This window comes from Ovis aries, chromosome 19, assembly GCF_016772045.2.
Source record: "Ovis aries strain OAR_USU_Benz2616 breed Rambouillet chromosome 19, ARS-UI_Ramb_v3.0, whole genome shotgun sequence".
Lineage (NCBI taxonomy): Eukaryota > Metazoa > Chordata > Mammalia > Artiodactyla > Bovidae > Ovis > Ovis aries.
In genome coordinates, this window is record NC_056072.1 from 59,135,423 (window position 1) to 59,191,267 (window position 55,845).

At 55.1% G+C, this 55,845-nt stretch overlaps 1 protein-coding gene and 1 long non-coding RNA gene across 4 annotated transcripts; both read left to right on the forward strand.

The window, feature by feature from the left end:
- The first annotated feature begins 2,311 nt into the window (after window positions 1-2,311).
- Window positions 2,312-29,508, forward strand: LOC121817306 (uncharacterized). 3 transcript variants are annotated; one of them, XR_009597475.1, is made up of 3 exons: window positions 2,312-25,654; window positions 26,180-26,345; window positions 26,982-29,508. It is a non-coding gene; the product is annotated as an uncharacterized LOC121817306 (long non-coding RNA). The 3 variants fall into 3 exon arrangements; XR_006057168.2 differs by having other exon boundaries at window positions 2,312-21,422; window positions 21,553-26,345; XR_009597474.1 differs by having other exon boundaries at window positions 2,312-26,345.
- Window positions 29,509-30,801: 1,293 nt separating this feature from the next.
- On the forward strand, window positions 30,802-42,901 carry RPN1 (ribophorin I). The gene is made up of 10 exons (XM_027957856.3): window positions 30,802-31,114; window positions 33,929-33,993; window positions 34,516-34,822; window positions 36,544-36,753; window positions 37,577-37,769; window positions 38,128-38,227; window positions 38,873-39,011; window positions 39,346-39,465; window positions 41,105-41,350; window positions 42,354-42,901. The coding sequence occupies exons 1-10, from the start codon at window positions 30,833-30,835 to the stop codon at window positions 42,534-42,536; spliced, it is 1,845 nt and encodes a 614-aa protein (XP_027813657.1). The 5' UTR covers window positions 30,802-30,832; the 3' UTR covers window positions 42,537-42,901.
- The last annotated feature ends 12,944 nt before the right edge of the window (window positions 42,902-55,845 follow it).

The window sequence follows — 55,845 nt, forward strand, 5'->3', positions numbered from 1 at the left end:
GCGCTGCCTGTCGGGTTTCCGTGCTGTCTCCAGAAGTCGCGCCTACAAGGCAGCAGTACCCGTGGCGCTGACCCACGAGTAGTCAGGGTGCTTCTGCAGCTGCTCTCAGAACCAGGACGCGGGCACGCGACACAAGACCCCTTCCCCTCTACCAGCGGCCCAGCTGCGCAGGGAACCCGGCTCCCGGCGCCCTGCCGCTCAAGCCCCGGCCCCCGCCCTGCCCCCACCCCCAGAGCCGGCAGTGACTCCGGGAGCATCTAACGCCCTGGGTTAAATCCCTTTCCGATTAGAATGGCGGGAATGGCTTCTGTTTCCTTTAACTGGACCCTGACTGATGCAGAGGCCTGCAGTTAGAGCTGGCCATTCAGCCGTATTCCACCTAAAAGGTGGCTCAAGTTCAGGCTCTGCCTGCTTCTGGAGAGCCTCCTGCTGTTATGCTGAAGAAGCAACGTGGACACCCCTCGTCAAACAGCTCCCTTGGCCTGGCCGGCCCCAGTGGCGCGCAGGCCGCCTCTGAGGGGGCTCAGGGCGAGCAGACACAGCCTGCGCTGCGGAAATCCTGATGCTGCCGGGTTGCCTCTGTCCACACAGAGGGCAAGGACCATGCCGTCCCGGCCCAACGCCATACGACTCAGGCCTGATGAGTGTCTGCAGCAACGCATGGAGTGAGTTGAAACGCCTTTCATCCTAGAGACTGGGGGCCTCCTTCTGTTCCCTACAAACAAAGCCAACGGAGGTTCAGTCAGCCTCTGGGGGATTTTGGGGAGGACTGCTGGTGTGCGCCGCACAGAGGAGGGGCCCCCACGCTGCACCCGGGACCCCACTGGGGACCACAGTGGATATTTTTCAATTCAGTCGTTATCCACTTATTTTAAGGTGGAGTAGGAAAACATGACGTGTGAAACAGACTGAGTTTCACGGTCAGTGTTTCCTTAGAACATGTTAGAGGAAGACCAGCTGTGGAGAATTATTAGGGAAATAATAGCAGAAGCGGCACGAAGAGACGGCCAGAATCACGCAGGTGGCACGCCGGCTCCTAGGATTTGGAAGCCCCACGGCGAGAAGGCGTCTGCCCCTGGGGACAGCTGCAGGGGCTGCCTAGCTCTGCCCCCGCGTTAGGTGGAGAGGGAGGCTCAGGCGGCTGAGGTGGCTCGCTGGTGTCGCATGGCTGCCAGCGGTCGGTGACGCGGCTGGGACTCTCCCCTGACCGCTGCGGGCTTTGCCCCTCCCACCCCCACCGTCTTTGTCATAGGCAGACCCTGAAACACACCGGGGAGAGGGACTTTGGAGAAGTGAGAAGCTCTTCCAGGCCACTTCCTCCCAGTGGCCGTCGCTTCCCCAGGTCCTGGTTCCCCTTGGAGGGGCTGGTGTGTTGCAGAGAGCACCCGGGGAGGTGCCAGGTCTGGGGGCTGGATGTCCACGCTGGCCGCTTCCTCCAGGGCACGGGCCAAAAGAAAGAGGGTGCCTTCAGGCTCAGCGGCAGAGAGGAGGCAGGGGCCTGTCCGAGCTTCTTGGCCTCCTCTTGGGGCTGCAGTCAATTTCCCAGGGAAACAGGAGAGAAAGTGCAGCTGGGGTGCTGCGGGGGTTGGGAGGCTGTCTGAGCACAGGCTGAGTCCCTTCTCAAAAGCCAGGGACCCGTGTGGCCCAGGACTCGGGCTCAGAGCTGTCTGGGCCAGCCTCCTGAGGAGCCAGTGCCGTGGGTGCGCCCCCAGCGCCGGGGGTTTCAGCGCTGACCCAGGGTGCCGGCTGGGCACCCACAGGCGGGCCTGCGGGGGAGAGGATGTCTGCTGGGCTCGGCTGCAGCTCACTGCTCTCCAACCCAAAGGACTTCTGTTTCCTCTGTCTTAGATTCTCATAACAGCTGGAGGAACACTGCCTTCGCCTCGCCGAGGCCTCAGGCTTGAAGAACTGTGTGCAGGGCCTCCTTCCGATCCTGGCTCTGCAGCACCCAAGGCAGAGATGGACGGGATGCGAGCAGTGACCAGGGACCTGGGGAGCGGGGGAGCAGGAGGGATGGTAGGTTCTGGATGCTGGCCGTGACCAAACCGTCTTCTTAAGTGCTTCCTTGTCATTGTCGCCTGGCTTAAAAGAAGACACGCTGGCCGAATGCCTGGGCAGCTCCGTCGGCAGAGCATCAGCGCTTTACTCTGAGGGTCCAGGGTTCAGGTCGCTGTCCAGGCACCCAAAGTAAAGAAACAAGTACACAAAACTGCAAAACAACCTACATGCCCAACAACGGAGGGATGGACACAGAAGACGCCCCGTGCACACACAGGAGGAGCACCACTTAGTCACCAAAGAGGACGGAGGAGCGCCGTCTGCAGCAGCGCGGAGGCGCCAGAGAGGACCAAGCCAGTCGGAAAGAGAAAGACAAACGCCACGTGCTGCCACTTAGACGTGGAATCTAAGCCAAGACACAGTGAAGCTGTCTGTGAAACGGAAACAGCTTCACAGGTGTGCGCCTGCCGAGGAAAGGGAGCGGGAGATGGGGTGAGTGCGCGTATAAGCTTTGGTCTGCAGACTGGATGAACCCCAAGTCCTACTGGGTATGAGTATCCTGGGACAAGCCATCATGGGAAAGAGTACGAACAGTATATGTATGTATAACTCAATCACTTTGCTGAAGAGCAGAAATTCACACGCTGTAAATAAAGTGACGTGGACGACTTAGCCCCCACTGACTCACTCACCACCGGACAGTAACTTTATAGTGGAGAGGGCTGGCAGACTTCCGGCGTGACCAAGTGACCCCACCTAACATCAGCAATGCCGGGACACAGTGGCACCAGGACCTCGTGACGAGGTGACCTGAGGCAGACCCAGTATTATATACAGTGTTCCTGCTGAAAACGCAAAGGCCGCGTGTAACAAGAAGGAGACGTCAGGCAGACCCAGGAGGGACCGTCTAAAGAGCAACTGGCCTGTGCTCTTTACAAATATCAAGGTCAGAAAGACAAGGGCTAAGAAACTGCTCCCGATCAAGAGACTTAAAGGACACGAAATGAAATGCAATGTGTGGTCCTCGAATGGATCTTGGACGTGAAAGTCACTCAGTCGTGTCTGACTCTCTGCGGCCGTGGAATTCTCCAGGCCAGAATACTGGTGTGTGTAGCTGTTTCCTTCTCCTGGGAATCTTCGCAACCCAGAGATCAAGCCCAGGTCTCCCGCACTGCAGGGAGATTCTTTACCAGCTGAGACACAAGGGAAGCCCAAGAATCCTGGCGTGGGCAGCCTATCCCTTCTCCAGCGGATCTCCCTGACCCAGGAATGGAACCGGGTCTCCTGCACTGCAGGTGGATTCTTTACCAACTGAGCTAGCAGGGAAGCCCTGTGGATCTTGGCCAGAAAGGGCATTATTGTGACTTGGGAGAACCTGGCCATGGGCTGCACGTTAGATAACAGGATTGTATCAATGTCCAGTTTCTACATTTTGGTAACAGTACTCTGGTTTAGTATCAGAACTCTGCAGTGGCCACAGGACTGGAAATGGTCAGTTTTCATTCCAATCCCAAAGAAGGGCAATGCCAAAGAATGCTCAAACTACCGCACAATTGTGCACATGCCAGCAAGGTTATGCTCAAAATCCCTCAAGCTTGGCTTTAGCAGTATGTGGACTGAGAACTTCCAGATGTACAAGCTGGGCCTCAGAGGTACAGAGGAACCAGAGACCGAATTATCAACATTCGCTGGATCATGGAGAAAGCAAGGGAGATCAAGAAAAACACCTACTTCTGCTTCACTGACTACGCTAAAGCCTTTGACTGTGTGGATCACAACAAACTGTGTGAAATTCTTAAAGAGACAGGAATACCAGACCACCTTCCCTGTCTCCTGAAAAACCTTTATGTAGGTCAAGAAGCAACAGTTAGAACCAGACATGGAAAAACTGACTGGTTCAAAATTGAGAAAGAGTACGACAAGGCTACATATGGTCACCCTGCTTATTTAACTTCTATGCAGAGTACATAACGCAAAATGCTGGGCTGGAAGACTCGAGCTGGAATCAAGGCTGCTGGGAGAAATATCAACAGCCTCAAATATGCAGATGATACCACTCTGATGGCAGAATCAAAGAGGAACTGCGGAGCCTCTTGGTGAAGGTACAAGAGGCAGGTGAGAAAGCTGGCTTGAAACTCAACGCGAAATAAACGAAGATCATGGCATCCAGGGCCACCAGTTCATGGCACATAGACGGGGAAAAGGTGGAAGCAGCGACAGACTTCACTTTCTTGGGCTCAGAAGCCACTGCAGATGCTGACTGCAGCCATGAAATTAAAAAGATGCTTGCTCCTTGGAAGGAAAGCTGGAACCGCACATGAAAAAGCAGAGACATCACTTTGCTGCCAAAGGTCTGTGTAGTCAAGCCGATGGTTTTCCCAGTAGTCACGTACAGATGTGAGACTTGGACCATCCAAAAGGCTGAGCGCCGAAGAACTGATGCTTTCGAACTGTGCTGTTGGAGAAGACTCTTGAGAGTCCCGTGGACTGCCAGGAGATCCAACCAGTCCACTCTAAAGGAGATCAACTCTGAATATTCATTGGAAGAACTGAGGCCGAAGCTGAAGCTGCAATACTTTGGCTACCTGATGCGCAGAGCCGACTCCTTGGAAAAGACCCTGATGCTGGGAAAGATTGACGGCAGGAGGAGAAGGGGAGACAGAGGATGAGCTGGCTAGATAGCATCACGGACTCTGTAGACATGAATTTGAGCAAAATCCCGGAGACAGTGAATGACAGGACTTAGCAACTGAACAACAGCCTGCAATCTCAGGAAATAAACCCCGAAGTCAGAGTCAAACAACAATGTTTCCAATTCACTCTCGAGCGGTTTCAGTTCATTTCAGTTCAGTTCAGTCGCTCAGTCGTGTCCGACTCTTTGCGACCCCATGAATCACAGCACGCCAGGCCTCCCTGTCCATCACCATCTCCCCGAGTTCACTCAGACTCACGTCTATCAAGTCCGTGATGCCATCCAGCCATCTCATCCTCTGTCGTCCCCTTCTCCTCCTGCCCCCAATCTCTCCCAGCATCAGAGTCTTTTCCAATGAGTCAACACTTCACATGAGGTGGCCAAAGTACTGGAGCTTCAGCTTTAGCATCATTCCTTCCAAAAAAATCCCAGGGCTGATCTCCTTCAGAATGGACTGGTTGGATCTCCTTGCAGTCCAAGGAACTCTCAAGAGGCTTCTCCAACACCACAGTTCAAACGCATCAATTCTTCGGCACTCAGCCTTCTTCACTGTCCAACTCTCACATCCATACATGACCACAGGAAAACCATAGCCTTGACTAGACGGACCTTAGTCGGCAAAGTAATGTCTCTGCTTTTGAATATGCTATCGAGGTTGGTCATAACTTTTCTTCCCAGGAGTAAGCGTCTTTTAATTTCATGGCTGCAGTCACCGTCTGCAGTGATTTTGGAGCCCCCCAAAAAAGTCTGACACTGTTTCTACTGTTTCCCCATCTATTTCCCATGAAGTGATGGGACCGGATGCCATGATCTTCATATTCTGAATGTTGACCTTTAAGCCAACTTTTTCACTCTCCTCTTTCACTTTCATCATAGAGGCTTTTTAGCTCGTCTTCACTTTCTGCCATAAGGGTGGTGTCATCTGCATATCTGAGGTTATTGATATTTCTCCCGGCAGTCTTGATTCCAGCTTGTGTTTCTTCCAGCCCAGCGTTTCTCATGATGGACTCTGCATAGAAGTTAAATAAGCAGGGTGACAATATACAGCCTTGATGTACTCCTTTTCCTATTTGGAACCAGTCTGTTGTTCCATGTCCAGTTCTAACTGTTGCTTCCTGACCTGCATACAGATTTCTCAAGAGGCAGGTCAGGTGGTCTGGTATTCCCATCTCTTTCAGACTTTTCCACAGTTTATTGTGATCTACACAGTCAAAGGCTTTGGCATAGTCAATGAAGCAGAAATAGATGTTTTCTGGAACTCTCTTGCTTTTTCCATGATCCAGCGGATGTTGGCAATTTGATCTCTGGTTCCTCTGCCTTTTCTAAAACCAGCTTGGACATCAGGGAGTTCACGGTTCACGTATTGCTGAAGTCTGGCTTGGAGAATTTTGAGCATTACTTTACTAGCGTGTGAGATGAGTGCAATTGTGCGGTAGTTTGAGCATTCTTTTGCATTGCCTTTCTTTGGAATTGGAATGAAAATTGACCTTTTCCTTTCCTGTGGCCACTGCTGAGTTTTCCAAATTTGCTGGCATATTGAGTGCAGCACTTTCACAGCATCATCTTCCAGGATTTGAAATAGCTCCACTGGAATTCCATCACCTCCACTAGCTTTGTTTGTAGTGATGCTTTCTAAGGCCCACTTGACTTCACATTCCAGGATGTCTGGCTCTAGGTGAGTGATCACATCATCCTGATTATCTGGGTCGTGAAGATCTTTTTGTACAGTTCTTCTGTGTATTCTTGCCACCTCTTCTTAATATCTTCTGCTTCTGTTAGGTCCAGACCATTTCTGTCCTTTATTGAGCCCATCTTTGCATGAAATGTTCGCTTGGTATCTCTAATTTTCTTGAAGAGATCTCTAGTCTTTCCCATTCTGTTGTTTTCCTCTATTTCTTGGCATTGATCGCTGAAGAAGGCTTTCTTATCTCTTCTTGCTATTCTTTGGAACTCTGCATTCAGATGCTTATATCTTTCCTTTTCTCCTTTGCTTGTCGCTACTCTTCTTTTCACAGCTATTTGTAAGGCCTCCCCAGACAGCCATTTTGCTTTTTTGCATTTCTTTTCCATGGGGATGATCTTGATCCCTGTCTCCTGTACAGTGTCACGAACTGGTCAACAAAAGAGTCCGAAATGCAGTACTTGGATGCAATCTCAAAAATGACAGAATGATCTCTGTTTGTCTCCAAGGCAAACCATTCAATATCACAGTTATCCAAGTCTATGCCCCAACCAGTAAAGCTGAAGAAACTGAAGTTGAACGATTTCATGAAGACCTACAAGATCTTTTAGAACTAACACCCCAAAAAGATGTCCTTTTCATTGTAGGGGACTGGAATGCAAAAGTAGGAAGTCAAGAAACACCTGGAGTAACAGGCAAATTTGGCCTTGGAATGCGGAATGAAGCAGGGCAAAGACTAATAGAGTTTTGCCAAGAAAATGCACTGGTCGTAGCAAACACCCTCTTCCAACAACACAAGAGAAGAATCTACACATGGACATCACCAGATGGTGAACACTGAAAGCAGACTGATTATATTCTTTGCAGCCAAAGATGGAGAAGCTCTATACAGTCAACAAAAACAAGACCGGGAGCTGACTGTGGCTCAGATCATGAACTCCTTATTGCCAAATTCAGACTTAAGTTGAAGAAAGTAGGGAAAACCGCTAGACCATTCAGGTATGACCTAAATCAAATCCCTTATGATTATACAGTGGAAGTGAGACGTAGATCTAAGGGCCTAGATCTGATGGAGCGCCTGATGGACTGTGGACGGAGGCTCGCGTGGTTTAGGGAGAAGGAGTGATGAAGACAGAAAGGTCGCCCAGCCAGGCCGCGGTCACGGCCGACAGCACAGCACGGAGGACAGGCGAGGGCCTCTCCGCCCTCCGCTGCTGCTCCCGGACGCCAGCGCCCGCTCTCACGACTCCCGGTGCTCAGATGATCTGTACACAGACGGACGGTCTGTTGGGGTTTGGGCTCCTTTTAAAAATGGGGTCAGAGATGACAGATCACTCTGCAGTGTGATCTTTTGCATGGCTTATGCATGTGTATGGTTAGAAAATAGTAGTACTAAAGGCCTTTAGCAAAGCCAGCCACCCCAGCGCTTCCTGACCCCAAGGCTGCTCCTCAGCGCAGTCGCTCTTCACTGCTTTCTTTGCTGCTTACGCCACGTGTCCATGTCCGATGGCTCGGTTGTGTCCCACTCTTTGCAACTCCCCGACTGTAGCCCGCCACACTCCTGTGTCCATGGGATTTCTCAGGCAAGAGTACCGGAGCAGGCTGCCATTTCCTCCTTCAGGGGATCTTCCCAACCCAAGGATGAAGCGGGCGCCTCCAGCACTGGCGGGTGGATTCTTTATCACTGAGCCATCTGGGGTGCACGGCTGCGAACATCCTTGTATAAATACCTGAGTACCTACTTCCAGTTCTTTTCGCAATACACCCAGAAAAGGAATTGCTGGATCATGTGGGCGTTCTGTCCGAGAAGGCGGTGGCACCCCACTCCAGTGCTCTCACCTGGAAAATCCCATGGATGGGGGAGCCTGGTGGGCTGCAGTCCATGGGGTCGCTAAGAGTCAGACACGACTGAGCGACTTCACTTTCACTTTTCACTTTCATGCACTGGAGAAGGAAATGGCAACCCACTCCAGTGTTCTTGCCTGGAGAATCCCAGGGACGGGGGAGCCTGGTGAGCTGCCGTCTGTGGGGTCGCACAGAGTCGGACACGACTGAAGCAACTTAGCAGCAGCAGCATGGACATTCTAGGTAATTTGGGGGGGAACCTCACAGTTTTCCACAGCAGCCACACTATTTTACACTCCCACCAGCAGTGTATAAGTGTTTCAATATTTGTTTTTTTTTAAATATAATTCCTGATGGGCCTGACGCGTTACTGTGACTTTGGGACCACGGGTTGCAAAGAGGCAGACATGACTGAGTGGCTTGTTTCAATATTTGTTTTTTTTTTTTTTAATATAATTCCTGATGGGCCTGATGCGTCACTGTGACTTTGGGACCACGGGTCGCGAAGAGGCAGACATGACCGCCCAGCTGAGCACAGGCACGCCTCAGGAAAGAGCGCTGTGCGGTGCCCATCGGATGAAGGCAGCACAGCGGCCGCCCACCCAGCACGCTCGGGAGACACGCAGGCTGTTCTGCTCACAGACGTCAGTGGGAACAGCGCTTCCTCCAGGCAGTCTCCCCAGCTCCCCCACCAGGGGTCCAGGACACGCCCGGCCATTTCCTCGAAGGGGGCCACAGAGAACATCATCACACCCCCTCGCCTAACGTCCAGGAAGAGAGCGGGAGCACGGCAGACCCTTCGGTTATCCCGCCCCCACCCCCGTCAGTGCAGCCTCCTGGGGGACCTGTCCCGCCCTCGCCACTGTGACTTCGGCTCCGTGCCCCACACCAGCCCCATGAGCACGGCCCACGCCTGGGGTGAGCAGGACCCAGCATTCCGGCTGCCGCAGCTCCCTGCCAACAAGGGAGGGGCACTGGTGTGGGGCTCTCAGCCCTCGGTTCCGGACGCAGTAGCGGGCCGGCTTCCGTCATCGCTTCAACGCGTCCACCCAGCACTGCCGCTCAGACCACCCTCCTCTGCTCTTGTTATGCCCAAGTCGCGAAATCTCCCTATGACCACCAGGGAGCCGCTATCCGATGCAAAAGCAAGAGAGTTTTTATTACCAAGCTCGAGCTGGGGCTCCCACTGTTACCGACGCAGTGGCTCTAGGGAGGGGCCCCGAGTTTTGGGTTTCATTGCTTATATAGGGAATAGTCAGGTAAAGGGGGATGTTCAGGCTGAAGGACATCTGATTGGGCGCCTTCTTCTATAAAGGACATCTGATTGGTCACCTTCTATAAAGGACATCCGATTGGTCACCTTTTTCTATAAAGGACATCTGATTGGTCACCTTCTTCTATAGCGTTGTGTGCTGATTCCTGATTGGGTTTTACTTTCAAGGTAAATCACAAGTTCCTGAACGTAAAGTCAGGAGGTTCAACCTGAGGGCCGATTGGCTCGGGGGCAGTGGGGCAAGGTTAGGTAGTATCCAAAGTCTACGTCTTTTTGGCCAGAACTTTGCAAAATGGAGTTCTTTTACAAGATGGAGTAGCCTGGGCTCTCCGCTCTCTCGGCCTGTGGCTTCTCTCCGCAAGGTTTCATCTGTTCCTCGGTTCTCACGGATTCCCCCATCGCAGACCGGAGTTCAGCCTCAAGTGCCAGCTCCGGTGATTCCCACTCAGGGGCGCCGAGTGTGAGGGGCGCGGGGACAGCCTGCTGGGGACGTCTGGCCCGGCCCCTTTCCCGCGCCGGCTGGCACAGGAGGCTCACGCCCCTCTGTGCCTCTGTCGTCCTCCTCCACTGACTCTGACCCCTCATGCTTCGGTCACTGGACCTGCCGAGAGGAGCCACTCTTTCATCTGAATACAGTCACTGTATTTTGCGCGTCTGTCCGAGCAGAGGTGCCCAGGTCTTAGCTGTGAGCTTCCTCACCAGCGCACCAGCCGTGCCTCGGAGGCAGTGAGCAAGAGCAAGCAAGAGCCTACAGCCGTGACCAAGAGCTCCCTCCCTAACTTATCCATCACGGTGGCAGGACGGGTGACCGCACGCGTTGTTCTCGGGTCCTGGACGGGGGGAGAGGAGCCACGCTTCAGAAACACTGCGTGCGAGGTCTCAGTGAGACGGAGGAGAACAGAGCAGGAGCGCCAGAGGGGCGGGTCTGGGGCTGGGGGAAAGAGCTGGGCTGGGGAAGCACGCGGCACAGGAGCTCAGGGCAGACACTTCAGAGCCCCTCGCTGGCGGTCTTGGTCGGGCACGTCTCTGAGGAACAGAGCAGCCATCAGATCTGGACTCCAAGTGAAGTAAGGCCTTTCCACAGGCAGAGCTGCCAAGCAAGGACCAGCTGAGGCCAGGCACTGGAGGGGGAGCTGTCCAGAGCGCCAGGAAGTGAACTCCACGACCATGAAGGATGTCTCAACCTCGAGCTGTTGATGTTCTAAGCATCTGATGTGGCTCTCAACTGATGTTGTCAACCTTGGATAAAGGACTTGCCCAAAGTGGGACCAGAAGCCATCACGCCTCAGTCAGTGCCTGTCCTTGCCCAGAGGCCATGGCCCTTCACGGAAGCCAGGGGCCGTTTGGGTGGAGCAGGAGTCCATGAAAGGCCTCAGGTGTTTCTGTGTGTGTGTCTGCCACGCGTGCTGTGTGCTTAGTCGTGTCTGACTCTTGCTGCTGAGTCGCTTCAGTCGTGCCTGACTCTGTGCAACCCCATAAACTGTAGCCCCCAGGCTCCGCCGTCCCTGGGATTCTCCAGGCAAGAACACTGGAGTGGGTTGCCATTTCCTTCTCCAATGCAGGAAAGTGAAAAGTGAAAGTGAAGTCGCTCAGTCGTGTCCGACTCTTAGCGACCCCATGGACTGCAGCCCACCAGGCCCCTCTGTCCATGCGATTATCCAGGCGAGAGCACTGGAGTGGGGTGCCATTGCCGACTCTTACAACCCCATAAACTGTAGCCCTCCAGGCTCCGCCGTCCCTGGGATTCTCCAGGCAAGAACACTGGAGTGGTTTGCCATTTCCTTCTCCAGGGGATCTTCCCAACCCAGGAATCGAACCTGGGTCTCCTGCATTGCAGGCAGACGCTTTACTGACTGTGCTACCAGAGACGTTTCCATTAGATAATTATTAGATAACTACTGGAGTCCATGTTTATTAAACTAAGTACTAGTGTTCTTCTCCATAATCAGTAAACTGATAAATGCATACAACAAAAAACTCGGTAAAATCAAGAAAACACTGCCGCCCAGAGATAAGCGTGATGAGTATGTGTGATATGAAAATATCATGTCTTTTTTGTGTGCGTACATTCTCCCTCACAGTTGCATTCTATTTCACATGCTATTTTGATGTGGGTTTTGTTTTTGAAGATTTTTTTAATGTGGACCATTTTTTAAAGTCTGTATGAAATTTGCTACAATAGCACTTCTGCTTTCTGTTTTGCCTTTTTGCTCCTGAGGCCTGTGGGATCTCCGCTCCCCAACCAGGGATCAAACCTGAACTCTCTGCGTTGGGAGGTGAAGTCTTAACCAGTGGACCGCCAGGGAAGTGCCTTGTTGTGTGTTTTTTTAGCTTAGTCTGACGTAAACTTACAGAAGAGTTTATAGGAAAATTTATACAGAAAACTTGTAAGGAACCCGTGTAAATCCCCGTGTTCCCTTCACCTAGATTCACTGCGTTCCTTTTGAAAATTACCTGCACGCCACGTACATGTTTGCACGTTGGCGGTCGTCACAGCCAACATCCGCGCCTGTGTGCACGTGGCCCTGCTGCGCTCCCCACGACCCCGAGCTGCGCACTCTCATCATCCAGCCTCACAGACTAGGCCTCCAGTGCTCCCAACACTTCACCTCACAGTCATCTGTTAGAGGTCTTTGATTCCTACCTGTGTGCACCTATTTCTTAGGTTTTCAACGCCACCTTTAAATAAGAGTATCCACAACCTCCCCCACACCCACCGGTGGGGCAGAAGCGACTAGGACAGTCACAGCGCCTTGAATGTGCGTCCCATCGCCAGCCACGGCACGGCCGATGAGGCACCGTGACAACGTCTCTTAACCCATCCAATGATCTTGTGAACAGCTTACTACTGCGTTTTTCATGATTCAGAATTACTTCATCAAATGTAAGCATATAAAACGCACTGTAGTCTCTATTACAACCCTATTGGGCGTTACTTCTAGTTAAAATATGTATGCACTCTGCCTCGTAGCAGCATTATTCACAAGAGCCAAAAGGCAGACGCAACCCAGCTGTCCACAGACAGGTGAACAACACAATGTGCTGTTGGGGCAGAAGCATGTCCCTTCTCCCCTTCCAGGTTCTTTGGTTGGTCTAATGGTTAAACTGGTAGAAGACAGATTAACTGGAGACAAACCGATTTCATTTCATATGCATGGGAGCCCCACAAAAATACGAGACCCACAGGCAGTCAGGCAGTTAAGGCTTATCTGCCTCCCTGAGCTGAGGAAATGGTTAGGGCTGGGTCTGCAGAGGGGAGGGCCACCCACAGGACGACGAGAGCACGTCTGGTGATCACGTTTGTCCTGCCGCACAGGTAAGCCCAGAAGATAAAACAGCTATCTCTGGTGACTACTGTCTCTAGGGGCTGGCCCCCTATTTAAAGTCTTTCAGGCAGATAAAGAGGTAAAGGTTTTTCCTAAAAACTGCTGGGTCTGGATCTCCTTCGGCTCAAACTAATTCACATGACGAAGCGGTGTGTTTCGGCTGGTGTATTCTGCTCCCGTCCGGGGCTACACGCAGACGAGAGAGCACTACCCGGCCTTTAAGAGGAAGGAAGTTCCGACACACGCTACAGTGGCTGAACCTCGAGGACGCCTTATGCTTCGTGACATGAGCCAGTCACAGAAAGACAAATAAGTACTCTCGCTCCTCGAACAGGAGGTCCCAGGAGCAGTACACTTCGCAGACAAGGAAGGTCGGCGGTGACTGCCAGGGCGTCAGGGGGAGGAGAAGCGGAGAGGCGCCGTTGACTGCACGGAGCTCCATCTTTTTGTGAAATGGAAAGACACGACAGTGTGGACGCACTAACGCCACTGAAATGCGCACTTAATCACATTAAAACGGTAAATTCTACATTATGTGCACCTTACCGCTGTTACATTTTTTTAAACTTTTAGATCTATGCGGCATGAGTTCCACATTAAATGAGCAATGAAGTGTGAACACTGAGCCTCAGGAACCGAGGCTGACGCCTGTGGAACGTGCTGGAAGATGCTCCAAAGGGGTGTCTGGGACTGAACAGAGCAGGTGGCTGCTGGCAAGGAGACGCTGCCATGAACGGCCTGCAGACCATACCTGCAGCCTCCCCATGCAAACAGGAAGCCTGGGGCCCTGAAGCCAGCAGACCCACCCAGCCTCCCGCTTCTCACAGGCTTCCTGTGTTAACGGGCACTCTGCGGCCACCCGCTCCTGCCCCGTGGAGAAGGCTTCTGAGTGCAGCATTAGTCCCTTACCCTGAGGCCGAACTGGAGGCCAGGACTGAGAGCCTGCGGCATGCTCTGTGCTAGGGGCTCCACACGCGGTGTTTCTAATAGCCATGTCCACAGGGAGGCTGTGCAAGAGGCTTTGGGATTCTCTTACTCATGAGGAGGCCGAAGTCTGGAAAGGTTATGTAACTTACTCAACATACACAAGAAGGAGCAAAATTCTTTCCATTACACCATGTGGCCTCTAAGTCAATAAATGCCCATAGGGCAACTAGCATATTTTTTAAGACCCTACAAGGCCCCAGAGGCACAGGATAAAATGGTGAGATAGCATCACCAACTCAGTGGACGTGAAGTTGAGCAAACTCCACGAGATAGTGAAGGACAGGGAAGCCTGGCATGCTGTACTCCACGGGGTCGCAGAGTCGGACTCGACTTAGCTACTGAACAAGGACAAAGGCCCTAGACACAGAAAGCAACTCGAGGTCGCCGCCAGCAGTAATTGCTGCTTACTGAGCATTCAGCACGGGTGAGGAACCTGGCTGACTAGTTCCACTACCGTATTTAACACACGCCATAGCTTGGAGTGTCACGTGTAAGGGCACCAGCCTGTCCAGCACCCAGCACTCTAGTAAAGCTCAGGAACAGTCAGTGGCTTCAAGGAGGACATTTCTTTCACATTCAAACTGGTGATTCCCAAGATCAACGTCGGTTCTAAGACGATTTTTTAAGCATTGAGAAGACATTTTGGCATGATTTTAAGGCAGAACTTCCTTCAACTGTTTTCCACAATACTAACCCTAAAAACACAGGGCCTCCGTCATGTCTCAGCAGTAAAGAACCTGCCTGCAATGCAGGAGATGAAGGTTTGATCCGTGGGTCGGGAGATTCGCCTGGAGGACGGCATGGCAACCCGCTCCAGTATTCTTGCCTGGAGAGTCCCCATGGACGGAGCCTGGCAGGCTATGGCCCATGGGTCACAAAGAGTCAGACAGGACTAAGAGATTAACACTTTTACTTTCAAGCTCCTGCATGAGGGACTCTCGTTCAATCCCTGGGTCAGGAAGATCCCTTGGAGGAGGAAATGGCAACCTACTCCAGTATCCCTGCCTGGGAAATTCCACGGCCAGAGGAGCCTGGTGGGCTGCTGTCCAGGAGGTCACAGAGTCGAACAGGACTGAAGTCCTGTTCGCATGCAACCCTAAAAACACAGGAAGATATTCCAGCAACAGGGCTCACTACAAATACGTGTGTTCATAGCAGGAAGGTATTATTAGTAATAATATTTATTCGTTCTTTCAACAAACAGGCCTTGAGCGCCGTCTGTCTGCGGGGCCAAACCCAGGCTCCTTCTCCTCCCGCTCAAAAACAAAAAGTGTCTTTCAAGAGGGCTCAGGCCGTCTCATCAGCTAACCTCTGCAGCAAGTACTGCGGCACTGACCTTGAGGAGTCTGTCCTCACAAACAGAACCTCGTGAATCTTTACTAAACATCGTGGTCTCAGATTTTGAAAGTCCGCCTTTTTGTTTCTTTTAACGTTGCCTTCCCTAACCTTACGAAAAAACGGTGTGTCTTCAGGCGGCACACTTAGGTATTCCCAAACTGGTCGTGTATCCGGCCGGGGTCGCCATTTCAGCCCTTGGGCGGGGCCCTGCCTGGGCGAGAGGCGGGCATCCCTACCCTCGTGAGCTCAGAAACAAGGCGAAGCCCGCCGGCCACGACGCGCCCGCAGCTTCCGCACTCCGCGCCCCTCGCCGTCGGCTGGGCTGGGCCCGCCTTAGCGCAGGAGCCGGCCCGCGCGCTCCGGCCGCGGCAGGTCGCTCCCCCGCGAGGAGCGGCGGGCCCGCCTCCCGCTTTTCCCTGGCGTCGCGGGCACGGCGGGAGGACAGCCTTCGCGAGGCAGCGGAGGGCACTGGCGCTGCGGGGACCCGAACTGCCGCGCGGGGCTCCCTGGCGGCGCCGCGCCGCCGCGCCGAGGCCCCGCGGGAGGAGCCAGGCCGCTTCCGGCCGCGCCGCGGGCGCCGCCATCTTGGGCTCCTGGCCACCCAAACGACGACGAAGACGGCGGACACTGCGGAAGCTGCCTTTCGCGCGGAGCCTACTGCGACCCCCGCTCGCAGGTCGCCGGGTGTCCCAGAAACAGACCGGCCCCTGCGCGCCCCGCACCGCCACACAGGAAGCCGCCATCTTGTACTGCAGAGCCCTCCACTTCCGGGACCGGCCGCTGCCGTGACGCGCGCGGCGCGAGCCGACAAAGGCGGCGCGAGCGCCCTCTGGCGGCAGCGCCGCAAAAGCGCCGACAGCTTTGACCCGAGGAGGATTCTGCTTCCGGGTCTCCCAGGGGGCGGGGCGCGGCTGGGGTGGCCTGGGGAGCATGCGCATCGACGTTGGGGCGGGGCGCGCTCGCCCTGCTCGGGTTGAGGGTCCTAAGTGAAAGTGAAACGCGAAAGTCGATCAGTCCTGTCGGACTCTTTGCGACCCCGTGGACTGCAGCACTCCAGGCCTCCCTGTCCATCACCAACTCCCGGAGCTTGCTCGAACTCATGTCTATCGAGTCGGCGATGCCATCCACCCATCGCATCCTCTGTCGTCCCCTTCTCCGCCCGCCTGCAGTCTTCCCCAGCATCAAGGTCTTTCCCAATGACCCTATAGGACAATGAGGGTCCTAGTGGTTCATCAGATTTCCCTGTAGCTCTAATGGTAAAGAATCTGCCTGTGAGAGAGGAGACCAGGGTTCAATCCCTGGGTTGGGAAGTTCCTCCGGAGAAGGGAATGGCAATCGACTCCAGTATTCTTGCCTGGAGAATTCCATGATGTGACCCAGGACCACAGAGCCGTATTCCTCCCCTGTGGCTGGTGACGGCTTGTCATGGGCTAGCGTTCTGGTACCACCTGGCTACCAGCTCTCAGCCTGAAGCGGCCTGACAGGTTGGGCAGTGCCCAGAGGCCGTTCTGGCTCCGTCAGGAGTCTGGCCGCCTGGCCGCCCTTGGAGGGCCCCTGCTGTCCTCTCCCATGAGGAGGACTACATGTGTTTGGGATTCACACATCAAGATGCACAGCCCCTGCATGCTAAGTAAGAAGCTGAAATATAATGATTTAAGGGCTCCTTAGATAAGATTCGGAGAAGGCACTGGCACCCCACTCCAGTACTCTCGCCTGGAAAATCCCACTGACAGAGGAGCCTGGTAGGTTGTGGTCCATGGGGTCGCAAAGAGTCAGACACGACTGAGCGACTTCACTTTCACTTTCCACTTTCTGCACTGGAGAAGGAAATGGCAGCTCATTCCAGTGTTCTTGCCTAGAGAATCCCAGGAACAGAGGAGCCTGGTAGGCTGCCGTCTATGGGGTCGCACAGAGTCGGACACGACTGATGCGCCTTAGCAGCAGCAGCAGTAGATAAGATTACCTGCTCTACCTTGCTTCAAACCAGCAATCAGACTGCCTCGATTTCCATCAGGGTAGCTTCCTCTTTCTGGAAATTAGATGCATTCCAGGGCTTCAGGAGACCTCTCTTTAAAGTGGAAAATTACCTTTGTATTTTTCTGTGTAGGAAAATTACCTACATGGGTGATGAGTTAGCACCTTAATGGAGGTACAGTGGTTACAGGCAAGTCTGAGTCAGTTTTCACCCTCATCCTCATCACATGACCCAGGGGAGATGCTGTTTCTGTCCTCTGGAAATATACAAGGTTTGTTAAGCCAGGTGTGCACATCACAGATATTGCAACCTTGTTGCAGGAGAAATGAAGTGAGGAAACCTCATCCTGTTTCTCTGTGATTGTCCAACACTGAAATTGCCGAATATCGTCCCGGACATTCATACTGGACAACACTAACCAAAGCAAACAGGAACATCAGGCCTTTCCGCTTGTATCCACATAACGTGAATAATTAATCCTTCGTGCAATTGTCTTTTTTTTTTTTTTTTCTTGGCTGTGCTACTTGGCTTGTGGGACCCTAGTTCCCCAACCAGGGATTGAACTTGGACCCTGGCAGTGAAAGTACCAAGAGTCCCAGGGAATTCCCCTTGCAGTTGTCTCTTTTAAGCAAAGTAGAATTATAAAAAAGCTACAAACAAAAGTACATTATGTTATTGCTTACATTTATCTTGATTGGTGCTCTTTTCACCTGTATTTGGAATCAAGTTACTGACTAGCATCATTTCACTTTAGCCTGAAAGACTCCCTTTGTTATTTCTTGGAATGCAGGTTTGCTAGCAACAAATTATCTCAGTTTTCGTTTATCTTGGAATCATCATCGCTCTCGCATTTCTATGTTAGCGTTATCAGTTCAGTCACTCAGTGGTGTCCGACTCTCTGTGACCCCATGAACCACAGCAGGCCAGGCTTCCCTGTTCATCACCAACTCCCGGAGTCCTCTGCTCCAGCACCTACAGTCTTGCTGGGGCTTCTCTTCCCTGTGGGGCCACCCAAGACAGACGGGTCATGGTGGAGAGTGCTGACAAAATGTGGTCCACTGGAGAAGAGAATGGCAAACCACTTCAGTATTCTTGCCTTGAGAACCCCATGAACAGTATGAAAAGGCAAAAAGATAGGACACTGAAAGATGAACTCTCCAGGTTGGTAGGTGCCCAATATGCTACTGGAGATCAGTGGAGAAGTAACTCCAGAAAGAATGAAGAGATGGAGCCAAAGCAAAAACAACACCCAGTTGTGGATGCGACCGATGATGGAAGTAAAATCCAAAGCTGTAAAGAGCAATATTGCATAGGAACCTGGAACATTAGTTCCATGAATCAAGGCAAATTGGAAGTGGTCAAACAGGAGATGGCAAGAGTGAACATCGACATTTTAGGAATCAGTGAACTAAGATGGACTGGAACGGGTGAATTTAACTCAGATGACCATTATATCTACTACTGTGGGCAAGAATCCCTTAGAAGAAATGGAGTAGCCCTCATAATCAACAAAAGAGTCTGAAATGCAGTACTTGGATGCAGTCTCAAAAACGACAGAATAATCTCTTTGTTCATTTCCAAGGTAAACCATTCAACATCATGGTAATCCAAGTCTGCCCCTATCAGTAATGCTGAAGAATCTGAAGTTGGACAGTTCTGTGAAGACTTATAAGACCTTCTAGAACTAACACCCCCAAAAGATGTCCTTTTCATTATAGAGGACTGGAATGCAAAAGTAGGAAGTCAAGAAACACCTGGAGTAACAGACAAATTTAGTCTTGGAACATGGAATGAAGCAGGGCAAAGACTAATAGAGTTTTGCCAACAGAACACACTGGTCATAGCAAACACCCTCTTCCAACAACACAAGAGAAGTCTCTACACATGGACATCACCAGATGGTCAACACCAAAATCAGATTGATTATATTCTTCTCAGCCAAAGATGGAGAAGTTCTATACAGTCAGCAAAAACAAGACCGGGAGCTGACTGTGGCTCAGATCATGACTTCTTTATTGCCAAATTCAGACTTAAATTGAAGAAAGTAGAGAAAACCACTAGACCATTCAGATATGACCTAAATCAAATCCCTTACAATTATACAATGGAAGTGAGAAATAGATTCAAGGGATTAGATCTGATAGACAGAGTGCCTGAAGAACTATGGATGGAGGTTCGTGACACTGAACAGGAGGCAGGGATCAAGATCATCCCCAAGAAAAAGAAATGCAAAAAGGCAAAATGGTTGTCTGAGGAGGTCTTACAAATAGCTGTGCATAGAAGAGAAGAGAAAGGCAAAGGAGAAATGCAGAGTTCCAAAGAACAGCAAGGAGAGATAAGAAAGCCTTCCTCAGAGATCAGTCCAAAGAAATAGAGGAAAACAATAGAATGGGAAAGTCTAAAGATCTCTTCAAGAAAATTAGCGATACCAAGGGAACAATTCATGCAAAGATGGGCTTGATAAAGGACAGAAATGGTATGGACCTAACAGAAGCAGAAGATATTAAGAAGAGATGGCAAGAATACACAGAAGAACTGTACAAAAAAGATCTTCATGACCCAGACAATCACGATGGTGTGATCACCAACCTAGAGCCAGACATCCTGGAATGTAAAGTCAAGTGGGCCTTAGGAAGCATCTCTACAAACAAAGCTAGTGGAGGTGATGGAATTCCAGTTGAGCTATTTCAAATCCTGAAAGATGATGCTGTGAAAGTGCTGCACTCAATATGCCAGCAAATTTGGAAAACTCAGCAGTGGCCACAGGACTGGAAAAGGTCAGTTTTCATTCCAATCCCAAAGAAAGGCAATGCCAAAGAATGCTCAAACTACTGCACAATTGCACTCATCTCACACGCTAGTAAAGTAATGCTCAAAATTCTCCAAGCCAGGCTTCAACAGTACGTGAACCAAGCACTTCCAGATGTTCAAGCTGGATTTAGAAAAGGCTGAGGAACCAAAGGTCAAATTGCCAACATCCACTGAATTATTGAAAAAGCAGGAGAGTAGCAGAAAGCATCTACTCTGCTTTATTGACTATGCCAAAGCCTTTGACTGTGTGGACCACAGCAAACTCTGGAAAACTCTGAAAGAGATGGGAATACCAGACCATCTGACCTGCCTCTTGAGAAATCTGTATGCAGGTCAGGAAGCAACAGTTAGAACTGGACATGGAACAGACTGGTTCCAAACAGGGAAAGGAGTACATCAAGGCTGTATATTGTCACCCTGGTTATTTAACTTATATGCAGAGTACATCATGAGAAACACTGGGCTGAATGAAGCACAAGCTGGAATCAAGATTGCAGGGACAAATATCAATAACCTCAGATATGCAGATGACACCACCCTTATGGCAGAAAGCAAAGAACTAAAAAAGAGCCTCTTGATGAAAGTGAAAGAAGAGAGTGAAAAAGTTGGCTTAAAACTCAACATTCAGAAAACTAAGATCATAGCATCTGGTCCCATCACTTCATGGGAAATAGATGGGGAAAAAGTGGAAACAATGAGAGACTTTATTTTGAGGGGCTTCAAAATCACTGCAGATTGTGACTGCAGCCATGAAATTAAAAGACACTTGCTCCTTGGAAGAAAAGTTATGACCAACCTAGATAGCATATTAAAAAGCAGAGACATTACTTTGCCAACAAAGGTCCATCTAGTCAAAGTTATGGTTTTTCCAGTGGTCATGTATGGATTTGAGAGTTGAACTATAAAGAAAGCTGAGCCCTGAAGAATTGATGCTTTTGAACCATGGTTTTGGAGAAGACTCTTGAGAGTCCCTTGGACTGCAAGGAGATCCAACCAGTCCATCCTAAAGGAAATCAATCCTGGATATTCACTGGAAGGACTGATGCTGAAGCTGAAACTTCAATACTTTAGCCACCTGATGTGAAGAACTGACTCATTTGAAAAGACCCTGTTCCTGAAAAAGATTGAAGGCAAGAGAAGGGGACAACAGAGGTTGAAATGGGTGGTTGGCATCACCGACTCGATGGACATGAGTTTGAGCAAGCTCCAGGAGTTGGTGATGTACAGGGAGGCCTGAGGTGCTGTAGTCCATGGGGTCGCCAAGAGTCAGACACGACTGAGTGACTCAACTGAACTGAACTGAACAGGCTCAATAGTTGGAGCCTCTGGGCTTATTTGCTCCACAGCACATGTGATTTTTCTGGGACCAAGGATCGAACTCATGTTTCCTGCACTGGCAGCAGACTCTTTACCGCTGAGCCACCAGGGTAGCCCCATCACTCGACTTTGGAGAGTTAAACCATGCTCATATTCTTGGGAAAGCCCAGTTGATCGTGGTAATAATTATTTTTATATGCTGCTGGATTTGGTTTGCTAATATGCTATTGAAAATATTTGCATATATATTCATAAAACATACTGATCTGTAGTTTTTTTTACTTATAATGTCTTTGACTTTGACCCCAGGTTACTAATGGCCGCGTAGGATTGAAGGAGGAGACAGACAGAACTGGACTCCATCTTAGGCCAGACTGTGAACATTAGGCACAGTCACGCTCCCGGTGGACTCTGAAGCTTGTGCCCAGTGTCGACAGAAATGCCACACCAATGGAAAACCAGACCCCCGATAAAAGAGCCACAGGACTTGGACTCTCTGTCGCCTAAAAGAATATGCTAATGTTCTATGTAGCAGAAAAAAGTCGTAAATTCCATTGTTTATCGGGATATGACCACAGGCCTGTTGATTAATGTCTGTTGTTTAACTGTCTAGGCTCATGACACATGAATCATGGGTTAACTTTGATCGTATCTCTCTTTTACCTTGTCCAGGCTAGTTTCAGGGAATTTGCGGAGGTGGGTTTCAGCGTGTACACTTAGGGCATATAAGGTTTTCCCGAAAACTGGTCGGGGTCCTTGGCTGAGAGGAGACTCTGCCTTGGGCCCGCCGGCGTAACAGACCGCGCTCCGCTATCTGCCTCGTCCTGAGTGAGTTTGCTGCCCGGAACACGTGGCTACAACAGTCGGTGCATTGGCCGGGAAACTCCTCACTTTGAGGAGATGAGTCCCACTTGGGACTGCTCCACAACCTTGTGGCTTGAAGCTTCTGGACGGGGGAAGGCGCCTTCTGGAATCCTTCTGGAAGGATTCTGCCTCTCAACGCCCGAACCTTTCACGTTAGCAGGTAGTACACAGCAGCAGGGGAACTGATCGCTCAGGTGAGGAGGAACCCACCCGGCAGGGTGGAAGAGGGGGCCTGATCACCCCCCTGGGAGGGACTAGAAGGGGCACAGACCCACAGGGGCCTGGAATAGACAGGCAGCAGTGATGGCTTGGTACACAGGTCAAGAGCGTGTTAGGGCTTAGCAAGGGAATTTGTGGAGGTCATTTAGGAGGTGTGTCCATGCTGTCTCAGGGGAAATTATTACGAAGCGATCACCAGGAAATTTTAGGAGAAGAAACTGGGTTCTTGTGTGAGCGTATTCTACGTTCCCCCAGGAGGTGCCCTGTCTGCTGCGAAACCCCCAATCCCTCAAACTAGTTAGGACAGAAAGAAAAAAAGGGCATCAGAGAGTACAAACTGGCCTTTCCAGGAGAAGCCTGGGATGTGGGGTATCTAACCCATCTGTGTTTTTATCCTCATCCAATGAAGCCCGCCGGCACAAGAATGATGTCTAAACCATCAATGAGAAGGTAAGAAAAATGGGAGGAAGCGCCATCTAAGGCAACTGTACTAGAAAATGTGATTAAAAACTTCGGAAAGGGATTTGACAGAATCTACGGGACAAAGATGACACCCAGCCGACTCCGCACTCTCTGCGAGGTCGAATGGCCTGCAATGGGAGTCAGTTGGCCACCAGAGGGTACCGTGGACTTAAATTTAATACAGACAGTCTGTGCCATAGTTACAGGAAAACCTGGACCCCCGATCAGTTCCCACACATAGACTCCTGGCTAGGGATAGCCCAGGACACCCCGCCCCAAAATGGGCCCTATTTTATATCCATAGTGGGGAAGGAAAGATATTAATGGCTCAAAAAGTTACCAACGATGAAAAGGAAATCTTACTGGACCCAGAGGGGGAGGAACTTCCCCCACCACCATCCTGGATGGTGATCCCAAGCAACCACCGCTCCTGCGGGGCCAAGAGCCGCCCCACAGGGAATTGACCAGAGGCTGGTGAGCCTCCCAGCGTCTCCACTTCCCCCAGTCCTCCCGAGAGTCCCACAGGGTGTAGAGCCGCCATTCCGGCAAGCTCCAGCCTTAGTTGAAGGGATAACAGGCTACAACCCACCGGATTCAACCGCTGCTGACGTCATATGCCCCAAGCTCCATCCTCCACTCCCAGGAAGTACTACTGTACAAGGGAAGGGAGACACGAGTTAAGCAGAGGCTGTGCTCTGCCAGAGAGCCGGAGGGAAAGGCACCACCACAGAGGCCTCTCAGAGAAGCCCAGCAACCTCCGGTGCAAGGGGAGGACGGTAATTCCCATCAAGCTCCTGTAGCTTATTACTACCAGCCCTTCTCATCAACTGAGACACTGAATGGACAAAAGCATACCCCCCCACTTACTCAGGAGAGCCACAAGCTGTGACTAGGTTGATGGAAACCATCTTTTGCACCCATCAACCAACTTGGGATGAGGTCATGCAATTATTGACATCTCTCTTCAGTACTGAGGAGAGGCATAGGATTAATATGGAAGCAAAACAATGGTTATGAGAGATGGTTCCAGGAGGTGTTGCAAACCTAGAAAAGCAGATAGAACAGGCCTTCCCTGCTGATAAACCTAATTGGGACTATAATACAGAAGAAGGGAGGATTCAGCTAGACAGATATAGTGCAGCCATTATACAAGGGCTGAAGAGGGGAGCCCGTAAGCCAACGGACACGTCAAACCTGCTGGGCTAATTCAGAAGGGGAATGCATCGCCTTCTGAATTTTATGAAAGGCTCTTCGAAGCCTATAGACTTCATACGCCTATAGACCCGGAAGCTGCGGGCTCTCAGATTGTTGTAAACTCAGGGTTCATCTCGCAGGCGTGCCCTGATATTAAACGAAAGCTTCAAAAGACAGAAGGGCTGCGATCCATGTCCAGCTCCCAATTAATTGAAATAGCAGACAAAAGTGTTCCTGAACAGGGACACAGAAATAAAAAAGAAATATGGAAAGAAATATAAAGAGGAACAAAAGCGAACAGGCTGGAGATTTGCAATGCCAGCCGCTGCACCAGGAAAGTCTATCTTGGGCCCTCCAGGAAAACTGCCTCCTGCTCCAGGGACAGGACAGCCCTTCAACAGGTCCCAGCAAAGGCCCCGGGCCCCATTACAGCCAAACCTGTGTGCCTGGTGCCGAGGGTTTGGCCATTGGAAGAATGAATGCCCTAAGGCAAGGAGGGAAGAAAAAGCTCCCATGGTTGTGGGACTTGCTGACTTGGAAGCTAAAGGACTGCTGGGGCTCAGAGATTTCAGGTCCCCCAGAGCCTGTGGTAACCTTGAACGTGGGGGACCAAAACAGTGACTTCCTGGTGGATACAGGAGCAGAACTGTCGGTAGTAACAAAGCCTGTGGCACCACTGTCCAAAAAGACTAGCACTGTAACTGGGGTATCGGGAGAAGACAGGATTAGATCATTTTGCCGGCCCAGAAAACGCCAGATGGGGGGACACCAGGTGCCTCATGAATTCCTCTATGTTCCCGAGTGCCCAGTAGGGCACAAGGTTATTGGACCAGTCCAGAGACGAGGTGAGCCTGAGAATCCCAACACCTAAGACTCATCGGCAGGCCTGGGAGTTTTGGGGAGCTACTGGGTTTTGCAGAATCTGGATTCCAGGATATTCCCAAATGGCCCAGCCTTTATATGAACTGACAGGGCCTAAGGAAAATCCACTAAATTGGACTGAAAAACAACAAAAAGCCTGTGATGAACTAAGGCTGCCAGACCTTGCCAAGCCATTTCCTCTATGAGTAACCAAAAAGGGCAAGACAGAAATGGGAGTGTTAACTCAGTGTTGACGTGGGACAGGCCCGTAGCCTCTCTCTCCAGGCGGCTTGACAATGTCGCCACCGGGTGGCCAGGATGCCTGCGGGCTGTTGTCGCGGTTGCCCTAGTCGCACGAGAAGCCACTAAGTTGACTTTAGGCCAAGGTCTGGTCGTAAGAGTCCCACACGAGGTCAACGCAGTCTTACGAGGAGATCCCCACAAATGGCTATCAAACTCCCGGATTACTCAATCTCAAGGGTTGTTGTGTGAAAACCCCAGCCTCCGTATTGAACCTTGCCAGACTTTAAACCCGGCCACACTCCTTCCAGTGAGAGGGTGAACCTCCTCATGACTGTGGGGAAGTCTTGGAAGAAGTCTACACTGGAGACCCGACCTCCGAGACCAAGCGATTCCGGGCCCTGACTGGGTCCTATATGGTGATGGCATACGCTATGGCCACAGAAAAGACCGTCATCGAGGCTGGCTCCTTGCCACAACACTGGTCTGCTCAACGAGCCGAGCTACGGGCCTCGATTCGAGCACTGCAGCTGTCAAAAGGCAAGACAGTAAACATCTTCACCGACTCCAGGTATGCCTTTGCCGCACAACATGTACACGGGGCTCTATATATGGAGAGAGGGCTCTTGACAGCTAGTGGAAAAGATATCAAAAATAAGAAAGAAATTCTGACCCTATTACATGCTGTCTGGGAACCAGAAAAGGTTGCAGTCATACACTGCAGAGGACATCAAAAAGAGGATACCCGCCAGGCTCGGGGAAACAGACAGGCAGATAAGACCGCTAAACAAGCAGCCGAGGGCATGGGGAAAACAAGTGAGGCCCCTATTAAAACACTCCTATTGGCAGAACTGCCTGAGCCAGCGTTGGACTCTCCAAAATACACTGAAGCCCCAAACCAACTAGCCAAAGTGGAAGGGGCTATTAAGACTGAAAAGGGATGGTGGGAAGAGCCAAGTGGCAAATTATTGGTACTGGAGGAACTGGCACCCACTCTGGTAAGCCAAACACACCAAGTGACCCACCTGGGCCATGATAAACTGGAACAGCTAATTCGAAAATATTTCTTGGTTCCCCGCCTCTCTTCCCTATGCAGGACAGAATCTCAGAACTGCACTGCCTGCTCACAGGTCAGTGCTGCCTCTCGGCACAGACAGAAACCTCCGGGGATTCAGCTGAAAGGCACGCTGCCCTTTGAACACCTGGAAGCGGACTGCACTGAAATGAAACCTCGCCGACGCTACCGTTACCTGCTGGTCATGGTATGTACTTCTCGGGATGGGTAGAAGCTTTTCCTACTCAGAGTGAAAGAGCATCAGAAGTAGCCCGGTGCCTGCTTAGGGAGATAGTCCTCAGATTTGCATTTCCTACCAGCATTGGATTGGACAATGGCCCGGCTTTCATAGCTGATGTAGGACAACAAGTAAGCAAGACTGTGAGCATGAAATGGACGCTGCACACTGCATGCAGACCCAGAGTTCTGGCGTGGGGGAGCGGACCAACCGGACCCTGAGAGAGCCACTCTCCAAATGGATCATAGAGACTGTTCCTGGGTGGACTCGCTTCCGATGGCTCTGCTCAGACTCGGGATGACCCCACGGTCCCATGGCTACTCTCCATACGAAATTGTATACAGAGACCCCCTCCCATAATAAAACAGGTATCAACCAATCTGCCTCAGGTGAGGGGGGATGGGACTTCACAGCAGATGGAGCAGTTAGGTAAGATAATTAGTCAGGTAACTAAGTTTGTACAAGAAAGAGTGCAGTTCCCTTTGGGAGAACAGATTCATGAGTTTACGTCTGGTAACCAAGCATGGGGTCAAGATTGGAAACGTGATTCCCTAGCCGCTCGGTGGAAGGGCCCTCATGCTGTTTTTCTAACTACCCCCACCGCAGTTAAAGCTGCAGGTATTGCCGCTTGGATCCCTCACACGAGGGTGAAGAGAGCATACCACGCAGACCCAGGAAACGCTGAGTGGACTACACAGAGGGACCCCGCTGACCCTCGAGAGACTAAGCCCATCCTTCAGGAGAAGAAAGAAAAGATCCCAGACGAGCCCCTTCAGGATGAGGCCGCACAATCAACTCCTGCCGCTTGGCCTCATCCACGTGATTTGAGTTCAACTTCCGTTTCAACTCAGGACAATGTTTTCATTTCCTGGGCACATTCCTGCGCAGACTTCCGCAACACCTCCAGTTGCTGGGTGTGTGGGGCTCTGCCTCTGTCTGTGATGGATGGAATTCCTTGGTGGGTGTCTCCACCAGGGAGATTTTAAACCACTCAGGTCTTTTCTGGGATGACAAAAAGAGACTTTCCTTTCTCTTGCCAATCACAATCTCTCTCTGCTCTCTTGGTGTAAACCAGACCTACAGTCAATAGACCCGGGTCATAGGGTTACATTTGATATAAATGCCAGTTTCATAGAAGTAACAAAAGCCTCTACCTCATATTTAAAGAGCAAAAAGGAAAAAGGCTCCCTGACTAGCAAGGGAGGACAAGCCTCTAGGTATGTTGAACAATTTTACCAAGTCTGGGATGAATATTTCTGGAAGACCCCAGAAAAGGGTCAATTAATTACTCCCACCGCTATACGCTGGGAACAAAAAGAACATAGGGTAGGGTTTGGTGACCATCCCTTAGACCTGAAAGAACTAAAATCTATGGGATACCTATCCCCTGAACAATGTAAACAAACATTGAGGTCACATACCACCACAACCAGTCCATCCATTGGCCAGGCTCTGATTGGGAATATAACGCTGGAATCCACTGGGTAGCGCCCAATGGAACCCAATGGCTTTGTGGGCCTAACCTTTGGCCTTGGCTACCAATCGGCTGGGTAGGCTGCTGCACACTGGGATTCGCTTTTGCCCATGGCACCATAAAGCCTAACCTACAACAAGCCCTGGTAAATCTACTTATTTACATGCCAGGTGGACAAGGTCTCTGTTTCAATGGTATGAGTATATTGCTGCCTTATTCGTACCCTCTATAGGGACAAGAGATGTTATGATTGAAGTAGAGGCCTTGACTAATTTCACAAAACAGGCCCTGCTAGATAGCACAAAAGCCATCCAAGGCTTAAATGAAGAGCAAGTCCAAATGAGAAGAGCGGTAATGCAAAAGAGAATGGCTTTGGACATACAGCTGCTCAAGGAGGGACCTGTGCCATAACCAGGGTTGAATGCTGTGTATACATTCCTGGCTTGCCTGGCAGTGTATCAGCTGCTTTAGATGACGTGAAAATGCAGGTAAAAGCACTGTCGAATGGAAACATTCCTTTCTGGACTTTGGTTCTATCTTGGATGAAGGACAATTGGTGGAAAACTATATTTACCATTGTTATAGTTGCCTTGATAGTTCTGCTTTGTGGACCCTGCATTTTACAATGTATTATGAACTTTGTAACCCAAAGGTTGGCGGTGTTCTCCCAAATTGGTGGTCAGAGAGACAGGGTGTAATATATTCCTATCAGTGATGCTCATACTAGGAGTTAAGAGCATCAGGAGGGGTTAATGAAGGAGCAGACAGACAGAACTGGACTCCATCTTAGGCCAGCCTGTGAACATTAGGCTACACACATGATCACCCTCCCAGTGGACTCTCAAGTTTGTGCCCAGTGTCAATAGAAATGGCACCAGTTCAGTTCAGTTCAGTTGCTCAGTCATATCCGACTCTTTGCAACCCCATGAATCACAGCACGCCAGGCCTCCCTGTCCATCACCAACTACCAGAGTTCACTCAGACTCAGGTCCATCGAGTCAGTGATGCCGTCCAGCCATCTCATCCTCGGTCGTCCCCTTCTCCTCCTGCCCCCAATCCCTCCCAGCATCAGATATCTTTTCCAAAAAGTCAACTCTTCGCACGAGGTGGCCAAAGTACTGGAGCTTCAGCTTTAGCATCATTCCTTCCAAAGAAATCCCAGGGCTGATCTCCTTCAGAATGGACTGGTTGGATCTCCTTGCAGTCCAAGGGACTCTCAAGAGTCTTCTCCAACACCACAGTTCAAAAGTATCAATTCTTTGGCACTTAGCCTTCTTCACAGTCCAACTCTCACATCCATACATGACCACAGGAAAAACCATAGCCTTGACTAGACGGACCTTTGTTGGCAAAGTAATATCTCTGCTTTTTAATATGCTATCTAGGTTGGTCATAACTTTTCTTCCAAGGAGTAAGTGTCTTTTAATTTCATGGCTGCAGTCACCATCTGCAGTGATTCTGGAGCCCCAAAAAATAAAGTCTGACACTGTTTCCACTGTTTCCCCATCTATTTCCCATGAAGTGATGGGACCAGATGCCACGATCTTCGTTTTCTGAATGTTGAGCTTTAAGCCAACTGTTTCACTCTCCTCTTTCACTTTCATCAAGAAGGTTTTTAGTTCCTCTTCACTTTCTGCCATAAAGGTGGTGTCATCTGCATATCTGAGGTTATTGGTATTTCTCCCAGCAATCTTGATTCCAGCTTGTTTCTTCCTGTCCAGCGTTTGTCATGATGTACTCTGCATATAAATTAAGCAGGGTGACAATATACAGCCTTGACATACATACCAATGGAAAACCAGACCCCCCCCCCAACCCTGATAAAAGAGCCTCAGGACTTGGACTCTCAGTCACCTAAAAGAATATGCTAATTCTCTATGTAGCAGAACAAAGTCGTAAATTCCATTATGTTTATTGGGATATGACCACAGGCCTATTGATAAATGTCTACTGTGTAACTATCTAGGCTTATGACACATGAATCATGGATTAACTTTGATCGTATCTTTTACCTTGTTCGGACCAGTTTCAGGGAATTTGGGGAGGTGGGTTTGAGCATGTACAGTTAGGGCATATAAGGTTTTTCACAAAAACTGGTCGGGGTCCTTGGCTAAGAGCGCTGCCTTGGGCCCGGCGGTGTAATAAACCGCACTCCGCCATCTATCTGCACTGTCCTTCTGAGTGACTTTGCTTCCCGCAACGCTTGCCTACAGCCGGATGAGCTCCTGCTTCCTCCGTCTTTGAGACGCGCTCGTGCGCCCGGGGTCCAGGGAGGCACTGAAGACGCACACACCCAGGAGCTGGGGCCCAGGCGGCTCTGAGCCCCCAGGGCCGAGCGTCCGCGCCGCCGCGCTCAGGGGCGACTGCCGCCTCCCGGCCCCCGCTTCCGGGAGAGCGAGTCTGGCCTAGGCCGGGGTCTCGCTGCCTTCGAGCACCGGTGATGTCTGGTGCGCGCCGGCTCACTCACGGAAGCGATCCGAGTCCCTGGGGCCGCGGAGCTCTGAGGCCCAGGTCGCCCACCGTCTTCCAGCCCTCCTCCCGCCCCTCTTCCCCGCCAGAGCTAGGCTCCCCGCTAAAAGCACGTCTCCCGTCCTTCCTTCAGACGGGCGCGCAGCTCAGAGCTCCGCCAAGCCGCTTCTCGAGGCAGTCAGGAGCGGCGCCAAGTGTCTTCAGGTTCACAGAGAGCTCGGGGGCAGCGTTCCCTAAGCTGGAAGGGAACACGCCGCCCACCCGGCGGCAGCACTTCCCGGGGCGGCGGCGGCGCGCGCCCCGCGTCCGGCGGTGGGGACAGCAGGCGCTCGGCGGGCCGCCCGCGCGCAGGCAGGCGCTCGGCGGGCCGCCCGTTGCCGTGGAGACCGGGTCCTCGGGCGGGCGCCGCCATCTTGGGCGCCGGCCGGCCAATGGGCGGCTGCGCCGTGGCGGACGCGGGGCGCGCGCGGGCGCGCGGGGGGCGGGCGCCCTGCGGCTCAGCTCGGTCCCGGCCATGGAGGCGCCCGCCGCCCGCCTGCTGCCGCCGCCGCCGCCGCTGCTGCTGCTGCTGCTGCTCGCGGCCTGCGCCCCGGCGCCGGGCCGCGCCTCCTCGGACGCGCCGCCGCTGGTCAACGAGGACGTGAAGCGCACGGTGGACCTGAGCAGCCACCTGGCCAAGGTGACGGCCGAGGTGGTCCTGGCGCACGCGGGCAGCGGCTCCTCGCCGCGCGCCGCCTCCTTCCTGCTGGCGCTGGAGCCCGAGCTGGAGGCCCGGCTGGCGCACCTCGGCGTGCAGGTGAGCGGGGCGGCGGGGCGGCGCGGCGGCCGCCCCGGACACGTCAGCAGCGGCCCGCGGCGCGGGCGGCCGGGCCCCGGGCCTGCGGGGGCGCGCGGCCGGAGCGCGGGGGCGCGCGGCCGGAGCGCGGGGGCGCGCGGCCGGAGCGCGGGGGCGCGCGGCCGGAGCGCGGGGGCGCGCGGCCGGAGCGCGGGGGCGCGCGGCCGGAGCGCGGGGGCGCGCGGCCGGAGCGCGGGGGCGCGGGGAGCCGCCCCAGGCCGCAGCGGTCGGAAACTCGGGTCTCCTGCTTCCAGGGTTGTGCCTCTTTGAAACCGTTGCGCACAGAACGCATTTCTTACGGCTGCGAGGAACTCTTGAAAAAAACAGTTCTCTCTTCTTTAAGTTAGTTTAAAAACTCGTGCGAGTCATAGGGTACAGAAGAGGAAAGTCCAGTTCTCTGCCTCCCCCGACCTGTTCTCATTCTGACAGTAAAGCAATAAATGGATCCCCAGTCGGCTTCTTTTCTTCCAGGCGTTTCAGTCGTCAGTTTTACGTCCCTCGAGGAGGCAGTGTTGGCTTTGGGCGTAGGGAACATACATATGCAGAGGTTTCCCTTTTATTGCTGTTCCCATTAGACAACATGCATTAAGTGATTACCCAATTATTAGTTGGGAAAATAGTCATTACAGTGTCGTACTTCTGAACTTGGAGCTGTAGAGTTGCCTTTATAGAGATCATGCTTCCGAAATGACTCCTGTTCCCTCTCAGGCCTCCTCCATGATGTAGGGCGCAGGTTTGCTTCAAGCTTTGTGGAAGGATGGATTAAAACTTCACTTTTATGTGCTGGACTGTCAAGTCCTATTCTTTTATAAAAGCTCCTCCTACCCAGCGAGGCTGCCAGAGTGTGAGACGACTACAGCAGAAGCTATCTGGCCATCATGCCTGGAGAGCCTGCTTCGAACCTGGGTTGCTGTACTGGTGTCTTACTGAGAATTTACCTGGTGTTGGGTGTTGTGGTCGGTATTTTAAGGACATTCGCATTTAACTCTCACAACAGCCCTTTGGTGTGTACTCTAACTGCACGTGAGGGCTGGAGTCTGGGGGATGAGTTGTTTAAACCCCTGCCTGCAGTCTTAGGGTAGAGTCAGGCCTTAGGCTGGTTTGTTTCAGACCTCATTTGTGTTCTTCAGCACACCACACTGCCTCTTCTGGCCTAAGTGAGAAGAGGCAGGGTTCTGCAGGAGTATAAAACCTGCGGTCCGGTCACCAGATTTATCCAGAGTCAATTTTATTTTATTTTTTTTTTGAGTCCAAAAGAGAGGCTTTTTTGTACCTCTGTCTCAGTGGGGGACATAACCGGATGATAAACTTAACCAAGACGATGCATATTTTCCAACAACTGACTGGGAGTCTTGGTGCGGTTGCTTGAAGTTTTTTCAGGGAATTATCTTCACCCTTACATGTAGACTTTCAGAAGCTGGTGGAAGGCACTGTGGGGATCAGTGACTAGGAGCCAGTGTCTCCTTGGCCACCAAAGACATTTTTCCTTTCCTTTGCATCCTATATCTGAAATCTTTTGTCTCTCTCTATCTTTTCTTAGTTCAGGCAGTGAATCTGATAAATACTTAAAAATGAAGAGGACTAGTTCTTAAGACAAAATCTCCATATAACTGAACAGTGAGAGTTCCTGATAAATAGGAGTATACTAGAATGTTCCCATTGTGATAAGAGTCTAGCCAGAGAAGTGAAGTTGGTCGTGTTTATTAGGCTGTTTGACTCCGTTGAGGATGGTCGTATGATAACTTTTAGGCTGTTTGAAATAATACAAATAGCTTTCTCATTATAGCTTTGTATATATACTCTATTGGGGATCACTGCTGCTGCTGCTAAGTCGCTTCAGTTGCATCCGACTCTGTGCGACCCCACCTGGTGCAGCCCACCAGGCTTTCCCGCCCCTGGGATTCTCCAGGCAAGAACACTGGAGTGGGTTGCCGTTTCCTCTCCAGTGCATGAAAGTGAAAAGTGAAAGTGAAGTCGCTAAGTCATCTCTGACTCTTCGCGACCCCATGGACTGCAGCTTACCAGGCTCCTCCGTCCATGGGATTTTCCAGGCCAGAGTACTGGAGTGGGGTGGATCACTGCTTCAGTCCTAAAAGGTGGTCTTAAATTTTTTTCTTTTGGCAGAGTTTGGGTTGGCAAAGATATAGTGGTGGGTGTATAAGTTTTTTCCTTATCGCCTGCTCCACAGTCTCATTCGAGATGCCTGCTCTTCCTCAGAAGGACCCTGCAGCCTGCTGGAGCTGGCGTGCTCTTTGTGGTTGTGCATTGGGTTGCGGGGAAGGATCAGGGTGAAGGAGTGTGTCGTGCCGCTTCTTGCGCCACTGTTCATTTCTTTCATGCAAGTAAAGTCAGTTTTCATTACGCATGAGACTTTTCTACTGTAACAATAAATAATGGTGGGTTTTTTTCCCATGCATATGTGAGTGTAAATGAAGAAGAAAATCTCCAGAAAGAAACCTTTCCAGCCTTTATATTTGGGAGTGTGAAGTGTATTTGGAAGTATAATTTTAATTTGAATGCATGTATTTTATCATTCAGGAAAATATTATGATCTTATGGAGCATATTATACAGTTTATTCAGTGCCAAAGTCAGTCTTTTGAAGTATTCCTATATTTTGGTTAAAACATTGTTACTGAAACCAGAATTCGATTTTCACAAAGTTCTGGCAGCTGGAATTCTTTAATGTGGACATTATCAGGCAGTTAGTTAATTGCTGCCTCAAAATTTAGAGGCCAAAAGACAAAAAAGAATAACTTCGTTTGTCCTGTTGCAGGTGAAGGGAGAGGATGAGGAAGAGAACAATCTGGAAGTAAGAGAAACCAACATCAAGGGTAAAAGGTAAGGTGACCGTTGGCATGCGTCTGCCCTGCCGCCTCTGGCTGCACGTTGTCTGCAGGCGGCAGCCTTAACAGCGGATGGCCTGGCGCGCGCCCGGCGTGTCGGCTGCCTCAGTCAGCGCGCCTGGCCGCGTCTTCCTGTCGGCCGGCATTCTGCTGTGTGGCTCTACGGTGATGCTTTCTGCACTTACCCTGTTGTCGGACATTTGGGTTGTTTGACACTCTCATAAACAGCCTTGGGATGAGCCTGTAGACATGTGTTGTTCTCATTTTGTCTGAGGCTTTTTCGGCCATACTGCATGGCTTGCGGGATCTTCCGTGAGCCGCCGCAGTGGAAGCCCAGAACCTAACCCCTTGGCCATCAGGGAGCTCCCTGAACGTTTGTCTTAAAAGGCTTAAATTAATAGGTTGAAGGTAGTCTCTTAGAGGCAAGTGGTGTTACCTTGGCACGAGATACCGCTGAGACTGTGAGCCGTTCTTTTTCAGTGTCTTGGTCTCTTGTTTCTCCTCGTTCTTCCTGCAGCGGGAGATTCTTCACAGTCAAGCTCCCAGTGGCTCTTGATCCTGGGGCCAAGATCTCGGTCATCGTGGAAGCCGTTTATACCCACGTGCTTCAGCCGTACCCAACCCAGATCACCCAGTCGGAGAAGCAGTTCGTGGTGTTTGAGGGGAACCATTACTTCTACTCTCCCTACCCAACCAAGACGCAGACCATGCGTGTGAAGCTCGCCTCCCGGAACGTAGAGAGCTACACCAAGCTGGGGAACCCCACGCGCTCTGAGGACCTCCTGGATTACGGCCCCTTCCGCGACGTCCCTGCCTACAGTCAGGTGGGGCCTTGCAGCGCTCGTCTGCTCTGGAGCCCTAGAGGGACCTCGTTGAGAGGCTTGGGTGGGAATCCAGGGCCCTTTGTGAAAGCAACCCCAGGATTTTAACCTGCTGGGAAGTGACTCCGTGGGGCTCACTGCCCTCCTCCTGGGAGTTCAGGTAGAGGCTGCGGCTTGAGGAAGGCTTTTTAGAGGAGGTGGGACTTGGGGCAGAAGCAGACACAGCGTCATGGGCAGAGGAGTCGGTGGCTTTCGAGCTCTACCTTAAGGCTTCAGCCAGCCTTTCCCCTTTTTCGCTCTATACTCTCGGTAGATTTTTTAAAAAGTTCTCAAAGCAAAGCATATGGACATTTAAAAATCTCTTGTGGTGTACTTTCAAATGGTTTTTCAAAAAATTTAGCCCATTTGTTTTGGCACCAGCAGTACGTGACGGCCAGATTCCCCACACCCTCGTCAGTACTGGCATTAACTGCAGTCACATATGATTAATAATTCAGTTGGATTTTTGAAAATCTAGTCATAGAATGAATGAAGTGGCCAGAGCTGTAAGAGTTGAAATACACTTCATCTTGTCCATTTCTTCGACTTTTGGGAAAGAAAGGTATTCTGTTTTTTTTTTCTTCCAGTTTTATCGAGATATAATTGACACACAGCCCTGAGTAAGTTAAAGGCTTACGGTGCAGTGATTTTATTTCCTCATGAAACAGTCATCATAAGGAGCACAGCACACATTTGTCAGCTCATGCAAAGTTAAAGAAACAGCCACCTGTTCAGACTTTGGCTCCAGTTGCGGTTCTTTGTTTATAAAGTTGATGGGCGAAGGGCTGTGAAATACAAAAAAAAATTAAGCGGAAGAAGCTCTTTTCTTGTGATGAGACCTCTTCGGGCTTACTCTCAAGCTTCGTATGTAACGTACGGCAGTGGTGCTTACGCTTTTCATGCTGTGCGCTGCATCCCGAGGACTTCTTGTGTCGTGACTGGAGTTTGTACCTTCCGACTGCCTTCATCCAATTCCCCTTCCCTCTGCCCCTCCCCTCGCCCCGCCTCTGGGGCCCACAGATCTGGTCTCTTTTTTTTGTGAATTTGTCTTTTGCTTTTTGAAGTTTAGTTGACGTACAACACTTCATTAGTTCCTGTTACGCAACATGGTGATTGAATATTTCTGTGCATTTCTAAATGACCACCACCGAAAGCCCAGCTATGATACGGTACCGTGCAGAGACACTGAAGCTGCTGATTCTGCGTCTGGAGTGCTGCCCCCTCAGTGCCCCTCTCCTGTCCCCCATCCCCCAGCCCTCCCTCAGCCCCGTCTCCTCCCCCAGCCCCCCTTCCTCCCTCAGCACCCCCTTCCCCGGCATAACTATATAACTGTTATGTACACACGTTAGCTGTATAACAGTGCATTGTCCTAAAAAGTCTTCTCTGTGGGTGTTTCCAGATTACTTTTCTCCAGGAGAGAAAAGTCAGTAATGCTGTGTGTCTTGCTCAGTTTTAAGCTATTTGTTAGCGCACTGGTGATACATGTCTTCACTAGCTCTTGTATTTATTGCTGTTTCCTCATTACTGTTTTTCTTTATTTACAACTTAAGATTTTTAAAGGAGTGTGGAGTTCTGTTTTTAGCCATCCTGGGGCTGAGGTGCCGGCGCCTCCAGTCGGTCTGCCGTGAGCTAGTGTTGATTCCTATTCCCTCAGATCCTTGAGCGCCTTGTTCCTTCTTCTGTAGGACACGTTCAAAGTGCATTCCGAGAACAACAGCCCTTTCCTGACCATCACCAGCATGACCCGCGTCATCGAGGTCTCCCACTGGGGCAACATTGCCGTGGAGGAGAATGTGGACCTCAAGCACTCGGGCGCCGTGCTCAAGGGGCCTTTCTCGCGCTACGATTACCAGAGGCAGCCGGACAGCGGGGTCTCCTCCGTCCGCTCGTTTAAGGTGTGGGCTGGTGGGCCCGGACCCTGGTGGACACTGTGACTGTCTAGTCAGGGAGATAACTGGCCCAGCTTCAGGTCCTGGTGGGGAACTAGCAGCACAGCCCTCCCCCCAAAAGAGCCCCGTTCATGTAAGTAGGCCATTTTCTGTTACAGAAAGTGGGAATAATGGAAAAAGAAAGAAAACCAGACCCTGGTATCGCGGACACTTACATGTATTTCTTTTTCCTTATATCATTTTTAAAAAACATTTGATCGTATCGTGTATGCAGTTTTATATCTTTTGTCTTATAAATGAAACCGCAGAAACATGTTCATGTACCTGCATGATACACAAGGGCTCTGAGCAAACAAAGGCCCTGTATTTCCCCTCGATTATCAAAAGATGCTTACGGATTTGGAAGTAAGCAGTTTAAAAGTAAGAAAAAAATCTTTAAAAATCGTAAAAAATACTAGGTGGAGAATCCCCTTTTGTAAAAATAAACCGTAAACCGTCTAGTGATTTGATGTGATTTCTTCCATCTTTAGTTTCCCTTCCTGCAAAACAACTTACAGGCTATTTTTAGCTTTGTACTAAGTCTTTAGCATCTGCAGAGGTATTTATGAGAATCTGGCTGTTTGCCAACCTTGACTGAGAGGCAGATGAGGTGTCTAGAGCTCTGAAGCCTGTTGGGGGAGTTAGGCTTTCCTGAGGTGGCTCACACGGAGATGGTCTCATTACGCCGTGCTGTGGTGAGGGGCTTGGGGCGGGACATCTGTCCTGGGCTCGGTGGTCCTTCTCCGGTCCCTTTCTGGGGTCTCCAAAAAAATGTGCTTGCTCTCTGCAGACCATCCTCCCCGCTGCGGCCCAGGACGTGTACTACCGCGACGAGATCGGCAACGTGTCCACCAGCCACCTGCTCGTCCTGGACGACTCCGTAGAGATGGAGATCCGGCCTCGCTTCCCGCTCTTCGGCGGCTGGAAGACACATTACATCGTCGGCTACAACCTCCCAAGCTACGAGTACCTCTACAACCTGGGTCAGTCTCAGTGACTAGAGGCTGGAGAAGGCACAGGCTGCCTTTCTCTTTCCTGCGGGGGTTTCTCCTCGTGTGTGATGATCTGATGGGGGAGCGCGCTCTCGTTCTCGGGAAGGCTGGCAGCGGGAACCCCTTTTCACGGGTGGCTTCCGTCTCTCCAGCACACTGGCAGGTGTCTCTGGAGCCCAGTCTGACACAGGGCGCCCCTTCAGCGAGAGTTGGCTGACGTGTTCTTTCATTAGCGGCGGGCACTCGGTGGTGGCCGTTGTCTCCTCTTGTGGTGCTCAGGGCCTGGGTTCTAGAACTTGCTGGAAAGGTGCACACGAGCCACTCACTGCTGTGTCTGCTCGACCCTTAGGAGACCAGTACGCGCTGAAGATGAGGCTGGTGGACCACGTGTTTGATGAGCAGGTCATAGACTCTCTGACCGTGAAGATCATCCTGCCGGAAGGGGCCAAGTGAGCGTGCCCTCCCTTCCCGCCCCTCCTGGTCCCGCCCTCTTGGTGCCTTGGGGACGCTGGGTTCCAGGGTGCAGAGGAGGGGCTCTTGGCGGTTTAACCTGGAACATCCACAGCAGGCCTGGGTGATGGCCTGAGGCCGACGGGTGCCTACCAGCAGGAAAGAATGCAGAGTTGAGGCAGGCGGGGGGCCTGTGCTGCGCTCCTCGCAGAGGAAAGGACAGTGGAGACAGTCTGTCCTGTCTGGGCTGGGCACACCAGGTTCAGAAGGGCGGGGTCTCATATGGTATATCAGGTTCCATGGTTAATGGACAGAGGAGCTGTCTGTGGCCAATTTAAGCAGAAAACAAGGAATCTGGAAGGGAGAGGGATCTCATCAGAAGACGGCCTCTGCTGAACCAGGATGGGGCGGACAGAGCCCAGCCTCTCCATGAGTCCAGCTGGTGGAAACCAGTGGGCCACCTGCCCTTGGCACGGGGGGCGAAACGTGCCCAGGCAGGCTTTTCTGGCAGTGGGCCCACGGTCTGGGGGCCAGATGGGACCTTAGGAGTAGGGCTGGGGCCCTGGGCCTGGGGATCCTCGCTGTGGGGCCAGCTACAGCTGGGGAGTGCGGTTTGTCAGGCTGTCCCACCGGGTCCCCTCCAGGAACATCCAGGTGGACAGCCCCTACGAGATCAGCCGCGCCCCCGACGAGCTGCACTACACCTATCTGGACACGTTCGGCCGCCCGGTCATCGTGGCCCACAAGGAGAACCTGGTGGAGCAGCACATCCAGGACATCGTGGTAGGCGCGCGCGCGGGCCCCGAGAGCGGCCGGGCAGGGCACGCCGGGCCCCGAGAGCGGGGGGCGCGCACCCCGGCCCCGAGCGCGGGCACACGCGCACGCCAGGGCGGCCCCGCCTCCACCCCGAGAGCGGCCGGGCAGGGCACCCCGGCCCCGAGCGCGGGCGGGGGTGCGCACGCCGGCTTCCGACAGCGGCCGCGGGCACGCTTGCACGCCAGGGCGGCCCGCCTCCACCCCGGAGCGGCCGCGGGCGGGGCGCGCTCGGCCTGGGGAGGCCGCTGCCCGCGGGCTCTGCGTGCCGGCGGCCGCGTGCCAGCAGTGTCCTCCTCCCCAGGTGCACTACACCTTCAACAAGGTGCTCATGCTGCAGGAGCCGCTGCTGGTGGTGGCCGCCTTCTACATCCTGTTCTTCACCGTCATCGTCTACGTCAGGCTAGACTTCTCCATAACGAAGGTACCCGGCCGCCTGCGTGGCGCGCTTGCCCTGCGTCCGTCTGGACGACTCGCTGTCGCCGGGGGCCCCACCCCCGCCCCGCCGGTGGCGCCGGCCATCCTTAACCTTGGAGGCCCTCCTCCTGTTGCTGGCGCCGCGGGCGCGTGGGGCTGCGGGGGCAGGGTGCCGCCCCGCGGCGAGTGCCGTGGCGTGGGCGGTGGGCGGAGCGCCTCGAGCGAGGCGCCCCGCCGGGCAGGAGGTCGGGGGCGACTGGCCGGACGGAGCGGCGTGCAGACAGCAGGGCCGTGGTTTTGAACAAGGAGCTTGGTCCCCCAGGCTGCCCGGGGTGGGGGTGCGCCGGGCAGCGGCCAGTTAGCCCCATCACGGGGGAGGGCTGAGTCCAGGTTTTATGATGACATGCCCATTTTTTAAGGTATAAAAACTGCTTATTCTTTCATTAATTAAAAAAATGTTGAGTTTTAAAATAATTCTACATGTAGACATTTTGTAGGAACAGTAAAAATAAGTTGCATGCCCCCATCATCCAGATGGAGCAGTTAACACTTGGTCCCCATCTGTCTGTAATTTTCTCCCTGGACCATCTGAGGGGGAGCCGCCGCCCTTCCATGCGTGCTCAGGTGTGTGTGCAGCCTGCGGGCGCCGCCTCGAGTGGCTGGAGCACACGGATCGACCTTGGGAGCATGGTGTCCCGTGATGTGAGCCCTGCACAGACTGCCGCGTGGGCAGCTTCTAGAGCGCGTGGTTTCCATGCTTGAGGCTGTTAGGCCTCTTTAATCTGAAACATCCATAATTAGGTTTCTTGCGATTCTCCCTGAGAATCCCTGTTATACGTTTTTGGTGAGAGTGTGATAAACTGGTGCCATGTCTGTGGTGCGTGAGGTCAGCAGGCACCTGGTGTCAGCTGGTCCAGGGTTGGTGGTGGTGATTTCTTGGATGACTTGGTGCCTGTCTGGTTTCTTCACCAAAAAGCTACTGTTTTTCTCTGCAATTAATACAGTCTGTTCGAGGCTATGTAAATACTGTATACGTTCACCCGTGAGTTAACAGTATTCCTTATTGGTTCTTGTCTGAGTCTGTTACCAGTTGTGGGGGCCTTTCCCCTTAGCAGTTGGCTGTCCGCTGTGAGGAAAAGCTTCCCGCGTGGCTGGCTGTTTGGATTCAGTGGCCTGTTGGATCACTGTCCGCTGCTCTGTGCAGTAGGCCCGTGCTGAGAGATTCTGGGGAGTGTGCAGGGCCAGGTCTAAAGGACTGTGGAGGCCACGGAGCTCGGGCTTCGTGCGTAGGCCCTGGAAACACGTGGAGGTGCTGAGCGGGAGGAGACGCAGTAAAGGTCCCCGGAGTCCCTGGCCGAGCCGGGCTCTCGCCTCCCTCAGCACCTCCCGGTCCTTGCGGGGCCCCCTGGCGGTGGCGCCCCTTTGACCCCACCCGTGTCTCCTGCCCGACCTGGATGTGGCCGTCTCATCTCCCGGCCCCGTGCTGCCCACCGCTGAGCCGTCCAGCGCCTGTGTCTGCGAGTGTGCGCCTCTGGCTTCCTGAGAAGATGCTTTTCTGGCTTCACAGCTGGGGCGGGTGCTCCTCGGGAGGTGACGGTCAGACCAGGTCAGGCCCAGATGTCGTCACACACGGTGTCTCTCCCCAGGACCCAGCTGCGGAAGCCAGGATGAAGGTGGCTTGCATCACAGAGCAGGTCTTGACCCTGGTCAACAAGAGACTAGGTCTCTACCGTCACTTTGACGAGACAGTCAACAGGTACAAACAGTCCCGAGACGTATCCACTCTCAACAGCGGCAGGAAGAGCCTGGAGACGGAGCACAAGGCCTTGACGAGCGAGGTGGCGCTGCTGCAGTCCAGGCTGAAGGCCGAGGGCTCTGACCTGTGCGACAAGGTGAGTGCCCACCGCCGCCGCGCACCCGGCTTGAGGCCGCCTCGGTCCACGTGGCCGACAACGTGGGACACCCCGGCTCACCGCTGGCTTGGGGGGCGAGCACTCCCACTGAGTTCCCGTGCTGCACGTGCCCCCCGCGGCTGTGAGATCTGGGGTCTCAGGGCCTGCACAGCACTGTCCACGTGGCCGCTGTGGAGCACTGCCCCTCCAGCTGCTTGGGCTGTGCGGAGGAGCACAGACTTTGAATGATGGCTTGAAATCCAGGCTCTGATTCATCCTTTGTGAGCCTGGCAAGTTACCTAACTTGGGTGCCTCAGTTTCCGCATCTCTACATTGGGGGTTGGGGGGAGCTGTTGGATCCTGGCTGAGCTCGTAGCCGTCGTGGCTGAGCCTGTGAGCGTGTGTGACGTGTGGGAAGCCCGGGGGTAAGGCCGAGAGCTCCCGACCACTGCCCCCTCCTGTCGCCCTGAGCTGGTCTCGTCAGCGCCCCTGCCCTTTCTGACCCACTCAGGCGAGTCCTCACGTGGGTACTGCCTGTTGGCCTGCCACGGGCGGGGTTCCTGTCTGTCCCGTCTGCTGCTTTCCAGAGCGTAGACTCGTGCCCGGCACCATGGCGCATAGACGCTCGCTGAGTGTTGAGCGAATGTGGCTGCTTGACCCCCGTCAGTGGCGACGCCCGTGGCCTGCCCTGCTCTCGGTGCTCTGCCTGACGGTCCCTGGCCCAGCTTGGCAGCGGGGGGGGGGGGGGGGGGGGGGCGGAGGGGGGACAGATGCTCCTCGAGTGCCTGCATGTGCCGGCACCGTGTGGGGGCTCACGTGTTGTCACACTTGATGCTCACACTCCACGGCTGGGGCCAGGGGTGGTGAAAGGGCTGGCCCCCCGGGGCCAGAGGCTGAAGGGACAGGGCTCACGGGGGTGAAGCTGGCCTCTCCCCGCAGTGTCCCTGCCTTGGGAGGTGGTGCAGGGACACTCTCGACCCTGCCCTGCTCTTGCCTCGTTCAGGTGAGTGAAATGCAGAGACTGGACACGCAGGTCAAGGAGCTCGTCCTGAAGGCGGCGGTGGAGGCCGAGCGGCTGGTGGCCGGCAAGCTCAAGAAAGACACGTACATCGAGAACGAGAAACTCATCTCGGGAAAGCGGCAGGAGCTGGTCAGCAAGATCGACCACATCCTGGACGCCCTGTAGCCCTGCAGAGGGCAGGCTTGGGCGCAAACGGCAAGGCCAGCACAGACCGGCTTCTGGGTTTTGTAAAAGGCTTTCAAGGAAGACAGAAGTCAGGCCCTGCCTCAGGCAACGCAAGAAGCTTCATTTTTGTCCCTAAAGTATCCCTTTAAAACAACAGCAAAACTTAAATGTCATGAAAAACAAAATATCTTTGTGTTTTGAACAAAGAAGTTTTTGAGTTTTGTTTATTCTGAATCCTAGGATATTTTTGGCATCTGTAAGCCCTTGTTTTATAGCCTTATAATTCCTGATGTGTGGGTATTTTACAAGCGCGTGTGTTTTTTAAAGTGTCTGTGACCTAGTGACAATAAAGTTGGGACTGTGAACTTGGGTTTTGTTGCGCCGAAAAGCTGTCGTAACTTATTAACTTTGGGGATGGGACTTCATCAGGTGCTTTTTATCCACTAAACAACGGATTTGCAAAAAAAAAAAAAAAAAAGAAGATGGATTTGCTCCTGGGAGCAAGTTTGTGTGGCGAGTATAGGTTACATTTTACATCTGGGAACCCTGATGCCACAACGGTAAGGTGAGGCCCCGAGCCGTGTGGAGGGGTGTGGAGCACCCGGGGCACGAGTTCTTCGGCACTAAGGCGACAGCAGTGACGTGACGGCCAGACTGTCACAAACTGGCAGGCCCTGCGGGTACCCCCGGGAGAGCCCGGGGCCTGCAGGCTGCGGCCTTCACCCCGAGGTCAGGCGAAGGGCAAGCGGAGAGGGAGACACGCTCAGCTTGGACGCCGGCTGCGCGCCCGCTGCCTCCCAGGCACGAGACGCGGGCCCGGCCTCCGCGGGGGCCCCTCGCCCGCCCAGTGGGGTCCCGGCCCTCCTCCCGGGCGTCTTCCGCGAGCCCTGCCGCCGCCGAGCGCGCTGCAGCGGCCCCGGCCCGCCTCGGACGGAGGGTCCCCGCGGCCGGCCGTGGGCGGCTCCGCCTCCCGCCTCCCGCCCGCTGAGTTCGGGTCAACCCCTCGCTGCGGAGCAGGAAGAGGAAGAACCGCGGGGCCGCGGCCGAGGGCTCGTGCCGGAGGGCGCCCTCTGCCGGGCCGGCGGGCCGCGCGAGGCCGCCGAGTGCGCAGGCGCAGAGGGCCCGCCGGGGAGCGCGGCCAGGGGAGCCGCGCATGCGCAAGGCCGCACCCGGCCTGGAGGCGAGGGCGCCACCTAGGGGCGCGCGCCGGGAGCGGCCGCCCGGCCTGGACCAGAGGTGCGCCGGGGCGGCGGGCGGCCAGGCTCGTCCATCACCCCGGCGCGGCCCGGCTGAGGCCTGGGCCCGGCCGCCCCAGCTCCGCGCTTCCTCAGCTGCGCGCCGCGGGCCGCGCTGCGCCTCCCTGGCCCTGGCTTCCCTCGTGGCCAGTGGGGCCTGGCGCCCCCTGCTAGGCCAGGGGCGAGGGTGGACTGGGCCGGCCCCGGGTGCCCGGAGAGGTGCCTGGACGAGGACACGTCCACTGGTCGCGGACAAGCCTCCTCCCTGGGCCTCTGGTGGGGGGCGGGGGCCCCTGGGCCACGGGCGGTCCAGGCCCCCAGGCCAGCCTGCCGTCCGGCCCATCAGCCGGCGCCGCTGTCCGGCCCCGTGGTCCAGCCCGACTCCTCCGTGGCCGGGCCTCGAGCGGGCCCACGGCCGCGGGGGGCCAGCGGAGGGAAAGGGGGCCGAAGAGGCGGGCCGGGTGGCAGCCTCCCCCTCCATTTGTCTTGGAGGCTGACACGGAGAAACCCCAGAGGGCCGAGTGCGCCCTCACAGTTTCACCACAAGTATCCTGGCCGGGCGTCTGGCGCCGCGCTGATAGTGCAGCCCGCCGCAGGCCCGCCGGAAGCGCTGCCAGCGGTTGGGGCCGCGGCCCAGGCAGGAAAGGCCCCCGCGGCCGCCTGCGCCGGCTGCTGCCCGGCCGGTGGGGCCTGAACCTGGGCACCCACCGGTCAGCTGCCTGCATGGCCAGGGAGGCGACTCGGAGGGAAGACGGAACCTGCAGACCGGGCCAGGCCTGAGCCGGGCTAAGGGCGGCCTTCCCTCCCGTGGTGGAGCCCCCGACCCGGCCCTTCACGTTCGCAGCCTCCTTGGGGTCACTGGTCCCATGGTTGCTGGGACAGGCCAGAACCAAGTGCAGGGAAACGTGTGAACAGAGCGCCTGGGTGGGCCGCGGGGAGAGCTGGTGGATGGGGCGTGGTTAGGGGAGCAGTCTCCGTGTCGGGAGGTTCTGCAGGTGCCCGACTCCAGCCCCCTTGTGGCCTTCCATTCAGGAGGTGGAATCCAGGATGATCCATCTTAAGATGAGAAAGACAGGAGCCCCTTTCAATGCTGGAGGTGAAGAAGAAGGTCCCGGGGAGGGAAAGGTTGCCGATCAGGAGAGAAGGGGCCAGTGGAGGGAAGGGTCTCGAACCGCAGGGACTTGAGTGCCGAAGCGGGTTTCACGGGAGATCTCTGAGCACTGGGCTGTGCCTCCCTGCAGCTGCGTGCAGGAAGCCGGTGGAGACCCTGTCCATCCATCTCTCAGTGGTCTTTACTGTGTGTCAGGCAGGGTTTTAGGCACTGGGGACGCAGGAACTAGACAGGACCCTCTGTGACTTTCAGAAGGATGAGAAACTGGAAAATAAATCCTCGTAGGTAGTGCTGAGTGCTCTGAAGGAAATGAAATAGGTGATGTGATCTCCAGAGCTGGCTGCAGGCCTGGGGAGGCTCCCAGGGCTGGCTGGAGGGCTGAGCCAGCCCTGCGGGTCCTGCTGCCTCCGCCCCTGGTGTCTCTCTGCCTCCCCTCCCCCCAGAACCTCCTGCCCCCAAGTCTTCCCGCTGGGTGGCCCCCTGTCCTTGGGCAAGTGCCTTCTCTCTGGGCTTGAAATCTTCCTGCACAGGCCAGCATCTCAGGGTCCTTCCACTCTGGGGTGGATGTTGGACCAGCCTCTGCCGGGAAGGGGGAAGCGCAGGCCTTTGTTTCCCAGACTGTGGGCGGCAGCTGGGTGGTTGGAAGAGGGACCATCAGTCTGCTGGGGTTCCGTCTGGGTTCTGCAAGTCACCTGGGACCTTCCCACCTGTTTCCTGACCCAGACAACAGACCCGATCATGCCCATGTTACGAGCAGGAGTCTGGACAGGCGGCTGTGACTCGTGTGTGTCTGGGGAGGGCGTCGGGGCCCTTTCCGGGCTTGTGGGTTGCAGGTCCCAGCAGAGCTCAACTCAAGGGCCCGTCCCAGCACGCGGCCACTTGGCTCTAGAGCTCACTGTTTCTTGTTAGTGTCTCTTGGGTCACGTTTGGGGTCGATTCTCAATGCCACGGGTACGGTGCACGCGGATGTCATGACCCAGACAACCTCGCCATGTGTCCCCTGCCTCTGGACACCCCCGCCCAGAGCGCTGGCCCCCGCAGGCCCGTCGGTGCCCACAGAGGGGCTCACAGGCTCCGCCAGGGTGGCCACAGTGTGCCCCCTTCTCAGGGTGCCCCCCCCTCCGCTTGGTGCAGAGTGTACCTGCTGAGTCCTTACAGCAGACCTGGGGAGGAGGTGTCACTCATTTCCAGGAGAACAGGATCCTGGGAAGGAGAGGCAGCCCTTCTGGGGCCCCGTGTCCATCAGGCGGGTCGGGGGCCAGGCAGGTGGCAGGGACGTGCAGAGCGGCCACCACGAGCTGCCGCCCACCCAGCGCTGGGAGCCGCCTCTGACCTGACCTGGCCTGAGACGTGCCCCCTGTAAAGCCTGGGCTGCGTATCGGGGTGGTCCCCAGAGAGCAGCCGTGCCCAGGAGAGTCTGGGGGTGACTTGGAAACCCTGGTTTGGGTGGGGGCTCTGACCTGGGCGCATATGAGCCTCGCACTCAGCGGTACAGCATCTCTTTCCAGGTGCTCGTTAGTGGCGAGTGATACCCGCCCTCCACTGGGTGGGGATACAGGCTGTCGCCAGGGCGGGGGCCAGAGGGCGGGGGCTCCAGGTGGGCTGCTGGGCTGCTTTGCTGGCTCCGCCACCGCTCAGCTGCCCTGTGCCTTCACGTCCCCACCTGGGAAATGGGGTAACGCTCACTGCTAACTGAGAGGCACTGTCGGCGTGAGGCTCGGAGGAGCTGGCAGGGTGGGCACTGGCCTGCAGTAAACTCTGGGTGGGGTCTGTTGTAACAGGAACATTTCCATGGTGGCGGGGGAGGGGCGGGTGTTGGACGCCCTGTGACTTGGCTGCTGTTTCCCAGGGAGCTGAGCCCCTTGTCTCAGGTGCCAGACTCCCCTGGACACCCAGCCCCGGAGCCTCGGATCCCACACATGCGATGGGGTGCCCAGGGTTGCTGTGGGGGGCGACACCCGGAGGAGGGGCCCCTCTGCGCGACCAGAGCCCGACCCGGCTCCTCGGAGCCCCCTTCTCCCCGGGCCTTGACCTTCGGGCTTCTGTGCGCCTCTCTGCACTGTCCGGGTTTATCAAGAGTCCTGCCAGGTCTGTGCAGCTGGAACCCCCCACCCTGTGTATCTGATGGGCTCCTCACCGCTCGCCACCCCGCCCTCAGCGAGGCTCTGGGGAGGTTGGTTTGGCCCGAACCCTGCCCGCTGGTGTTTCCTCTTAGTCATTGCCACCCGCTGCCCGCACCTGTAAACCCCCTTCTCCTGGCTGTGCTGAACGCCCCATCTCTTCCCCCATTGTAAGACCCCCCCGATGTCGGGGCCTCTGGAATAATTTCTTCTTTAATGGGGTCCTGGGAGACCATACTTGTGGAGCACACAGCAGGTGCTCATTAAGTGCTGGAATCCCCCTTCACACCCCACCCCCCCCCCCCCCCCCACCCCCACCCCACCGCAGGCCAGCGTCCGGGCTCCCGCCGGTTTCCTGTCGTTTTCCCGTGGACGGGTCCTGGAGCTCCGAATGAAGCGACTGCTCTGCCGTCGGGGCCTGATTCTCCCCCGCAAAGTTGGGCGGCTGGGCCCTGACCCCTGAGGGGTGAGCGAGGTTCAGGTTTGCCCCAGAGACCCTCCGAGGCTGGTGGGGACTGCGACCCACGCCCCCCATCACCGCCAGAGGGAGCCCCTGCCTGGGAAATGTTCACACTGCGCAGAGACCGTGCTGTGCCTTCGGGGCTGTGCTCTGGCCCCGCCCGGAAGAGCTCTGTTTTGGGGGGGACGGGGGTTCTACTTACAAGGGCAAAGCAGAGTAGTGCCCGCCCAGCAGGTGAGGGGCTGCCCGCCCGGCCCCCCTCCCGACACTTCGCAGGCCCCCGTCATCTCAGGGCGTCCAGGAGCCGCCGTCCAGGGATCTCTGCAGACCGAGGGAGCTGGCGGTGGAGGAGCTTTAGGATGGGAGCCGGTCCACGGTGGCAGTTACCGCTGGGTGCCTGCTGCTCTGCTCCAGGCAGGGCCTGCGTGGGGACCTGGAGCCTCACACCCCAGGGTCCTGTCTGCTGCCCGGCAGGAAACTGGAGGTTAGGGAGGGTTGCCTCAGGGTCCCACGTGGTGAGTGCAGTTTCCAGTGGGATCCAGGTCATGGCACATTGCTCAGGCCTCTGCAACGACCAGCGCCTTTGGCCCAGGCTTCCCTGGGAGCCCGCGGGCACCCCGTGGGCAGAGTGCCCGAGGCAGACCCCTGGACTCTGGGTGGCAGCTCTGGGCCAGGTCCTGAGGGGACCTGGGGACATCCTCAGGGGTGGTACCCGCTCTGGAGGTGCCCTGCAGTACCCTGGAGGTTATGGCTTGGCAATGGGACAGGCTGGTCTGGGAGACGACCTCCATGGGCCCCAGCTGGCACCCCTAACGTGGGACAGGCTCATTCCTCCGTTCCGTCCTTGCTGGTCCCAGGCCCACCCCGCTGACGCCTCTCTCACTGAAACTCTTTCTCTCCTCCAAGGTCCAGCTGAGGTCCAGCCCTCCATAAACTCCGTGAGCCTTATCCAGCAACCGCGGCAGCTGCTGATTTCCCGGGTCCGCGAAGACGCGTCCCTCCCGGTCTGCCTGCAGGAGCTCCTACTCGTTCTCTGAAGCCCAGCCGCAGCGGGCCCCAGGAAGTCTGTGCCCCCTCCTAGGTGAGGGCAGGTGGGCCTCGCCGGCCTCCCGGCCTCTGAACTACAGCATGTCATGGGCAACTGCGCCGGAATTCAGTCATTAAAAGATGCTTCCTGTGTCTCAGAAATCGTGAAAGTAATAATAATACCTGCTCGTGTAAACACTAAAGCACCTGAGAGGTGGAAAGGAAAGTGGATGCTCCCACCTTGCCAGCAGCCCCCGGTTGCCAGCGCCCCTCCCAGAGGAAAACTCCTGAGGCACTTCCTTGCGCTTGCCGCAGGGAACTCTCCTTGCCCGCGTGACGGCCGCAGTTTCTCGGCTCTGCTGCGATCTGCCTCTGCCCCCTTCCACACCCACCTCCCAGGGCCTGGGGTGGGCTCCACCTTCCGCAGGCGCCCAGGGCTGTTTTGAAGATGCCGCCCCAGCTGGTTTTGCGTTCTTCCAGCGCTGATCAGCCTCGTGTAGCCTGGGCTCTGGTGGATCACCTCATCTTTTCTTGCAGAATGTTACTATCATTATGGAAAGCTAAATTCGTTTTCCACCTTCAAAAGTCAAGAGATGGTCCCCAAAAGACAGGCCAGGGGCTGGGGCTCAGAGCTTCCAGAACAAGGCTGGGAATGCAGCTCAAGAGTGGACTCAGATTTAAAGATGGAAACCCAGTTACCCCGGCGGCAAAGTAGGCCCAGCAGCGGGCCTTAAGCCAAGGACCTCGCAGGCCGGGACAGCCCCGGGCACCTGAGACCCAGTGCTGACTTGGAGGCTCAGGCGTCCACCCGGCCAGCCGCGGGCCGCTTCCAGGCCAAGGGGGTCTCTGGAGTCAGCCCCCAGCCACGCTTTGCACGTGGGGGGCCGGGGCCCAGTGCTGCGGGTCGGGGAGCTGGGGCCCGCCTTCTCTGGCCAAGGCCCCAGCTAGCTTTCCTTGCCTTGTACGCCCCCCCCCACCCCGCCCCAGCAGCCCCTGCTCCACGGTGGGGGGCAGGGGAGGTTGTTGACGATTTGTGCCTTGGTCTCTCTGCCCCGGGCCTCCTGATCAGGTGGTGCTTATCAGGGTTCCGCTCCTGTCAGATGGGCCTTCCGGAGCCCGTGGGCGCGGGCTGGGGGGGCGGCGGGAGCCCCCCCGAGGGCCTGGAGGCTGCCTCACGTCCCTGGCCTTCGCGTGCCCTGCCCCCACCCCGCCCCCATGGGCCGCCCCCTTTACCACATCAGGATACAGAACATTGCATGAATTCCGGTCTCAATGGAATTATTTCAGAATTCTGGTCAACCGCAAACTCGGGGTGTTTCACAAACTGTCCATCACTGCCGTGTGGTGGGCAGAGCCGGGCCCGGGGCCGTAACGGATGCAGGAGGCCGGCCACCTTCCGGGGGCGCTCCCGGGCCTGTGGGCAGGTGCCCCCCGTGTCTGCCGGGGGCTCAGGCCCAGGGCGGGGGCGCAGGAGAGGTGGCTGGGGCCAGGCCCCGGGAGGGGAAGGGTGGATGGGGTGGGGGGAGCAGCCAGATTGAGGGTCCACTCGGGGGTCCACCCCTGGCGTGGTGGGACCCGGGCCAGGCCCACGTGTGTCTCCCTTGCCCCTGGGGCCATGGAGACAGGGCTGTAAGGCTCGCTCCCCCAGCTCAGCCATCGGGAGTCCTTTCAGCTCTTGAGGAAAGTCTCGGAGACGCGCCTGTGAAGGGCCTGCCCCGACGCCGAGGGCTTGCTCGAGGGCTCCCAGCTGCAGGGGGAGCGGCTGTCACCCAGCGTCAGTAACAGCAGTGCTCCTGACGGCGGAGGCCATACCTACAGCTGGGGGCCCCGGGGAGACCTCGCTGCAGGGACAGATGTCCGTGGTGGTCACTCGGGGGTTCACGCCGGGCAGCGAGGCCCACCATGCTCAGGCCGCCCGTCCACCTAGCAACAAGGCCCGGGAGAGGGAATGTCAAGTGATGGGCACCAGGCGGCAGGCCATGGGACCCCTTCTGCCTCCTGCTCCCAGGCCCTCTGATGGGCCTCCAGCCTGGACCTTGGGGGGACAGGGCCTGCGGGGGGCCACGTGCCCGAGGTGTGGGCCTCGGTCTGCGAGGGCCGCCTTGGGGCCCAGCTGGCCCCGCGCAGGGCGCTGGCCGGAGGGGTGGAGGCAGCCCTATAGTCAGGGAGGTCCCGGCAGGCCCAGGCAGGGCCTCGTGGCCCACTCTCCTTTCCGCTGTCTTTTCTCCCTTCCCCCCCGTGGATGACCGCCCCCCGACCCCCGGCCCCCACTCTGCGTGCTCTCCTGTGGGCTCAGATCCGCGGCCCCGCATCTTTCCACAAACAGCAGAGCGGACACAGCCCACTGTCTGCAGCCTCTGGCCCCTTCCCTTTATTTTGGAGAAAACGGGAATGTCAGTTATATATAGATAGAGTTTTTTTCCAAAACAAACAACTGCGACTTTCCATTGAAGTATAGTTGGTTTACAATGTTGTATTAGGGTCAAGTGGACAGCAAAGTGACTCAGCTGTAAATATACAGATGCATCGTTCTTCCGGCTGTAGGTTCTCTCCTGCTGTAGGTTATGAGATGCTGACTCTAGTCCCCATCTTCGCTGTCCATTTTGTGCATGTGCGTCTCTTAACACCGCGCTCCTGAATCACCCTCTCCCGCCTTTCGCCTTTGGAAGCATGCTTGGTTCCCTGTTTGTGGGTCTGTTTCTGTTTTGTGAGTGAGTCCGTTCGCATCATAAGCTAGATCCTGCGTAAAAGTGACATCGTCTGATGTCTGTCTTTCTCTGTCTGACCTGCTTTGCTCCGTTATGAAAACCACTGGGTCTCTGGACACAGACTGCTTCCATGTCCAAGTGCTGTGAACGCTGGGCTGCGTGTATCTTTTTGAATGAGTTCTCCAGACGTGCCCCGGAGTGGGATTGCTGGACCATAAATAGTTCTATTTGCAGTTTTCTGGGGAACCTGCTCACTCTTCTCCACAGTGGCTGCACCGGCCTGTACTCCCAGCAGCCACGTAGGCGGGCTCCCTTTCCCCACACCCTCTCGGCGTGTTTCGTTTGTGGGCTCTCTGATGACGGCCGTTCTGACGACGGGGTGTGGGGAACCTCACTGCACTTTGGGTGTGTGGTCCTTGTCACCCAGGCCTTTCCTCCTCGGCCATGACCCGCAGCCGCAGCTGAGAGCCGTGGTGTTCCCGGGTGAGCTGCTTTTGTGCCGCCCTGGGCCGGAATGTGGGCCGCCTGTCCTGGGAGGGACTCGGATGACGGCACAGCTGCTGTTTGCACCGTGAGGGCAGCGGAGAAGGGCTTGCTGAGAGCTGCGTCTCCACCTTTGTTAACTCATTCGATGGTGCGGCAGCCTCCCGAGGTTGGTACTGTTGCTGTGCCCCTTGGACAGTAAGGGAGCCGGGCCAGAGAGGTCCCCGAGCTCCTGGACACTCGCAGCTGGGAGTGAAGGGCGGCGGAGCCCAGGCTGTCCAGCTCGGAGACCCGCCCTGCGGACCTTGGGTGGCCTGGAGTCCTTCAGTCACATCAGGCCATGAGCTGGCATCGATTTAGTCCGAGTTATCAAACTAATGTAACATTACAGAAAGTTCTCAAGGACACAGGAATACAATGAATAAAAATCTTTGCCTGCTAAACTACATGCCTGCCGCCGCCACTGGACGTGATTTCGCCCAGTGGACGTTTTCCTGAATGTACCTTCCCGTCTCTGCCCTCCCTCCCTCCTTCTCTCCTTTTCTTTTTATGACTTTCCGAGGCTAGATTTCCAGAAATCGGTGAGCATGGCAAGGGGGATAAGTTAAAAAATTCGTAAACGGTTCCGGGCAGCGCGTGTGTGAAGCCCAGCCTTGAGTGAGGGGATCCCCGTTGGCGGAGGCTGCGTGTGGGAGTCGCCGATCAGAAGCCGGATCTTAGACGGCTCTTCCGAGGCGGGTGGGAAATGCCGGGCTCCCAGGCGCCCTTATCGCCATGGTCATCCACATCGCGTTATCTGAGGCCCCTTCAGGAAGCGCGAGGCCGGGCAGAGACGCGGCCAGAGTCAGCCTTGCCCCGGGGGACTTCTCGTGAGTCAGAGGCTCCCACGGAGGGCGAGGGCGGCCCACACAGGGCGGGCGGCCCGAGCGCACGGGCGGGGCCGGGGCCGGGGCCGAGCCCGGGGCCTCTGCTGGCTCAGCTGTGCGGGTGCTGGGCCCCCGGAGCTGCCGACGGGGCCCTGCGATGCGCCGCGCACCGCCCGGGCGACCTGGCGAGGCGGCCCTGGCCGAGCTGGCGATGCACGCGGCGAGCAGGGCAGCGCGCGCGCAGGTGGGCGCCACGTGTGCAAGTAACACCCACGGTCCCTCGGGTGCCTTTCTGGTCCCCACCTTTCGATCGCGCACCAAGAGCCGTGTCTCCGCCGCAGGGAGAGCAGCAGCGCACAGGCCTTCAGGCCTCAGAGAGCAGCTCAGCTCCGGAGCCGTGACAGTGGGGAGCGGCGGGGACCTGCGCCCGCGGAGCAGCCGACAGGAAGTGCTCTCTCGGAGGACGAAGCCGCCGCCCCAGAGAGGCCTCTGCCCCAAAGGCACCTGCTGGGCACCTTTCAGGCGGTGGGCTGTGTCTTCCTGGGCATTTCCTCCTTAAACGGAAGGGGCTCCGGGAAATGGTGGGAGGGACGCCCTCACAAGCTACAGCATCCTGCTCCTTCGATTCGGTTTTCTGAAGGAAAGAAAAGACGTGAATATTCTCGATGCGCCCTGGACACCCTGTTACCAGCTTTCATTGACTCTCGAATCTGTATCTCAGCGTCTCTCCACGGAGAGCTGTTTTATTCCCTTCCGTTTAAAATCTGAGTATATTTTAAAAGGTAACACATTTTGGTGACCTGAGATTCAGAGGGCACAGACGGGCACGCGGTGGGACCCCCGCTCCCACTGCCTCCCCTGGTTGCAGTCCATAGACACAGCCGGCGGCTCGGACCCTAGCGAGTTCTAGTCGTGGCTCTCCCACGTGTGAGCATTTGTGTGCGGAGGTCTTCTCTTCAAATTGGGATGTAACTGACATGCAATGGTATGTTCATCCCAGGCGTAGGACGTGATGGTACCATACCCGTGTACATAATGAAATGATTGGGCAGGAAGGCTAATGAACACCCATCACTGCACATACTTAACAACATTTGTTGGGACCTTCTTTTTTTTAGTTTTTTATGATTTTTCGGTCACACCTCATGGCTTGTGAGATCTTAGTTCCCCAACCGGGGACTGAACCCACACGGCTTGCAGTGAAAGCGCAGTGTTGGCCGCTGGGCCGCCAGGGGAGTCCCTCTTGGGAGGATCTTCTCTGAGCTCTACCGTCCGAGCAGCCTAGCAGCATGCAGCGCAGCGTTGTTAAATAACTCTGGTCACTGTCTTCTGTGCTTTCCTCGTGGCTCAGACAGTAAAGAACCTGCCTGGCACACAGGAGACCCGGGTTCGACCCCTGCATCAGAAAAATCCCCTGGAGTAGGAAACGGCAACCCACTTCAGTACTCTTGCTTGGAAAATCCCATGGACAGAGGAGGCTGGCGGGCTTCAGTCCACGGCACTGGAAAGAGTCGGACGCGACTGAGCGGGCGACACTTTCAGTCTCGTAGACAGTGTGTCTCTGTTGTGATCCCAGGGCTCATTTATTTTTATTTCCCTTTAACTGGGCATTTGTCCCTTTTGACCTCCTTCACCCGCTTTCCCCACCCTCCCACCCCTCGCCTCTGGCAACCACCAGTCTCTGTTTCCACGAGTTCAGGGTTCTTTCTTTGCTGTAACGTTTTCCGTGTACGCGACGAGGTGGTACGGTATTTTTCCTTCTCTCTCTGACTCATCTCACTTAGCAGTTTGCCCTCTGGTTCCATCCGTGTTGCTGCAAATGGTGGGATTTCCTTCTCTCTCTCTCTTTTTTTGGCTGAATTGTATCTCTGTCCCCCTGCTTCTTATACCGAGGTCCTGCATCTTGATTTTTTCTCTTGAACCGTGTCTCTTGCAGACCCACCGATAACGAGCTTCTCCCCTTCCCAGCTGTGTCGCGCTCCATCGTGACGCGGGCACCGTCCCTCGCCTCTGTTGTTTGCATCTGTCTACGCTGACCCCTGTGTCCGTACGTGTCCCAGAGGAGATCAGAGCCTTGAGGGTGGGGTGCTGGGCGACAGCACCGGGGAAGCGCTGGGGGCACGCGGAGGTCAGGTGCCTGGAGCGCTGGGGTCTCTGCCCCCTTGTCCCGGGGTCGGAGGGGGCGTCAGCGTGCTTCCTGCCTGTGACATCTGCAGGTTGGTGACTCAGATGCTCCTAGCGTTTATCTGACTTCCTTTCTGAGCTTCACTTGTTCCAGCTCCTCCTCCTTGCATCCTTCCCCTCGGGGATTGGCCCCCAACCTGAGAGCCCGTGAGGACCTCCAGGTGCTAATGAGTTGACAAAGTCGTCCCAGAGCGGGACTGTCAGAGTTCAGGCCCCTTGCTGGGTTTGCTTCTGGGCCTCTGGGGGCTGAGGACACTTGGCTAAGATCTCCGCCTTGAGATCTCGTGATGGGGGCTGGGGGCCGCCCCTGTTCCTCCTGGGGCGGTGCAGATAGAGCCGCGGTTCTGCTGTGACAGTTGACGGGCGTGCGCGAAACTGGCAACAACTCAGGCCCGAAGAGACAGCTGGACTCCAGCCCGGAGTTACGCTTACCTCCTCGATTATTTTTGGCGATGTGGGTTTTGAGAAGGGAAATCAAATGCCAACAATTTCATGGGCGTCCCGAAAGCAGCCTGTTCTGTCGAGTCAGGGAATATTTAAGTGAGGGTTCTTCCAGGGGCCCTGGTCCCCGACTCAGGCCTCGGGGAATGGTTTGAATTTGGGTTCTGGTTTATGTCCAGGGTGCAGGGCATGGGGGGAACGTAGCGGGCCCTGACCCTTGCACTTGGTTACAGGCCCTTTAGGGTCTGACCCGTGGAAGCACCAGGGGTGACGGCCTTCCACGAGGCCCCAGTGACAAGGGCCGGCTGGCGGGGCACCTGGACGAGGCCCAGAGCAGCTGCAGACGGCCCCCTAGGGGCAGCAGAGGGCGGTGCCTCCAGGCCTGGTCGGCCCGCTCTGGGGTCCAGTCCAGGGCCCTCTCCAGGGTCCGCTCCCCAGCCCACTTCAGCGTCCTGTCCGGGGCCCACTCCAAGGTCCTCTCCAGGGTCCAGTCCAGTGTCCTGGCAGAGGATAGTCCCTGTGGTTCCATCTCCAGGACATCCCAGCCTCGTGGACAAAGGCCTCACATGGACCCTGCGTCCCGCCAGGCCTCCCTCGTGCCCCTCGGGCTGTCCCCAAGGGTTCCCCCATCCGCCACCCTCTGACCCCCCACCTCCACCCCTGGCCACACACACA

What these genes read in the sequence shown, in the direction of transcription:
- RPN1 (XM_027957856.3), top strand. Translation starts at nt 30,833, where the DNA reads ATGGAGGCGCCCGCCGCCCGCCTGCTGCCGCCGCCGCCGCCGCTGCTG. An exon ending in TAGACTTCTCCATAACGAAG is followed by an intron (nt 39,466 to 41,104) that starts GTACCCGGCCGC and finishes GTCTCTCCCCAG; the next exon opens with GACCCAGCTGCGGAAGCCAG. An exon ending in GCTCTGACCTGTGCGACAAG is followed by an intron (nt 41,351 to 42,353) that starts GTGAGTGCCCAC and finishes TGCCTCGTTCAG; the next exon opens with GTGAGTGAAATGCAGAGACT.